Source organism: Homo sapiens, chromosome 3 (assembly GCF_000001405.40).
Source record: "Homo sapiens chromosome 3, GRCh38.p14 Primary Assembly".
Classification (NCBI taxonomy): domain Eukaryota; kingdom Metazoa; phylum Chordata; class Mammalia; order Primates; family Hominidae; genus Homo; species Homo sapiens.
In genome coordinates this window covers 137,828,255-137,899,258 of record NC_000003.12, presented here as the reverse complement: position 1 = coordinate 137,899,258, position 71,004 = coordinate 137,828,255, and the positions used below count along the sequence as shown (strand labels likewise).

Here is a 71,004-nt window from a genome sequence, read left to right as displayed (position 1 = left end):
CTGTAGATGTCTATTAGGTCCACTTGGTGCAGAGCTGAGTTCAATTCCTGAATATCCTTGTTAATTTTCTGTCTCGTTGATCTGTCTAATGTTGACAGTGGGGTGTTAAAATCTCCCATTATTATTGTGTGGGAGTCTAAACTTCTTTGTAGGTCACTAAGGACTTGCTTTATGAATCTGGATCCTCCTGTATTGGGTGCATATATATTTAGGGTAGTTAGCTCTTCTTGTTGAATTGATCCCTTTACCATTATGTAATGGCCTTCTTTGTCTCTTTTGATCTTTGTTGGTTTAAAGTCTGTTTTATCAGAGACTAGGATTGCAACCCCTGCCTTTTTTTGTTTTCCATTTGCTTGGTAGATCTTCCTCCATCCCTTTATTTTGAGCCTATGTGTGTCTCTGCACATGAGATGGGTTTCCTGAATACAGCATACTGATGGGTCTTGACTGTTTATCCAATTTGCCAGTCTGTGTCTTTTAATTGGAGCATTTAGCCCATTTACATTTAAGGTTAACATTGTTATGTGTGAATTTGATCCTGTCATTATGATGTTAGCTGGTATTTTGCTTGTTAGTTGATGCAGTTTCTTCCTAGCCTCGATGGTCTTTACAATTTGGCATGTTTTTGCAGTGGCTGGTACCGGTTGTTCCTTTCCATGTTTAGTGCTTCCTTCAGGAGCTCTTGTAGGGCAGGCCTGGTGGTGACAAAATCTCTCAGCATTTGCTTGTCTGTAAAGGATTTTAATTCTCCTTCACTTATGAAGCTTAGTTTGGCTGGATATGAAATTCTGGATAGAAAATTCTTTTCTTTGGGAATGTGGAATATTGGCCCCCCCTCTCTTCTGGCTTGTAGAGTTTCTGCTGAGAGATCAGCTGTTAGTCTGATGGGCTTCCCTTTGTGGGTAACCCGACCTTTCTCTCTGGCTGCCTTTAACATTTTTTCCCTCATTTCAACTTTGGTGAATCTGACAATTATGTGTCTAGGAGTTGCTCTTCTCAAGGAGTATCTTTGTGGCATTCTCTGTGTTTCCTGAATTTGAATGTTGGCCTGTGTTGCTAGGTTGGGGAAGTTCTCCTGGATAATATCCTGCAGAGTGTTTTCCAACTTGGTTCCATTCTCCCCGTCACTTTCAGGTGCATCAATCAGACATAGATTTGGTCTTTTGACATAGTTCCATATTTCTTGGAGGCTTTGTTCATTTCTCTTTATTCTTTTTTCTCTACACTTCTCTTCTCACTTCATTTCATTCATTTGATCTTCAATCACTGATACCCTTTCTTCTAGTTGATTGAATTGGCTACTGAAGCTTGTGCATTCATCACATAGCTCCTGTGCCTTGGTTTTCAGCTCCATTAGGTCCTTTAAGGACTTCTCTGCATTGGTTATTCTAGTTAGCCATTCGTCTAATCTTTTTTCAAGGTTTTTAACTTCTTTGCGATGGGTTCAAACTTCCTCCTTTAGCTTGGAGAAGTTTGATCATCTGAAGCCTTCTTCTCTCAACTCATCAAAGTCATTCTCTGTCCAGCTTTGTTCTGTTGCTGGTGAGGAGCTCTGTTGCTTTGAAGGAGGAGAGGAGCTCTGATTTTTAGAATTTTCAGTTTTTCTGTTGTTTTTTCCCCATCTTTTTGGTTTTATCTACCTTTGGTCTTTGACGATAGTGATGTACAGATGGGGTTTTGGTGTGGATGTCCTTTCTGTTTGTTAGTTTTCCTTTTAACAGTCAGGACCCTCAGCTGCAGGTCTGTTGGAGTTTGCTGGAGGTCCACTCCAGACCCTGTTTGCCTGGGTATCAGCAGCAGAGGCTGCAGAACAGCGAATATTGCTGAACAGCAAATGTTGCTGTCTGATCATTCCTCTGGAGGTTTCATCTCAGAGGGGTACCTGGCCGTGTGACGTGTCAGTCTGTCCCTACTGGGGGGTCCCTCCCAGATAGGCTACTTGGGGGTCAGGGACCCATTTGAGGAGGCAGTCTGTCCGTTCTCAGATCTCAAACTCCGTGCTCGGAGAACCACTACTCTCTTCAAGGCTGTCAGACAGGGACATTTAAGTCTGCAGAGGTTTCTGCTGCCTTTGGTTCAGCTATGCCCTGCCCCCAGAGGTGGAGTCTACAGAGGCAGGCAGGCCTCCTTGAGCTGTGATGGGCTCCACCAAGCTCGAGCTTCCTGGCTGCTTTGTTTACCTACTCAAGTCTCAGCAATGGCAGGCACCCCTCCCCCAGCCTCACTGCCACCTTGCAGTTTGATCTGAGACTGCTGTGCTAGCAATGAGCAAGGCTCCATGGGCATGGCACCCTCCGAGTCATGCGCGGGAGATGATCTCCTGGTATGCCATTTGCTAAGACCATTGGAAAAGTGCAGTATTAGGGTGGGAGTGACCCGATTTTCCAGGTGCCGTCTGTCACAGCTTTGCTTGGCTAGGAAAGGGAATTCCCTGACCCCTTGCACTTCCCAGGTGAGGTGATGCCTTGCCCTGCTTTGACTCATGCTCGGTGTGCTGCACCCACTGTCCTGCACCCACTGTCTGACAAGCTCCAGTGAGATGAACCTGGGATCTGAGTTGGAAATGCAGAAATCACTCGTCTTCTGCATTGCTTGCTCTGAGAGCTGTAGACCGGAGCTGTTCCTATTCAGTCATCTTGGAACCACCCCCTTGAGAGTTTTTAATATGAAGTGATGTTGAATTTTATCAAAAGTCTTTTCTGCATCTATTAAGATAATCTTGTAATTTTTGTCTTTAGTTCTGTTTATGTGATGAATCACATTTATTGATTTGTGTATTTTGAACCAACCTTGAATCCCAAGGATAAAGCCTACTTGATCATGGTGGATTAGCTTTTCGATGTACTGCTGGATTAGCTTTGCAAGTATGTTGTTGATTTTTGCATGAATTTTCATCAAGGAGATTGGCCTAGGGTTTTCTTTTTTCTTGTGTCTCTGCCAGGTTTTGGTATCAGGATAATGCTGGCCTCATAGAATGAGGTTTTGGGATAGTTTCAGTAGGAATGGTACCAGCTCTTCTTTGTATATCTGGTAGAATTCAGCTGTGAATCCATCTGGTGGTCATGGGTTTTTTTTTTGTGTGAGTGGGCTATTTATTACTGATTCAACTTTGAATCTCATTATTGGTTACGGGAATCAATTACTTGGTTTAGTCTTGGAAGGGTGCGTATGTCCAGGAATTTATTCATCTCTTCTAGGTTCCCTAGTTTGTGTGCATACAGGTGTTCATAGCAGTCTCAGATGGCTATTTATATTTCTGTGGGATCAGTGGTAACATACTCTATGTTGTTTCTAATTGTATTTATTTGGATCTTGTTTCTTTTCTTCCTTATTAGTCTCGCTAGTGGCCTATCTTATTAATTTCTTTAAAAAACCAGCTCCTGGATTTATTGATCTTTCACATGATTTTCCTGTTTTGATCTTCTTCAGCATAGCTCTGATTGGGGTTATTTCTTGTCTTGTGCTAGCTTTGGGGTTAGTTTGCTTTTGCTTCTCTATTTCTTTTAGTTGTGATATTAGGCTATTAATTTGAAAATTTTCTAACTTTTTGATATGGGCACATAAACAATACTTCTAAGCACATTTTAATAATTGTATATTAAATTAAACCAAAAAAATTAAGAGAGATGATAGACAGATACAGATTCTGCAATATATCCACTGCGGATATCCCAGTGGATGAAAAAAGTTTTGCCTCTCATTCTTGAGTATGAAGACAGATAATATCCAAGTAAATATATAAGTTAATAATACATACATAATTCAAAATCTCTGTTACTGGACATATAAGCTGCTGCTCATTCTTTGTTATTCTTTATAAGACTGATGTGAACCTTCTTAGGCTTATTTGTTTGTGAGCATTTCTGATTCCAGCAACCATCCCTCCCACACCCCCATATATCCTCAGGACAAATGGATAAAAAGGCAAGAAATTTTTAAAAGCTTATAACATATATAACCAAATATCCTCCTGAGACATTTGTATCAGTTGTCTGTGCCACTTTACCTTTTCTCCTTTGTATATAAGACTGTTCATTTATATAAAACATCCCCATTTTGTCTTACCCTGAAAAATCCCCTTGGCTTTTTTGCTATATTGTTAGTCATTTGAAGAGCTATCTGATTCATCCACCTGCCCAACATCCTTCCATCCATCCTTCCATACATCCAACATAAAGCACACTGCAAGGTACTGTGATATATAGAAACTGTTGATGGGCTAACTTGTTTTAATAGTTCAGGCTGGTCTTGAACTCCTGACTTCAAGTGATCTGCCTGACTTGGCCTCCCAAAATGGTGGGATTACAGGTGTAAGCCACCACAACTGGTGCCCGTCATTCTTAATTACTTTAAATACATAAATAAATAGTAATTGGTAAGTTTACTAAAATGTTCAAACTTACTTGTGTGCACAATAATAATTTAAGATTACATTTATAACTTACCAAAATAATTGAGTAAGCTGACAAATTTGAGTCAAAACAATAATCCTTCTTCCAACCACCTTAAAATTTGTGAACCCCAAAGCTTTGTCTGCAGATCTCTCTCTTCTCACTCTTTTCCTCATAATTTTTGTGAAGCCACAGGGCTTCAACTATAAGCTACATGATGGATTCTAAATGTACTTATATAGGCTATAATCCTACTTATGGGGAAATACTAGGTTTTTCTGGAAAAAGGTGTTAAAGTCAAGAAGAAGACAAGAATGCCTTCTATGCCTACTGTTGTTTAATATTGTGTTGAAGGTACTAGTCAATGTACTCAAGCAGGAGAAAGCCAGTGGAGGCATAACAATTGGAAAGGAAGAAGTAGAACTATCCCTATTTGATGATAATATAGTTGTATATCTGGAGAAGCTGTAATAATTAATGAAAAATATGGTAAGGTAGCATATATAAAACTAATATATTGATATCCATTGTGTTTACATACACAAATGCAAACTAATTAGAAGAGATAATGAAAGAAAAGATAATATTTACAATAGCCACTGAAAATATAAAATACATAGCAAAATAAATTGAACAAGAAATGTAAAAACTATATGACAAAAACTTAAAATGCTCCTGCAATTCACAAAAGCAGATCTGAACAAATAGACATACCATGCTTTTGGATAAGAACCTTCAACAGCATAATCTAAGGATTAAGACATGAATATCTTTGAGAGGAGGAAGGACGTTATTCTGCCTACCATACTGTTTCTGAAGTTTACATATTAAAAGGAGCAATAAGAGATAGGAAACCCTTGAAAAAGGAGAAAAATTATATAAGAACATAATATAAAACATTAATAATTAAACGAGTGTGGTATTACTACATAAATATGCAGACAAATGGAACATAATAGAAAGTCAAGAAGTAGACCCAAATATCTATGGAATTTGATATAAGATAAGTGAAACCTCTCAAATTAGTCAGATAAAGATGGGCTTGGTGTTGTGACAATTGGATAACCATTTGGTTAAAAAAGTTATCTTCAGTAAACTCACAATGTAGGAGAGAAGACATTCATTAAAGTATATAATTGCCATAAGTATAGTAACTGCAATAAAAGAGAGATAGTCTAGGTACATGGAGGCACAAAGGAATTAGTAATCAGTTATGGTCTTAGACACAGTGCTGGCAGAGAGTAGGTTATTATTAGAAAGATGACCTTTAATGGGATCCATTCCGAGTCTGAGAATCTATCATTAATTTCCTCTGACCCGTTGTTACCTTTAACAGTGAAAACAAGGTGATATCAGTTGTCCTTACTTCATCTAAAAATCCAGTACAAGTCCAACAGTTACACAAGATGGAGTTGAGTGGAACACAGAAGGCATGCTGGGCCAGAAGTGGACAAGATGATGAAGGATCTTGTTTGCTCTAAGACACACATATTTAAACAGTTTTAACATCTCTGAAATAAGAATGATAGGCGAGAAGGAAGTAGAGCTCCTTCAGAGAGAATCTGCCCATCACTATGGGCACAATGTTAACCAATGATAACCTGAGATCGTTTTGAATTCTCTGCTTGAGGTTTTTGGGACTACACCACTAAGTGAGAATTCAGACTGCAGATTTGCTTAAGTTCCAGTTTATGATTCAAATTCCCAGATAATTTTTCCTTTTTTTCTTTGTCCAGTGCCAAATGAAACAGGCAAGTGTATTTCTTGTTTGCTGTTGCACTGAGGGCACAGTGTTCTTATGTCCCAGGCTTAGGTCCCACTTTAGTATTATTTTTCTCTCTCTTAATAGTACCTAAAATAACGCTGTATGTTTTGGAAATTGTGGAGCCCACAGAAGACACAGACATGAATGTGAGAATTCCATGACAGTGAAACAACTAGTTCTGTCTTTTTCACAAAGGGTAAAATTTTAATGATTCAAAGAGTGATCTTAATGAGCCATTCTCATCACCTTAATTGCGAACCTAGAACTTCAAATAAATAAGACAAGAGTCATTGTACTTTCCAATTTTGATTTGGGACACATAGCACTTTCAATCTTTAAATAAGTCTTGACTTTTTTTTTCTGAGATTGACTCTTTTATGAATTTGCTACTCCTTTTAATTACACACAGAAACTAAAAGTCTCAATGGCCTTTGATTTACTAGCACATTAATTGGTTTCATTGCTTTGACTTGGATAGCTGAATGGTTGGGAGTTCTCAGTTCCCAATTGAGATGTCAACTAACAGCAATGGAAGAAGACTTGGAAAGGTAGAGGAGTGATTAGGATGGAGCCGACAAGCTTTGCTGGTAGATTTGATGGGAGATAGGAGAGAAAGTGAGAAGTAGATGCCATTAAGGGTTTTGGGATGGGTAATAGTGGAGATGAGGCAAGTCTTTGGAGAGTAATTAAAGATCAAGGGTTGTCCGGGTAAGTATCATTAATTTCCATTATAATTTTAGAAAACTCAATCAAATCATCCAAAAAGAGATTCATGAAATGTGATGCTGCCTCTAGCAATGTGATAGTCACGTTTGTCAGACAGAACATGCCTCCCAAGTCACTAGAAATAACTGCAGAGCTAAATAGAAGCACAGTCTCATTAGGTCTATCAAGAGATCATTGGTCTTTTTGATCTCTGTGTGTATGCTAAGGAAAGGGTAAGTGCGTCTCCTTTTCATCTTTTCCATCACACTTTAAAGGGCTGCCATAATGTTCCCACCAACTGAATCATTTTCATTTCCAACTCTTAATCAATTTGTGAATAAATATCTTTTGGAGATGAGCTGCTTTAAATGATGGCTGCCTCTCCACCTTTAATCTATGATACTACAGTTCTCTTGAGAGAAAATAGCTCCTTGTGTCTTTATTCTGTCTTTGAGTCCATATTTGCAGCACACCTTCTCTTTTATTATTACCTAGAGATGGCTCTAGTAGGTGAATAAAAGGTTGCACAAGTTTTGCAAAAATAAGAGGCTATTCACCCTTGCTACCTTTAATCTCCTGCATTCTCCTGTTAATGAGTATACATTATCAAAGCTATTTCTCAAAAAGTCTTTAGATAGTACAATACCATTGGCAGATCATCCTCAGGAAGGGCTCTTTGTAAATTTCATAATTAGTGGTATTATCTTTAATCTTTTGTGGTATGAAAATCAAGGACAACATGAAACAATACAAAGTCAGAAACTGTTTTGGTAAATTCTAGGTGTTAAAAATAAAGGTTTGAATCAAATATTCTTTCAGATAGTAATAAAGGTTCTAAAAGTACAAGACATATAGATAAACCCCTTGATACTATTTCTTCTACAAATTGTTTAGCTGCTTTGATCAGATGAAATCTAATTGATCTTCTGTCCTAAATTCAAAAGAACCAAGAGCCAGGCATTTCTGGAAAGGTCTGAATACATTAAACTAATTGCTCCTAAAGAAGCATTTTCTCTGGGGCCCTCTTACATTAGTTTTTGAAATATATTCATGTCAAATTTCCAAGTTCAACTTTGCAAATAGAGTCAACATAGTTACCCCTCTTCCCTATAAAAATCCTAAAAGTATATTAAAATGCAAAAACAGAAACAAACAAAAGTGCCTGTGACAACTTTGGGAAATGATGTGGAGCATAATACATAGGCCGAGAACTTTGAAGATCTTCAATTTTTGAAAAATAGAAAACAAATTGGATAAAACTAATAGAAAAGTCAATCAATGCTTAAAAAGTCCAGATATCTGCATCAGCCAAAGAGAAATCAGTTGACCTAGTTCTCCAACTGAGTACTGGGAAAACCAAAAGCTGGAGCAAGAGGGACTAGGACATTGCTTGGAGGCAGTTGCTAGGAGAACGGTCAGCTCTCCAGCCTTCCCCAACACACACACACACACACACACACACACACACACACACACACACACTCACATTGATTGGCTGGCTGTTGGCTTCAATCCCTGGTCTCACTTGATAGGAGACTTGCTAAGTAAAATGGAAGATTTTTCTCACTGTCATTTTAACATTGACAATAGGTCTAAAGAAGGAAGGGTAGGGCTATGGCTTATTTTAGATGTTCTAACAATAATGGCAAAACCAGTCAACCAAACAAACAAAATCTGACAGAGCAGTAAAGTTCCTGAAGACCATTTTACATCACCTGTTATACTTGCTACTGGCAATTATGCGTTTAATAAGACCCAGGCATATTTTAGATGCCACCAGCAGAAGTCAGAGGAATGATCAAGAAGGAGACCACAGTAAAGAATGTTCAAGAAGGGGACCTTGGGAAATTCATCAAAACCTGAACACAAGGCGGCTGGCCACCGTTGGAACTCAGTCTTCCATTGGGTCTGATGATGCCAGGGAAGTTGGGCTTTTATTTTTACAGGTGGATCTGTAGAAGCTGTGGCCGTGCATAAGGAGTGGGATGTGGACTTCTGGTCTCCACCAGGGCCTGGAATCATAAATGGAAAACTGTCTGAATGCTTATCTTTCCCTATCATTCACAATGATAGCAAACCCCTCACAGTTTTCTATGATGATACAAATTAAAAAATGTGGTTATATTCCAGGGTGTGGTATGACTATCTATTGACCAAAAGAGACCATTAATTTTTGGAATGATAGAAATGTTCTTTATCTTAATCTGGATATTAGCTACATGATTATATATACAGATACATTTGTTGAGCTATACACTTTAAATTTATTCATTTATGTAAAACAAAGAATACATATGCTATTCATAGAATAAGTAACATAAATGCTTTTTCAGAAAACTGTAAATTACCAAAATTTACCCAAGAAAACATCAAATAGCCTGGAAGAACACAAACATGAATTTTTTAAAAATAAAAGATTTACCCCTGTATGTACTGGGGCCGGAATTATTGTTATCTAGGTTTTAATAAAAACTTCAAAATCCAGATAATTCCTACATTGCTTAAATTCTTGTCCTACAGGGAAAACTTAGAAATGTCCTCAAGCTCTTCTTTCAGGGATAATCCAAATTCCAAAATATAATAAGAGTGTACTCTTAACATTAAACTATTGATTACTTCACTTTTATTTCCCTTTTGAATATAAATGTAGAAATCATAAGTAAAGAAGGACTGAGTAAAATTCTAGCAATTTGTTAAAATAACAATTGAATATTACCCAATAGATTTATTTAGAAAATACAAGAACAGCTCAATATTAGAGAACTTAATAATATAATCTAGAACATTAATTTATTTTAGAATTAAATAATGGATTTGAGGGAAATATATGATCACAAATAAAGATGCTTAAAGAAGCAATTGTACAAAATCCAATGCTCATTCCTGATTTAAGAAAAAACAGTATGTTAAGAATAGGAAAAACTGTTATTTTCTTTTTATAACTGTCTTTTTTTTGAAGATGTAATATATAAATATGGCCTAAAATTCTAAAGATATAAAAGGGTAAACCGTGGAAAGTAAGTTTCTTCCACCCTATTGGCAGGTTAGTTACTCAGTTTACACAATCTGTAGCTTCCTAATCACATGATTCTGCAGCTTCCTGCTTTCACCTATTAATATATCTGGGTAACCAAAACATATCAGTGTATATAAAATGACCGCATTTTTAAATGGCTGTAATAGTTCAGTGTTTGGAAGAGCAAGAATTTATTTAATCAGTCTTCTAAGAGTAGGGTTATTTTTTTGCATTATTTTTTGCTAGTTCACATAAGACTTAAGTAAATATCTTTGAAATGAGTATTTGTGCACTTGGATGACCTTTCTAAATGTAAGATTGGTAACCCAAAAACTTAGGAACACTTCTACTTTTGAGAGATTTTACCAAATTTTTCTTCTTGATGTTATTGTACTAATTTGTAATTCTTCCATCAATAAATGATACTGGACTTCTGAATTTTCTTGGTAACGTGGCTAACTAGGTTTCCTTACCCGCACTCTCAACAAAAAACTATATAAAATGGTAGATAAAATATCAGAAAACATTTTAAATGCACTGGTAAACTAACAAGGAAGCAAGAGGGAATATCTCTCCTTTTTGTTAATCATAATTTTTTACCTAAATTCAAATTACCCAGGTGGATCAAAATATCTTAAGCTGAGAATTGATTTTAAAGTGACCTTGGATGGGTAATGCCCCTAAGTGCCTGGAAAAGGGTAAACATAAATCTTTTTGGCAAGAAAAAAGTCCCACAACAAAAAAATTAAGGCCAACATACAAGTTGTGACAGGAAATCAGGAAGGTTAGTTATATAAAGTGTACATTTACAAGAATGGCCCTTTAAAACAAAACTATAAATCAATTTCACATATTTCAATATATCATATATGTACAAATCCTAAGTGAAATGGGTAGACAAAATTCTAACAAAATAATATTTAGTTTAGATAATCTTTTAAAATAATATACTATTATTAATTTATTCACCTTCAGAGCAACACATGAAGAAAATAACTAAACACACAGGAAACAATAGACATGAATGAAACTAATAGAGACAGAAAATAAAATATTCATGCATATTACATTTAAAGAGATAAAAGCCAAGCTTGAAAACATAAGCATGAAATAAGAACTCATAAATAATGACCAAGAAATTCAGAAAGGAACCAAATTTAACTTATAAAAATGAAAAATATCAATGAAATTGAAAACATAATGGAAAAATTTAATAATAGATTAAAACTTTGGCTGATAAGGATCTATCAATGTAAGTTTATCAATTGTAACACTCTGGTGGGGAATGTTGATATTGGGGGAAGCTATGCATGTGCGAGAGAAGGGGGCATATGAGATATTGCTGTACCTTACTCTCAATTTTGCTGCGATTCAAAAACTTATCTAAAAACGTAGTCTTTAGAAAGTAGATTAGAGACTTTTGCTTATCCTGTTTTCATGTATTTAAAAGACAATTTACCAATTAAAGTAAAAATAGTAAATGTGGGGTTTATAACATATGTAGAAGTGAAATGTATAACAATAACACAAAGAGCAGAAGGGAGAACTGGAACATACTGTGATAAGGTTCTAACAGTACTGTGCAGAAAGTGGCATAATATTATTTGAAGGTTGGGTGTGATAAATTAATGGTGCAATTTGTAACTCTTGAAACGTCTAAGAAGAAAACAGTAAAGCGAATAAGTCAATAGTGGGGACACAATGGAACACTTAAAAATTTCAGTTAATTCGGCCAGGCACAGTGGCTCATGCCTGTAATGCCAGCACTGTGGGAGGCCAAGGTGGGCGAATCACCTGAGGTCAGGAGTTCAAGACCAGCCTGAACAACATGGAGAAACCCCATCTCTACTAAAAATACAAAATTAGCTGGGCGTGGTGGTGCGTGCCTGTAATCCCAGCCATTTGGGAGGCTGAGGCAGGAGAATTGATTGAACCTGGGAGGCGGAGGTTGCCATGAGCAAAGATCGCACCATTGCACTCCAGCCTGGGCAATAAGAGCAAAACTCTACCTCAAAAAAAAAAAAAAAAAATCAGTTAATTCAAGAGGAGAAATGTAATAAAGAAGAGATAGAATGTTTTTCCATTTGTCTGTGTCCTCTTTTATTTCCTTGAGCAGTGGTTTGTAGTTCACCTTGAAGAGGTCCTGCACATCCCTTGTAAGTTGTATTCCTAGGTATTTTATTCTCTTAGTAGCAATTGTGAATGGGAGTTCACTCATGATTTGGCTCTCTGTCTGTTATTGGTGTATAGGAATGCTTGCAATTTTTGTACATTGATTTTTGTATCTTGAGACTTTGCCGAAGTTGATTATCAGCTTAAGATGTTGGGCTGAGATGATGGGGTTTTCTAAATATACAATTATGTCATCTGCAAACAGAGACAATTTGACTTCCTCTCTTCCTACTTGAATACCCTTTATTTCTTTCTCTTTCCTGATTGCCCTGGCCAGAACTTCCAATACTATGTTGAATAGGAGTGGTGAGAGAGGGCATCCCTGTCTTGTGCCAGTTTTCAAAGGGAATACTTCCAGTTTTTGCCCGTTCTGTATGATATTGGCTGTGGGTTTGTCATAAATAGCTCTTATTATTTTGAGATACGTTCCATCGATACCTAGTTTATTGAGAGTTCTTAGCATGAAGGGGTGTTGAATTTTGTTGAAGGCCTTTTCTGCATCTATTGAGATAATCACGTGATTTTTGTCATTGATTCTGTTTATGTGATGGATTACATTTATTGATTTGTGTATGTTGAACCAGCCTTGCATCCCAGGTATGAAGCCGACTTGATCGTGGTGGATAAACTTTTTGATGTGCTGCTGGATTTGGTTTGACAGTATTTTATTCAGAATTTTTGCAGTGATGTTCATCAGGGATATTGGCCTGAAAGTTTCATTTTTTGTTGTGTCTCTGCCAGGCTTTGGTATGAGGATGACGCTGGCCTCATAAAATGAGTTAGAGAGGATTCCCTCTTTTTCTATTGTTTGGAATTGTTTCAGAAGGAATGATACCAGCTCCTCTTTGTACCTCTGGTAGAATTCGGCTGTGAATCTGTCTGGTCCTGGACTTTTTTTGGTTGGCACGCTATTAATTACCGCCTCAATTTCAGAACTTGTTATTGGTCTATTCAGGTATTCGATTTCTTCTCGATTTAGACTTGGGAGCATGTTTGTGTCCAGGAATATATCAATTTCTTCTAGGTTTTCTAGTTTATTTGCATAGGGGTGTTTATAGTATTCTCTGATGGTAGTTTGTATTTCTGTGGGATCAGTGGTGATATCCCCTATATCATTTTTTATTGTGTCTATTTGATTCTTCTCTCTTTTCTTCTTTATTATTCTGGCTAGCAGTCTATCTATTTTGTTGATCTTTTCAAAAAACCAGCTCCTGGATTCATTGATTTTTTGAAGGTTTTTTTGTATCTCTATCTCCTTCAGTTCTGCTCTGATCTTAGTTATTTCTTGTCTTCTGCTAGGTTTGAATTTGTTTGCTGTTGCTTCTCTAGTTCTTTTAATTGTGATGTTAGGGTGTCAATTTTAGATCTTTCTTGCTTTCTCTTGTGGGCATTTAGTGCTATAAATTTCCCTCTACACACTGCTTTAAATGTGTCCCAGAGATTCTGGTACTTTGTGACTTCGTTCTCATTGGTTTCAAAGAACATCTTTATTTCTGTCTTCATTTCGTTATGTACCCAGTAGTCATTCAGGAGCAGGTTGTTCAGTTTCCATGTATTTGTGTGGTTTTGAGTGAGTTTCACATTTCATGCTCATGGATAGGAAGAATCAATATCATGAAAATGGCCATACTGCCCAAAGTAATTTACAGATTCCATGCTATACCCATCAAGCTACCACTGACTTTCTTCACAGAATTGGAAAAAACGACTTTAAACTTCATATGGAACCAAAAAAGAGCTCACATAGCCAAGACAATCCTAAGCAAACAAACAAACAAACAAAAAAACAAAGCTGGAGGCATCATGCTACGTGACTTCAAACTATATTACAAGGCTACAGTAACCAAACAGCATTGCACTGGTACCAAAGCAGATATATAGACCAATGGAACAGAACAGAGGCATCCAAAATAACACCACACAGCTACAACCATCTGATCTTTGACAAACCTTACACAAACAAACAATATTTAATAAATGGTGTTGGGAAAACTAGCTAGCCATATGCAGAAAACTGAAACTGGACCCATTTCTTACACCTTATACAAAAATCAACTCAAGATGGATTAAAGATTTAAACATAAGACCTCAAATCATAAAAATCCTAGAAGAAAACTTGGGCAATACCATTCAGGACATAGACATGGGCAAAGACTTCATGTCTAAAACACCAAAAGCAATGGCAACAAAAGCCAAAATTGACAAATGGGATCTAATTAAACTAAAGAGCTTCTGCACAGCAAAAGAAACTATCATCAGAGTGAACAGGCAACCTACAGAATGGGAGAAAATTTTTGCAATCTATCCATCAGACAAAGGGCTGATATCCAGAATCTACAAATAACTTAAACAAATTTATAAGAAAAAAACAAACAACCCCATCAAAAAGTGGGTGAAGGATATGAACAGACACTTCTCAAAAGAAGACATTTTTATAGCCAAAAAACATATGAAAAAATGCTCATCATCAGTGGTCATTAGAGAAATGCAAATCAAAACCACAATGAGATAACATCTCACGCCAGTTAGAATGGTGATCATTAAAAAGTCAGGAAACAACAGATGTTAGAGAGGATGTGGAGAAATAGAAATACTTTTACACTGTTGGTGGGAGTGTAAATTAGTTCAACCACTGTGGAAGACAGTGTGGCGATTCCTCAAGGATCTAGAACCAGAGATAACATTTGACTCAGCAATCTCATTACTGGGTATACACCCAAAGGATTATAAATCATTCTATTATAAAGACACATGCACACATATGTTGATTACGGCACTATTTACAATAGCAAAGACTTGGAACCAACCCAAATGTCCATCAATAATAGATTGGATAAAGAAAATGTGGCACACATACACCATGGAATACTATGCCGTCATAAAAAAGGATGAGTTCATGTCGTTTGCAGGGACATGGATGAAGCTGGAAACCATCATTCTCAGCAAACTATCACAGAAAAGAAAACCCAACACCACATGTTCTCACTCATAAGTGGGAGTTGAACAAGGAGAACACATGGACACAGGGAGGGGAATATCACACACTGGGGCCTGTCAGTGGTGGGGGGCTAGTGGAGGGATAGCATTAGGAGAAATATCTAGTGTAGGTGATGGGTTGATGGGTGTAGCAAACCACCATGGCGTGTGTATACTTATGTAACAAAACTGGATGTTTTTCACAAGTACCTCACTACTTAAAGTATAATTAAAAAAAAAAGAAAAAAGGAGAAGAGATAGAAAGGAAAGAAAATAGCAAGATGGTAAATTAAACCAAATGATTTATTGAAAACTTCATTAACTGTAAATAATCTAAAGACTTGAATTAAAACACAAAGATTGTCACATTGGACAAAAAAAACAAGACAAATATATATGCTGCCTATAAGAAATCTACTTTAAATATAATGACCCAGATAACAGTAAAAGGATAAAAACATATACTATGCAAAAACTAATTGTAAGAAAGCTGAAGTGATTCTATTAGTATCAAACAAAATAGATTTCAAACAAATACTATTACCAGAGATAAAGAGGACCATTTCATATTAACAAGGGTCAATTTGCTGAAAAAAAGTAATTATCCTACACATGTGTACACACAATAGGAGAAGTTCAAAATATATAAAGCAAATATATAAAAGAAATAGACAAATCACAAAGCTTGAGACTCCCTCTATCAGCAATTGATAGAACAGATAGATGTAGACAGAAAATAAGTAAGAATATAGAATACCTGAATGACACTTCAACCAATTAACATTTATAAAACACTCAACAGCAGCAGAATACTGATTCCTTATAAGTTAACATTGAACATGCAATAGGAGAGACCATATGCTAGGCTATAGAACCACTCACAATAAAATTTAAAAAGGTTGACATCATACATAATAAATTCTCTTACAGAAATGAAATTGAATTGGAAATCAATAGCATAAAGCTATTTGTTTCTCAGTCTATGATGTCAGTGGAGGACAGGCGGAAATTCTGACTTTACATTGCCACCCAGTAGTAACAAGATATCCCTTTCCCTTTCCTCCAAATTGGTGTAAGAGGAGGCTGAGTGAGAAGCTAAATCTTTTTTTTTTTTTGACAGTTAAAAAAAGTTTTAATTGACACATCATAATTATACAAATATATGAGATACAGTGTGATGTTTCAATATATGTACACATTGTGTAACGATCAAATCAGGGTAATTAGCATATCTATCATCTCAAACATTTATTCATTTACTTGTGGTGAGAACAGGTAAAATCTTCTTTTCTAGCTACCTTGAAATATATAATACATTGTTATGATCTGTAGTCAACCTACTACGTAATAAAACACTAGAACTTATTCCTTCTATCTAATTGTAACTTTATACTCATTGACCAACCTCTCCCTGTTCCCTCATTCCCCCTTTTCCATCCTCTGGTGACCACTATTCTACTCTCTGCTTCTATGAGATTAACTTTTGTAGATTCTGTGGATGAGTGAGATCGTGCAGCATTTGTCTTCTGTGTCTTAGATTCATTTAGCAAATTGTCCTCGAAGTTCATCTGTGTTTCTGTGAATAATAGGATTTCATTCCCTTTTTATAGTTGAATAGTACTCAATTGTGTATATATACCACATTTTCTTTAGCCATTTTTCTATAGATAAACATATAGATTGAGTCCATCTCTTGGCTATTGTGAATACTGCTGTAGTAAACATGAGAATGCAGGTTTCTCTTTGTTTTTTTTTTTTTAATGGTGTCAATTTTAAATAGTTTTATTTAAGACATTGCATTTTCCACTTAAAATACAGTGTTTATAAAGTGCAATTTTATTTCCTTCACCTGTGCGTATGTTCCATATTCAAGTATTGAGAATGCCCAGTAACTTACTATAGCAGCTGAACTTAACTGCCACAGAATTTGCTACAAATTTTGGTCCTTCAATGTTTTAAATGTGTGGAACAATGTTACGTCTATACTTGGGTTGGCTTAATCAGCCTCTTCAATAGTAGGCCCTGAGGAAGCACCACCAAAGCGAGGAGCTCCACCACCAGGGAATCCCCCAGGCATTCCTCCTGGCATGCCTCCTGCACTCTGGTACAGCTTGGTGTTGATGGGGTTGCAGACTTTCTCCAGCTTTCTGCTGATGTTCAAATTCTTCCTTCTCAGCAGCTTGATTCTTATCGAGCCAGTTGATAATTTCATTACACTTGTCCAGAATCTTCTGTTTGTCATCATCGTTAATCTTGCCCTGAAGTTTCTCATCTTCAACAGTTGATTTCATGTTGAATGCATAGGACTCAAGTGAATTCTAGGATGACACTTTGCCCCTCTGCTTCTCATCTTCAGCTTTGTACTTCTCAGCTTCCTGGGCCATACGTTCAATGTCTTCCTTGCTCAAACGGCGCTTGTCATTAGTGATAGTAATCTTGTTCTCTTTTCCTGTACTCTTGTCCACAGCAGAGACATTGAGGATGACATTGGCATCAATGTCAAAAGTGACTTCAACCTGAGGAACACCTCAGGGTGCAGGAGGTATGCCTGTGAGTTCAAACTTGCCAAACAGTTGTTATCCTTGGTCATGGCACACTCACCTTCATAAACCTGAATAAGCACACCAGGCTGGTTGTCAGAATAGGTAGTGAAGTTCTGTGTCTGCTTGGTAGGAATGGTAGTATTGCGCTTGATGAGGACGGTCATGACTCCATCAGCAGCTTCAATACGAAGGGAAAGAAGAGTGACATCCAAGAGCAGCAAATCTTGAACATTTTCAGACTTGTCTCCAGACAGGATGGCTGCCTGGACAGCTGCACCATAAGCGATGGCTTCATCAGGGTTGATGCTCTTATTCAGTTCTTTTCTATTGAAGAGGTCTTGGAGAAGTTTCTGAATCAGGGATATGAGTAGAACCACCAATCAGGACAATGTCATGAATCTGTGACTTCTCTAGTTTGGCATCTCGAAGGGCTTTCTCTATGGGGTCCAGGGTGCCATGGAACAGGTCAGCATTCTTTTCTTCAAATCGGGCATGGGTAATGGAGGTGTAGAAGTTGATTCCTTCATAAAGAGAATCGATCTCAATACTGGCCAGGGTGCTGGAAGAGAGAGTACACTTAGCTCATTCACAAGCAGTATGGAGGCATCTTAAAACTCTCTTGTTCTCATTGATGCCTTTCTTATGCTTGTGCTTGAACTCAGCAGTAAAAATGGTTGACCATTCGGTAGTCAAAATCTTCTCCACACAAGTGGGTGTCTCCGGCTCTAGATTTGACCTCAAAGATTCCATCCTCAGTAGTGAGGATTGACACATTGAAAGTGTCATCTCCCAGGTCAAAGATCAGCACATTTCTTTCTGCTCCAACCTTTTTGTCTAAGCCATAAGCAATAGCAGCTGCAGTTGGCTCATTAATAATTCTAAGTACATTGAGACCAGCAATAGTTCCAGCATCTTTGGTAGCCTGACACTGACAGTCATTAAAGTAAGCTGACACTGTGACCACAGCATTGGTAACAATCTTCCCAAGGTCGGCTTCTGCAATTTCCTTCATCTTTGTCAGAACCATAGAGGGTACCTCCTCTGGATAGAAGCTTTTTGTCTCTCCCTTGTATTCTACTTGGACCTTGAGCCTGACAGCATCATTCACCACCATGAAGGGCCAATGCTTCATATCAGACTGGACAACAGCGTCATCAAATCTGCATCCAATCAGACATTTGGCATCAAAAACGTTTGGCGTGTTGGTGGGGTTCATTGCAACTTGATTCTTTGTGGCATGACGGGTCAATCATTCAGTGTCCGTAAAGGTGACATAGGTTGGAGTGGTTCCGTTTCCCTGATCATTGGCAATTATCTCTACTTTTCCGTGCTGGAAAACACCCACACAAGAGTAGGTGGTGCCAAGATCAATACCAACTGCAGGTCCCTTCGACATGGTTGCTGGCATGTAGGCCTGGCTCCAACAAAGAAGAAAGCCACAGGAACCCCGAGAGCTGCAGGCGAGTTCAATTGCAGGTTTCTCTTTGACATACTGATTTCAATTCCTGTGGATAAATACTCAGTAGTGAAATTGCTGGATCATATGGTAATTCTTTTTAAATTTTTTGAGAAACCTTTACACCATTTTCCATAATAGTTGTACTAATTTACATTTCCACCAATAGTGTGTAAGAATTTTCCTTTCTAGCAGCTGGGTACAGTGGTGTGGGCCTGTAGTCTCAGATACTCAGGAGGCTGAGGCAGGAGGATAGTTTGAGCCCAGGACTTTGAGGCCAACCTGGGCAATACGGTGAGACATTATCTTTAAAAAAAAAAAAAGTGTTTAAAAAGATGAGTTCCCTTTTCTCTGCATCCTTGTCAGCATGTTTTACTTTTCATCTTTTAGATAACAGCCATTCTAATTGAGGTGAGGTGGTATCTCATTGTGATTTTGATTTGCATTTCCCTGATGATTAGTGATGTTGAGCATTTTGTCATTTACCTGGTGATTTGTATGTCTTATTTTGAGAAATGTCTATTCAGGTCTTTTGCTTATTTTAAAATCTGATTTTTTGTGGGGTTTTTTTGGCATTGAGTTGTTTGAATTCCTTGTGTATACTAAATATTAATCCCTTGTCAGATGGAAAGTTTGTGAATATTTTTTCCCATTCTTAAGATTGTCTCTTCACTCTGTTGATTGTTTCCTTTGCTATGCAGAAGGTTTTTGGTTTGTCCCATTTGTCTATTTTGCTTTTGTTGCCTGTGCTTCTGAGGTCCTGTCCAAAAAATTCTTGCCCAGACCAATTTCATGAAGTGTTTCCCCAGTGTTTTCTTCTAGTAGTTTATAGTTTTGGGTCTTACATTTCAGTCTTTAATCCATTTTGAGTTTTTTTTAATATGGTGAAAGATAGAGGTCTTTCATTTTTCCACATGTGAATATTCAGTTTTCCCAGCACCATTTATTGAAGAGACTGTCCTATTCCCCATGGGTGTTCTTGACACCTTTGTTGACAATTAATTGACTGTAAATGTGTGGATTTATTTCTGGATTTCTTTCTGCTCCATTGGTCTATGTGTCTGTTTTTATGCCAGTACCATGCTGATTGCATTATTATGGCTTTTTTGTGTATTTTGAAGTCAGTGTGTTGTCTCCAGCTTTATGCTTTTTGCTCAGGATTGCTTTGTCTATTTGATGTCTTTAGTGGTTCCATACGAATTTTAGGATTGTTCTTATATTTCTATGAAGAATGTCATTAATATTTTGATAGGAAGTGTGTTGAATCTATACAACATCATGGGTAGTATGGACATTTTAACAATATTGATTCTTCCAATCCATGAACACAGATAACTTTCAATTTATTTGTGCTATCTTGAATTTCTTTCATCAATGTTTTATAGTTTTTATAGTAGATATCTTTCACTTCCTTGGTTAAGCTTATTCCTAGTGTTTTTTTTTTGGTAGCTATTATAAATAGAACTTCTTTCTTGATTCTTTTTTAGATAGTGTGCTATTGGCATATAGAACTACTACTGATTTTTGTAGGTTGATTCTGTGTCTTGAAACTTTACTGAATTCATTTATTCGTTTTGGATCTGGGTCACACTGATGAAAGAGGTGGGTTCCCATGGTCTTCGGTAGCTCTGCCCCTGTGGCTTTGTAGGGTACAGCCTCCTTCCTGGCTGCTTTCATGGGCTAGTGTTGAGTGTCTGTGGCTTTTTCAGGCTCACAGTGCAAGCTGTCAGTGGATCTACCATTCTGGTGTCTGGAGGATGGTGGCCCTCTTCTCACAGCTCCACTAGGCAGCACCTCAGTGGGGATTCTGTGTGGAGGCTTGCACCCCACATTTCCTTTTTGCACTGCCCTAGCAGAGGTTCTCCATGAGTGTCCCACCCCTGCAGCAAACTTCTGCCTGAACATCCAGGCATTTCCATACATCCTCTGAAACCTAGGCAGAGGTTCCCAAACCTTAATTTTTGACTTCTATGCACCTGCAGGCTCAACACCATGTGGAAACTGCCAAGACTTGGAGCTTGCACCCTCTGAAGCCATGGCTTGAGCTGTACCTTGGCCCCTTTTAGTTGCAGCTGAAGTGGCTGGGACGCAAGGCACCAAGTTCCTAGGCTGCACACAACAGAGAGACCCTGGGCCTAGCCCACAGAGCCATTTTTTCCTCCTATGTCTCTGGGCCTGTGATGGGAGGGACTGTCATAAAGGTCTCTGACATGCCCTGGAGACATTTTCCCCAGTGTCTTGGTGATTAACATTCAGCTCCTCATTATTTATGGAAATATCTGCAGGCAGCTTGAAATTCTCCTCAGAAAATGGGATTGTTTTTTCCTATTGCATTGTTAAGCTGAAAATTTTCTGAACTTTTATGCTCTGTTTCCCTTTTAAAACTGAATGCCTTTAACAGCACCCAGGTAATCTCTTCAATGCTTTGCTGTTTAGAAATTTCTTCTGCCAGATACCCTAAATCATCTCTCTCAAGTTCAAAGTTCCACAAATCTCTAGGGCTGGGGCAAAATGCCACCAGTCTCTTTGCTAAAACATAACAAGAGTCACCTTTGCTCCAGTTCCAAACAAGTTCCTCATCTCCATCTGAGACCACCTCAACCTGGATTTCATTGTCCATATCATTATCAGCATTTTGGTCAAAGCCATTCATTAAGTCTCTAGGGAGTTCCAAACTTTCCCACATTTTCCTGTCTTCTTCTGAGCCCTCCAAACTGTTCCAACCTCTGCCCGTTACCCAGTTTCAAAGTTACTTCCACATTTCAGATATCTTTTCAGCAGTGTCCCTCTCTACTGGTACCAATTTACTGTATTAGTTTTTTTCATGCTGCTGATAAAGACATACCTGAGACTGGGAAGAAAAAGAGGTTTAATTGCTGTACAGTTCCATGTGGCTGGGGAGGCCTCACAATCATGGCAGAAGACAAGGAGGAGCAAGTCATGTCTTACATGGATGGCAACAGGCAAAGAGAGAGAGCTTGTGCAAGGGAACTCCTCCTTTTAAAACCATCAGATCTCATGAGACTTATTCACTATCACAAGAACAGCACGGGAAAGACCTGCCCCCATGATTCAATTACCTCCCACTGTGTCCCTCCCATAACACATGGGAATTCAAGGTGAGATTTGAGCAGGGACACAGCCAAACCATATCAACCATGTATTTTCTTTATCCCCCTGAATTTCATGTCATTTATATATGAATACTTAAACATGGGTTTGTTATTTTATTTTTAAATTTTTGTGAGTACATAGTAGGTATTTATATTTATGGGATACATGAGATGTTTTGATACAGGCATGCAACATGAAATAAACACATCATGGAGAATGGGATATCCATCTCATCAAGCATTTATCCTTTGAGTTACAAACAATCCAATTACACTCTTTGAGTTAATTTAAAATGTATATTGTTTTTATTGACTATAGACATTCAGTTGTGCTATCAAATCATAGGTCTTATTCATTCTTCCTACTTTTTTGTACCCATTAACCATCCCCATCTCTCCCCAAGCCACCCATTACCTTTCCCAGCCTCTGGTAACAATCCTTGTACTCTCTGTGTCCATGAGTTCAGCTGTTTTGAGTTTTAGATCCCATAAAAAAGTAAAAACATGCAATGTCTGTCTTTTTGTGCCTAGCTTATTTTACTTAAAATAATGATCTCCAGTTCCATCCATGTCATTGCAAATGACTGGATCTATTTTTTTTATGGCTGAATAGTACTCCATTGTGTATGTGTGCCACATTTTCTTTTTCCATTTTTCTGTTGATGGACAGTCAGGTTGCTCCCAATCTTAGATATTGTAAACAATCCTGCAACAAAAATAGTAGTGCAGATATGTCTTGATACACTGATTTCCCTCCTTTTGGATATACACACAGCAGTGGGATTGTTGGATCACATGGTAGCTCAATTTTCAGTTTAATGAGGAACCTCCAAACTGTTCTCTATAGTGATTTTACTAATTTACATTCCCACCAACATACAAGCATTCTCTTTTCTCCACATCCCCACCAGCATCTGTTATTGCCTGTCTTTTGGATATAAGACATTTTAACTGGGGTGAGATGATATCTTATTGTAGTTTTGATTTGCATTTCTCTGATGATCAATCATGTTGAGTACCTTTTCATATGCCTGTTTGCCATTTGTATATCTTCTTTTGAGAAATGTCTATTCAAACCTTTTGTCCATTTTTTAGTCAGATTATTAGATTTTTTCCTATAAAGTTGTTTGAGCTCCTTATATATTCTGGTTATTAATCTCTTGTCAGATAGGTAGCTTGTAAATACTTTCTCCCATTCTGTAGGTTGTCTCTTCACTTTATTGACTGTATTTTTTGCTGTACAGAAGCTTTTTAACTTGGTATGATCCCATTTGTCCAGTTTTGCTTTGGTTGCCAGTGCTTGTGGGGTATTAGTCAAAATTTTTTTGCCCAGACCAATGTCCTGGAGATTTCCCAAATGTTTTATTGTAGTAGTTTCATAGTTTGAGGTCTCAGATGTAAGCCTTTAATCCATTTTGATTTGGTTTTTGTATATGGTGAAAGATAGGGGTTGAGTTTCATTCTTCTGCATATGGATATCCAGTTTTCCCAGCACAATTTATTGAAGAGACCGTCTTTTCTCCAGTGTGTGTTCTTGGCACCTTTGCTGAAAATGAGTTCACTGTAGGTGTGTGGATTTGTTTCTGGGTTCTCTATTCTGTTCCATTGGCCTACGTGTCTGTTTTTGTGTCAGTACCATGTTGTTTTGGTTACTACAGCTCTGTAGTACAATTTGAAGTCAGGTAATATGATTCCTCCAGTTTTGTTCTTTTTGCTTAGGATAGCTTTGGGTATTCTGGGTCTTTTGTGGTTTCATATATATTCTAGGAATTTTTTTCTATTTCTGTGAAGAATGTCATTGGTATTTTGATAGGGATTGCATTGAATCTGTAGATTGCTTTGGGTAGCATGAACATTTTAACAATATTGATTCTTCCAATGCATGAACATGGAATATCTTTCCACTTGTTGGTGTCCTCTTCAATTTCTTTCATCAGTATTTTATAGTTTTTATTATAGAGACCTTTCACTTCTTTGATTAAGTCAATTCCTAGGTATGCAGTTTTATCTGTGGCTATTGTAAATGGGATTACTTTTTAAATTTCTTTTTAACATTGTTCACTGTAGGCATATAGAAATGCTACTGATTTTTTATGTTGACTTTTTATCCCTCAACTTTACTGAATTTATCAGTTCTAATAGTTTTCTTGCAAAGTGTTTATATTTTTCCAAATATAAGATTATATCATCTGCAGACAAGGGTAATTTGACTTCTTTCTTTCCAGTTTGGGTGCCCTTTATATCTTTCCCTTATCTGATTACTCTAGTTAGGGCTTCCAGTACTATGTTGAATAATGGTGATGATAATGGGCATCCTTGTCATGTTCCAGATCTTAGAAGAAACGTTTTCAGTTTTTCCCCATTTGGTGTGATTCTAGTGTGAGTCTGTTGTATATGGCTTTTATTATGTTGAGGTATGTTCCTTCTATCCCCAATTTTTTCTTGGGATTTTTATATGAAAAGATGTTGAATTTTATCAAATGCATTTCAACATCAATTGAAATGATCATATGGTTTTGATACTTCATTCTGTTGATATAATGTAGCACACTGATTTCCATATGTTGAACCATCCCTGCATCCCAGGGATAAATCCCACTTTGTTATGATGAATGATCTTTCTAATATATTGTTGAACTCAATTTGCTAGTATTTTGTTGAGGATTTTTGCATCAATATTCAGAGATATTGGCCTGAAGTTTACCTTTTTTTGATGTGTCTTTGTCTGGTTTTGGTATCAGGGCAATATGGGCCTCATGTAATGAGTTTTGAAGTATTTCCTCCTCTATTTTATGGAACAGTTTGAGCAGGATTGGTATTAGTTCTTTAAATGTTTGGTAGAATTCAACAGTGAAGCCATCAGGTCCTGGGCTTTTCTTTACTGGGAGACTTTTTATTATGGCTTTGATCTCATTACTTTCATTGGTCTGTTTGGGTTTTGGATTTCTTCCAAATTCCACCTTGGTAGGCTGTATGAGTCTAGGAATTTGTGTATTTCTTCTTGATTTTCCAATTTATTGGCATTTAATTGCTCATAGTAGCCACTAATAATCCTTTGATTTTTTGCAGTATTAGTTGTAATGTCTTCTTTCTCATTTCTGATTTTATGAATTTAGATCCTCTCTCTTTTTTTCTTAGTCTGGCAAAAAGTTTGTCAATTTTTCTTAAGTTATATAAAAATTTTTAATTGATATTTTAGATTTCTTTATATAAATTGTATTTATTTCTGCTCAGATATTTATTATTTCTTTTCTTCTACTATTTTTGGGTTGGATTTGCCCTTACTTTTCTAGTTCTTTTAAGATGCATTGTTGGATTTTTCATTTGAAGTTTTCCCTCTTTTTTGATGTAGGCACTTATCACTATTGATATAAAATTCCATCTTAGTACTGTATTTGCTATATCCCACAGGTTTTGGTAAGTTGTGTTTCTATTATCATTTGTTTCAAGAAATTTTAAAATTTCATTCTTAATTTATTTATTGACACACTGGTCATTCAGGAGCACAATGTTTAATTTCTATGTATTTGTATAATTTCCAAAATTCCTCTTGTCATTAATTTCTAGTTTTTTTGTTTAATTTTTATTTTTTAATTTTATTTATTGATCATTCTTGGGTGTTTCTCGCAGAGGGGGATTTGGCCGGGTCATAGGACAATAGTGGAAGGAAGGTCAGCAGATAAACAAATGAACAAAGGTCTCTGGTTTTCCTAAGCAGAGGACCTTGGGGCCTTCTGCAGTGTTTGTGTCCCTGGGTACTTGAGATTAGGGAGTGGTGATGACTCTTAATGAGCATGTTGCCTTCAAGCATCTGTTTAACAAAGCACATCTTGCACCACCCTTAATCCATTTAACCCTGAGTGGACACAGCACATGTTTCAGAGAGCACCGGGTTGGGGGTAAGGTCATAAATCAACAGGATCCCAAGGCAGAATTTTTCTTAGTACAGAACAAAATGGAGTCTCCTATGTCTACTTCTTTCTACACAGACACAGCAACAATCTGATTTCTCTATCTTTTCCCCACATTTCCCCCTTTTCTATTTGACAAAACCGCCATCGTCATCATGGCCCATTCTCAATGAGCTGTTGGGTACACCTCCCAGACGGGGTGGCAGCCAGGCAGAGGGGCTCCTCACTTCCCAGAAGGGGCAGCCGGGCAGAGGCACCCCCCACCTCCCGGACGGGGTGGCTGGCCGGCCGGGGGCTGCCCCCCACCTCCCTCCCGGACGGGTCAGCTGGCCGGGCGGGGGCTGCCCCCCCACCTCCCGGACGGGGCGGCTGCCAGGCAGAGACGCTCCTCACTTCCCAGATGGGGCGGCTGCCAGGCAGAGGGGCTCCTCACTTCTCAGACGGGGTGGCTGCCGGGCAGAGGGGCTCCTCACTTCTCAGACGGGGCGGCCGGGCAGAGACGCTCCTCACTTCCTAGATGGGATGGCGGCCAGGAAGAGGCACTCCTCACTTCCCAGACTGGGCAGCCGGGCAGAGGGGCTCCTCACAACCCAGACGATGGGCGGCCAGGCAGAGACGCTCCTCACTTCCCAGACAGGGTGGCGGCTGGGCAGAGGCTGCAATCTCGGCACTTTGGGAGGCCAAGGCAGGTGGCTCGGAGGTGGAGGTTGTAGTGAGCCGAGATCACGCCACTGCACTCCAGCCTGGGCAACATTGAGCACTGAGTGAATGAGACTCCATCTGCAATCCCAGCACCTCGGGAGGCCGAGGCTGGCAGATCACTCCTGGTTAGGAGCTGGAGACCAGCCCGGCCAATACAGCGAAACCCCATCTCCACCAAAAAAATACGAAAACCAGTCAGGCGTGGCGGCGCATGCCTGCAATCGCAGGCACTCGGCAGGTTGAGGCAGGAGAATCAGGCAGGGAGGTTGCAGTGAGCAGAGCTGGCGGCAGTACAGTCTAGCTTCGGCACAGCATCAGAGGGAGACCGTGGAAAGGGGAGAGGGAGAGGGAGAGGGAGAGGGAGAGCATTAATTTCTAGTTTTATTCCACTGTGGTCAGAGAAGATGCTTGATATGATTTCAATTTTTTTTTAATGTTTCAAGATTTATTTTGTGATCTAACATATGGTCTATCTTTGAGAATGATTGATGTGCTGAGGAAAATTATGTGTATTCTATAGCTCTTGGATAAAATGTTCTGTAAATATCTATGAAATCCATTTGGTTTATAGTGCAGATTAAGGTGGATGTTTCTTTGTTGGTTTTATGTCTGGAAGATGTGTCTAATACTGAAAGTGGGGTGTTGAAGTCTCCAACTATTATTCTATTGGGACCTATCTCTCTCTTTAACTCTAATAATATTTGCTTCATATTTCTGGGTCCTTCTGGGTCCTTAGATGCATATATATTTTAAACTGTTATATCCTCTTGCTGAATTGACTCCTTTATTATTGTATAGTGACCTTCTTTGTCTCTTCTTATAGTTTTTGTCTTGAAATATATTTTGTCTGATATATGAGAACATCAAGGGGGAAATATGCCACCATGATCCAATCACCTCCCACAAGATCCCTCCCCTGACATGTGGGGATTACAATTTGACATAAGATTTGTTTGGGAATGCAGAGCCAAGCCATATCAACAGTTTTAAAGAAACTTTTCATGATATAGGTACTCTTGCTCTTTCTTGTTTCATTTGCATATCTTTTTTAATCCCTTTATTTTCATTCTATGTGTATCTTTATAGGTGAAGTGTGTTTCTTGTAGGCAACAGATCAATGGGTTTTGCTTTTTCATCCATTCAACCACTCTATGTCTTTTGATTGGAGACATTTATATTCAATGTTATTGTTGGTAAGTAAGGACTTACTCCTGTCATTTTGCTATTTATGTTCTGGTTGTTTTCTGGTCTTCTCTTCCTTTCTTCTTCTGACTTCCTTTAGTGAAGATAATTTTTCTCTGGTGGTATGATTTTGTTTCTTGCTTTTTTTGTATGTCTCCATTGCCTGTTTTTTGGATTGAGGTTGCCATGATGCTTACAAATACTATCTTATAACCCATTATTTCAAACTGATAACAATTTAACACTTTTACATAAACAAACAAATGAGCAAAAAGAAAACTAATAAAAACTCTAAGCCTTTATCCCCCACTTTTTAACTTTTTGGTTTTTTCTATTTATATATTTTTGTACTGAGTATATCTGGAAAAGTTGCAATAATTATTTTTGATTGGTTCATCATTTAGTCTTTCTACTTAAGATAAGAGTAGTTTACACACCATAGTTAAAGTGTTATAATTTTTTCTCTGTGTACTTACTATTACCAGTGAGTTTTGTACCTTTAGGTGACTACTTATTGCTCATTAATGTCCTTTTCTTTCTGATTGAAGTACTCTGTTTAGCTTTCTTGTAGGACAGGTCTGGTGTTCATAAAATTCCTCAGCTTTCATTTGCCTGGAAAAGTCTTTATCCTTCATGTTTGAAGGATATATTTGCTAGATATACTATTCCAGGGTAAAAGCCTTTTTCCTTCAGCACTTTAAATATGTCATGCCACTCACTCCTGGCCTGTAAGTTTTCCACTGAAAAGTTTACTGCCAGATGTATTGGAGCTCCATTGTATGTTATTTCTTTCTTCTCTCTTGCTGCTTTTTAAGATCCTTTACCTTTGGGTAAAGTTTGATTATTAAATGTCTTGAGGTAGTCTTCTTTGGGTTAAATCTGCTTGGCATTCTATAACCATCTTGTATTTGGATATTGACATCTTTCTTTAGGTTTGGGAAGTTCTCTGTTAATAATCTTTCTACTCCTATTTCTCTCTTTACCTCCTCTTTAAGGCCAATAACTGTTAGATTTTCCCTTTTGAGGCTATATTCTAGATCCTGTAGGTGTACTTCATTTTTTTTAAATTCCTTTTTCATTTGTCTCCTCTGACTGTGTATTTTCAAAAAGCCTGTCTTCAAGCTCACTAATTCTTCTTTTCTACTCGATCCATTCTGCTATTAAGGGACTCTGATGCATTCTTCAGTACAGCAGTTGGGTTTTTCAGCTCCAGAATTTCTGATTGATTCTTTTTAATTATTTCAATCTCTTTGATAAATTTATCTGGTAGAATTCTGAATTTCTTCTCTGTTATCTTGAATTTCTTTGAGCTCTCTCAACACAGCTACTTTGAATTCTCTGTCTGAAAGGTCACATATCTCTGTTTCTCCAGGAGTGATCCCTGGTGCCTCATTTAGCTCATTTGATGAGGTCGTGTTTTCCTGGATGGTGTTGATTCTAGTAGGTGTTCTTTGGTGTCTTGGCATTGAAGAGTTAGGTATTTATGGTAGTCTTCACTGTCTGAGCATATTTGTATTTGTCCTCCTTGGGAGGATTTTCAGGTATTTGAAGACTTGGGTGTTGTGATTTAAGCTGTATCTGCCTTAGGGGAAACTCCAAACCCAGTAATACTGTGTTTCTTGCAGACTTGTAGCGGTATCCCCTTGATAGTCTTGGACAAGATTCAGAAGAATTCTCTGGATTACTAGGCAAAGAGTCTTGTTCTCTTCTTTTACTTTCTCCCAAACAAACAGAGTCTCTGTCTCTGTTCTGAGCCACCTAAAGCTGGGGGGTGGAGTGACACAGCACCCCTGTGGCCACCACCACTATGACTGTGCTAGGTCAGACCTGAAGCCAGCACAGTACTAGGTCTTGCCTAAGGTGTGCTATAACCACTCCCTGGGTACTGCATATGTTTTCTCAAGGCCCTGAGGCTCTACAGTCAGCAGGTAGCAAAACCAACCAGGCCTGTGTCCTTCCCTTCAGGGTAGCGAGGTCCTGGCTGGGTCTAGATGTGCTGTCTGGGAGTCAGGGACTAGAATCAAATACCTTAAGACGTCTACCTGGCGTTCTATTGTAACTGCAGCTGAGCTGGCACTCAAACCACAAGATGCAGTTCTTCCCACCCTTCCTTCCCTTTCCCAAAGGCAAAGGTGCCTCACCCCATGGCCACTGCCACCTCAGGCCATAAGGAGTACTGCCAGGCTACTGCCGATGTTCCCTTCTGGCCCAAGGGCTCTTACGTCAGCCTGTGGTAAATGTTACCTGGACTCACCCTTCAGGGCAGTGGGCTCCCTTCTAGGCCCCAGCAGGTCCAGAAATGCCATCTGTGTCAAGTCCTGGAATCAGACATCCTAAAAGCTCACTTAGTGCCCTACCCTCCTGTGCCATGCTGTTACCTGAAGCCAGCAAGTCTCAGAGCCTCACCCAAGGCCCTTGACATATTACCTGGGTATTCCTGCTGATTATTCAGGGCCCAAGGGCTCTTTGGTGAGCAGAAGATAAAGGTTTCAAGGACCAAGTCCTTTCCTTCAAGACAGTGGCCTTTCTTCTGGCCCAGGGTGTGTCTAGAAACATTGTATGGGAACTAGAGCCTGGAAGGGGAGCCTCAAAACTCTGATGAGTACTCTATCCTGCTGTGACTGAGCTGGTATCCAAGACACAAGACAAAGCCTTCTCCACTCTTCCCTCTCCTCTTCTCAAGTGGATGGAAGGGGTCTCTTTTGGAGCTGCAAGTGGTGCAGCCTGGGAATGGGGAGTGGGTAAATGTCACCCTTCCCTCCTTCAGGCACTGTCTCTGGGCCTAGTTCAGCATTAGGACTCACCTACGAGTTGCAATCCTTATGGCCTGGATGACCTTTCAAGTTTACTTGGAGACACAGAGTGCTGCAGCCCTCAGTGGTGAGGGTTGCAGGAACTCAAGTTCTGTTAGCTGGGATGTGTGATTCCTCTCTGGCTAGGGCTCCTTTAAAGGCTCCCTCCATGAGCAGGCATCAGCTGAGTTTGGTCTGGTTTTCCTTTCTGCTCTAACAGGACAGCACTGAGTTCAATGCCTCACAATGGCTGTGTTCTCCCTCCCCCAGCACCTAGAGATGCTCCCTGCACCATGCTGCTGCTGCTGGGGGTCAGGGAGGGGTGGCATCAGGGATTCAGGACTGTTTCATCTTTCTCTTCTGTGCCTATTTCAGTGATATGAACTTAAAACCAGGTACTATGAGGGCTCACCTAATTTTTGGTTATTATGAAGGTGTTTTTTTCACTATAGATAGTTGGTAAATTGGTGTCCTTGTAGCGGGGACTTTGGTGGAGCCTTCTATTCCACCATCTTGCTCCACCTCTCTCAAGCATGGGTCTGTTGCCTTAAAAAAAAAAAATCATTAGGATCCTTTTTGAAAAACTGATCGGGTAAAGCCACCACTCAGTTCATGGTATTTTGTCATAGCAACCTGAATGGACAAAGACAGAAAATTGGTACTGAGAAGTGGGAGTGCTGTTGTAACAGATTCCTAAAATGTGGAAACAGCTTTGGAACTGGGTCATGGGTACAGGCTGCAGGAATTTTAAAGTGTGTGCTAGAATAAGTCTGCATTGACGTGCATAGATTGTAAGGGTGATTATGGTGAGTGCCCAGAAGGAGAAGAGGCAAACTATAGAGAAAGCCTCAGTCTTATTAGAGAATACCTAAGCAGTCATAAACAGAATGTTAATTAAAATATGGATGATAAAGGTCATTCTGGTGAGGTGAAAGACAGAAATGAGGAATATGATATTGGACAGTGGAAGAAAAACTATCTTTTTAATAAAGTGGCAAAGAACATGGCTAAATTGTTTTGTGTTCTATTATTTTGAGGAAGATTTAATTTGTGAGCAATGAAATTGGATATTTGGCTGAGGAAATTGCTAAGCAAAGTGTTGAAGGTATGGTGTGGTTTCTCTTGACTTCCTATAATAAAATGCAAGAAGAGAGAAATGATTTGAAGCTACAATTGTTAATGAAAAGGAAGCAGAACTTAACAATTGTGAAAAATCTCAGCCTATCTCTATCGGAAAAAATGAGAAAACCTGTTTGGAAGACAACAAGGGTGTGGCCAAGTGATTGATACATCAGGCATTTCAGTGGAAGCCAGGTGCTATTTATCAAGACAATGGGGAGATTAGTGAGCTGTCTAAACAGAAGTCAGAACATATTCCTAAGACAATGCAAGAATGTCCCCAAAGGCATTTCAGAGATCACTGGGATTGCCCCTCCTATCATAGGCCTAGAGTGCCAGGGCCTGGGGCTGGAGCAATATCAAGGGTGGGGAATCCCTGGTGCCTGTGTTACCTCACATCTCAGGCTTCTCTCACTGCGCTGGGTTGCCATGCTGCTTGGCGGCCTGAAGTGCAGCAAGTGCTGCACCCAGCAAAGCTTCGGAGGTATGGCTGCCTCCATCTAGATTCCAAAGTATGTTCCAGAGAGCTGGGGATGAAGCAGAGAGCTTCCATGGGGGCAGGGTCACCTCTGAGACCCCAGATGGTAGAGCCACCTGTGTGATTCCAGCTCAGAAGAGCTGAAAGCACACAACTCCAACCTGTGAGTGCCTTGGACTGGCTATTCCCAGCAAAGCCATCAGGGAGAGACTGCCCAAATCTGTGGAGGCAGGACCACTGGCCCAGTGGGTAGGGAAGATGTTATCAAACCAAACTAAGGTCCACTCACTGTGTTTAGTAAGGCCAGATATCCACACCAAAATTTGCAGTGGGAGAAAGCAAGGCCTTTCTTTGCAGGGCACCAAGCAAGAAGGATCAGGCAGCTAATGCTCAAGTCTTGACTTCCCAGATTGCTTGAAGGTAGGATTTTTTCAAGGTAGGGATAAATTTCAGGAAGGCAGAAGTTACAAGCAAAATCCTAAATCAATACATGGAGGCTACAAATTAGTTTTGAGAGGTTACACGAAGGCAGGATATCTTGAAGTGGGGGCTTCTAGGTCATAGTCTATGTAGAGTCAAAGATTTTCTGATTTGCAATTGGTTAAGGAAGAGAAGCTTTGTTAAAAATGTTGAGGTCAGGAGAAAAGACTGTTAGCTCTGGCTCATGAGCGTGACCTCCTCCAGGCCCTTCAGGAAGAACTTTAGAATAAAGAATGGTGGTCAGAGTTCAGTCCGCAGTTCCCCCTTATCTGAGATCTACATGCCAGTGGATCCATTTGGTGGAGTTATGGGTTTCTGAAAAACAACACAGAGACATGTGTTAAGATGTTATCTTTAGTTTCTATGAGGAACCAAACATCCTATGATTCCAGCTTCCTGGGCTATTGTTTTAAGCTACTATTACATTCTTGCTTATCAAGTTACTTATTTACTTTTCAGGGATAGCTAGGTACTTGGGATTTCTCTTGAAGGCACTCAAGATTTTCCTTTATTTCCATGCTTGGGGGGACCTGCAATCCCCTAAGTGAGGGTTCTTCCTCCATCTTAATGGCAGGACCTTTGTCGCAGTGAGCCTGGAGGGCAAAATATCAGGTCAAAAAAGATTATTCTCCAGGTTTAAAGCTTTAGACTTGATCGAGACCTGCCTCTTTTTTCTTCCTTCCTATGTCTTTCTTTTGGAATGGGAATGTCTGTCCTGTGCCTGTCCTGTCCCATCATTGCATTTTGGGAGCACATAACTTGTTTGGTTTCACAAGTTCACAGCTAGAGAGCAATTTGCCTCAGAATGAATCAAATTTTGAATATCACCCATATCTGATTAGCATGATATTTAAATGAAACTTTAGATTTTCACATTGGTGTTGAAATGAGTTAAGACTTTTCGGACTACTGGGATGAAACAAATGTATTTTGTATGAGAGAGGGAATTGAAATTTGGGAGACTAGGGGTGCAGTGCTGTGGTTTGAATATTTGTGTCCTCCCCTCCAAATTCATTTGTTGAAATCTTACCCTGTAAAGTAATGGTAATAGGGGGTGGGTCTTTGGAAGGTGATTAGGTTGTGAGGGTGGAGCCCTTGTGAATGGGATTAGTGCCCTTACAAAAGAGGCCTGAGAGATCTCCTTTGGCCCCTCTGCCACATGAAGTTACAACAATCACCTCCAACTCAGAAAAGAGAGGCACATGGGAAGCCACTGAATGGAGTCTCTTGCTTGGCAATTCCACCAGAACCTGTGAAAAGGGGCAGGAGCAGTTCCCCAAAGGTGGGGATACCCAGAAGAGGCACATAATACCTCAAGGGAGAGGAGAGATGCTGGGTAGCCAGAAATAATAAAAGGCCACTATAGCTTTCCAAACTATATTTGAAGAGAGGCCTAAAAATCATCATTTCCCCCCCTCATATCACTTAATGGTTATCTTTTTACCACCAAAGCTCTATAATATTTCATGATAAATTGTTTTTGCCTGAAATTTGATGAAAACTTCTTTTTTCATTAGGGAAAATATTACAAAGTGTATAAAAGGAAGGAAAACAGGGTGTTTTGTTTTAAAAAGCAAACTACTCTACATCTTGTTGGTGCAACCAGATGTGCCTTGGCTTTTGTTTTTGCATATTCATTAGATTTCATTGTTCAAAGTGATCCTGTAAGAATCCAGCCAAGCCTTACAAGAGGATGTCATACTGGCCTCATTCCAAGGAAATCAATAATTTTATTTCAAGCTGCTCTCCCTTCTCTTAGCTGTGGGTTTCTAAGCAAGGCCACTGGTGTTCCCCTCTCTATGAATTACAAGGTGGTTCAGACCTCCAGTATTTCTATTATAGAGCATTCTGTCTTTCATTTAAAAATTGCCTCTTATGAGTATTATTCTCTGTTCTAAAAAGACTTCATTGTTTCTCTTCTATTCTACATTCCTTCTGTGTTCAAGGTCGCTAGTTACTCTATTATTCAGGCAGACAATCTTTTCATAATTTTTTTTTCCAATCAGTCTCCGTTCAAGGACTTACATTCTCAATATCCCCCATAAGTTTTGCCATTTCTTCTCATGAAAACATTCTCCATAGCTTCCCTTTCTTTAGCAGCTTCATGTATTCAGTTCTTTGTAATGCATTACTGTGCGGAATGTAGGCAAACCTTGTTTATGGTACATTTTGTTTGGGTAAAAAGATTTCTTCTTATTTCCTTAGAATCAGCAACGATTAACTAAAGTTTATGAATTGATTTGGGAAAACCCGCTGTTATTATCTAGCTTACATGGAGAGAATTCTCAGCCTCCAAGGGGCAAGAGACACAAGTTTTGAGGGTAGCAGAAACAGAGCATAGATCAAAAGGCAAGGATAACTGAAGCTGGGGTTTTATGGGAAAAGTACAGAAATCAAAATAATCTTTTGAATAAAAGTTCCAAAATAAAATTTAAGGTGGTCAGAAATCTTGCTTAAACTAAATATATATGTATTATATTGTTTTATCAAGAGACTATCCCATTAATACTCACAGCAACTACTAATTAATGACAGCTTATCATGTATTGCTTCTAACCACGAAGAATTGCAATTAAAGTCCTCATTTTACAAAATGCAAGATCAGAGAACTAGTAAAAACTGGGCCTGTTTAATTCCAAAGTCAGTGATCTTTTCTATCCTCTGCTGCCTCATAATATAGTATGCAATGCTGACATGTGCAAAGCTGGTCTTTAGACTTGAATAATCCCTGTAAGAGGAACGATTTTTAATGAAATAGACTGAATATTCTATAAAAGAAATATTGGAACTATTGAACCTCCTTGTGAGATGGGGCAGTTCCCTGACCCTCTTGTGGGATTTGTGAAGGGAGAGCGGGGGGATGGCTCATTTTGCTTGGCCACTGAGCTCAAACCCCTTGTGGGAGGGGGAGCACTTAGGTGAGCAGGTGCAGGAGCTGGGGTGAGTGCCTTTAGGCACCAGCAGGAATGAACCCTTTACCAGCCTGTGGCAGCATCTAGTGGTTGCCCAAGACCTCTGGAGCCCCAGAGAGTGTGTGCTACAAACAATGCTCTTTTAGTGTTTGCCATCTGTGGATGGCTAAGTGTTAACCAGTTCAGTGGAGAGTCAGGGTGACAGCCTTTTACATCCTGCCCTCTTGATACCTGGGTCCTTGTCTGGTGTCCAGGAAGGATCAGGTCACATGGACTTGAAGGATGGTGAATGAGGAGGTTTTATTGAGTGATGGAGGTGGCTCTCACAAAGAGGAGCTGGGAGGGGGATGATGCGAGAAGAAGATGATCATTCCCTGAAGCCTTGCTGTCTCCCGCAGGGCTCCTCTCCAAAGTTGTGCCATCTGAGATTAAGCATGCATATCCATAGTCTCCATCACTCTGTTGCTTCTTCTCCTCACTCGTTCTCTGCCACGCCACTCTGCTCTTCTGCTGGTGAAGTTTGGGGTTTTTATGGATACAGGTTGGGGGGTGTGGTGGGCCAGGGTGGTTTTGGAAAAACCAACGTTTGGGTGGGAAAACAGGAATAATTGTTCTTATTTAGGACAAGCTGTGGCTTCCAGGCTTGAGGGTCAGGCCTTTGCCTGGGAACTGCCCTCTTCTATCCAGTATTTCCCTGCCTCCCATCTGTATCACTTGCTATACCTATGAGATCCATGTCTAATTTTCTTGGACCAAAAATCCAGATAGACCTGATAATTTGAAGTTAGGGATGACTCTAGGTAAATGTATAAATAAAGACTTATTCCCCTTCTGCGGTACCCTCATTATTATGCCAATCCCAGGGGATATTCATTATCATCATGATACACGTTAGCTCTGCCATACTTCCTAGCTTGTGTGAACTGGAAAGTTACTTAGCTTCTCTGAACCTCATTTCCTGCATGTAGAAATTGGAGAGAAGAGATTGGATCAAGATAGCATACTAAACACATATTTTGGCCTTTTTTCTCATCATAAAACCATATAAATGGCAGAAAAATACTTTAAAAACTCATAACCGTTCTGGAAAACAAGAAAAGGCTATGTTAATTTACCAGAATGTAGAAGGAATAGTTGCAATCAGAAAGCAGATGGAATTTGATGGAGAAACCACAGCCCAAAACATACTTAGGAACATTTCATTGTGGGAGGTGAGAGGGTTCTAGAGACTCAGCAGAAGCAGATAATATCTTCAAGTGTATAAATATAAATGATCAGGGTGAAAAAATTGGAAGCAGGTGGGAGCGAGGAGCTACTTTAAGTAGGGACAGGAAAAAGAGACTCTGAGGAGCCCTGAGACCTGAGGGATAGAAAGAGCCAGCAATGAGAAGACACAGGGACAAATTATTCAGGAAGGGGGAACAGCAAGTGCAAAGAAAGTAGAAAGGAAAGAACATGATCTTGGATAAAAAAGAGCCCGGTGTAGGTACAGCAAGTGAGTGGACTGAAGTTGGAGATGGTAGCTGGGATTAAGAGCCCCTTGGAAGCACTTATGTCTCTGAAGGGCATGATTGTGTTGCAAGGATTTGAGGGGTTATGAGAACCAACTGTTTGTTGCTGATGACTTACCTTGTTTCTTTGCTGCTGTCTGTTCTGCTGTGAGTCCTCATATAAGTGGGGCTAAGATCTGAGCTCTCACCTTCCATCCTAGAAAACTAAGGAGAGTTTGGGGTTTGATGGTTATAATGAGTAATTTGTCAAACTCCTTACTAATTTAACTTCAGGTTTTCTGAGCACGGATGGCCTGGGTGGGCAGTCTTAGGCTCTGAAAGAGAAGGGTTTGGCCTAGGCCCTGAACTGTTTGGTGAGAGGTGATCAGCATGCCAACCTGAGTGGAATGGCCATTCCACTCCTGCTGTGCCTTCAGCTGACCCCAATATCCTTTCTAATCACATACAAGCTGGTTTGGAAGGTTGATGGGTGGTTGTGAGTAGAAGGTTGTGCCAGGAAAACTGTAGAAAGCGAACCTTTTGCATTCTTTCTGACAGTGAGGCCTGATACTCTACTTATATCTGCAGTTTCTAGAGCTGAAGTGGGCTATTGAGAATACATTTAAGAAGTAAGCATGGAGTAGCATTCTGAATGTGGACTGATAACAGCGCCTCACTTATCAGCAGAAAATTGCACGCTGCAAGGCAGCATTGGATGGGAGGTCTAGTGGACAGTGATTTCTGTATTCTTTATCAGTAAGGGCTTAGCTGCAGAGAGGTTGGTGCATTTGAAAGACTCAAGAGCCTGGGGATTGGCAAGGGAAGGGGCCTGGCCAACACCCTTCATCACTTCCAGAGGTTCTTTCCAGCAGCCATAAAACAAATAACTGTCAGTCTTAGGTTCCAACTCCGGGGTAGGATTGAAGCTTGTGAGAAAGGTCAGTGGGACGATTTCAAGAGGCTGAGATCCATAGAAAGGGAAATCATAAGATCTGCAAAATTGCCCAAATGATCACTCATTTGTGGAGCAGTATATCTGCTCTATAGAACTATAGGCTATAGGTTATGATGGAGTTACAGAAAAACTCTGCCATAACTCTATAAGCAGGATCTAAACTTTTCAATCTTGTAAGTATGGGGATCACAACATAGGAAGCCTAATGAAAAACAGTCTTTTTCAGTGAATCAGTATCTTAGCCTATTTAGGCTGCTATAACAAAATACCATAAACTGGATAGTTGAAACAACAAAAATTTATTTTTCATAGTTCTAGAGGCCGGGAAGGCCAAGATCAAGGCACCAGCAGATATGATGTGTAGTGAATGTCCACTTCTTTCATACAGGGACATCTTCTCATTGTAACTTCACATGACAAAACACAAGGACTTTGATCTCTTCAGCCTCAAATCCCATGGCACTAATGCCATTCATGAGGGCTTCACCCCCACGACCTAATCACTTCCCAATGGCCCCACTCCAAATGCCATCACATTGGGGATTAGGTTTCAACATGAATTTGAGGAGGATGCAAACATTCAGACCATAGCAGTCAGTAGTGTCCTAAAAAACACAAAAGTAAAGATGGTAGATTGTGTACTATACATGAGTGGACATATATGGAAAAAAGAAAGTCTTAAATGACCCTGGGGTCAATGCTTGCTTTGTACCTGTCCCTTCTCAACCCCACCCAAGATAAGAACTTCAGCTGCACCTGTTAGAAAAAAAGGAGATAATTGACAAGTACATTATATGCAAATGTGCATCACTGGGGCTGTGGGTGAGGTTATGAGTGTAGGTACTATTGTTCTGGGAAAGATCACCTTACGGTGCTAAGTGGGGCATGAAGATCTCAGATATAAGAGAAGCAGAAGTAGCTATAAATAAATGCAGCTCCATTCCTGTGGCCCAAAGTATATTTAGAGGAATTATGACACCCCTGCCCAATATATATGCAGTGGAAACCTACTGTCAAAGATAGGACAGGGGGAGATTGAAAACTCAGACCACTCAGACCAGTGAAGGACAACAATTAGTATACATCAACTTTTTGTCTCTACAACCTGACAGTTGAAACTACAGATTTTGTGGTGACAAATCCTGTAGTCATGAATTCTAAGCATGTCCTATCAGGGATGAGCAAGTGTCTATTATTGCATAGATATTAGGGGAAAAATTCTTCTCTGATCAGATTCAGTCTAATCAAAGGAGGACTTGGAGACTTGGTTATTATGAAAAATTTCCTCGCTGAAGGTCAAACAGCTTATAATTACTCTCTATTATCCCAAAGAAACGTATAATCCCATGGAGGCAATACATGGGTCCTCAAATGGGAATTACACCACTTTCTTCACTCCCAATTCTTGCTTTTGAGACCAAAGCCAGGCTACCTGTGGGCCTCTGTTTTCTGTTTTGCTGCAGACAAAGGAGCAGAAAGTGTAGCCTTATCTCATAGACTGCTAAACTGAGGAATATTCTCCAGGAGCTATTACAAATGGGCTACTGGGGCATCCCAGCATAACATGGTATGATTAAGAACTCCCAGGCTGGGTGCGGTGGCTCATGCCTGTAATCCCAGCACTTTGGGAGGCTGAGGTGGGCAGATCACCTGAGGTCAGGAGTTCCAGACAAGCCTGGCCAACATGGGGAAACCCCATCTCTACTAAAAATACAAAAATTAGCTGGGCGTGGTGGCGAGCTCTTGTAATCCCAGATACTCTGGAGGCTGAGGTAGGAGAATCACTTGAACCCAGGAGATGGAGTTTGCAGTGAGCCAAGATCACGCCACTGCACACCAGCCTGTGTGACAAGAATGAAACTCCGTCTCAAAAAAAAAAAAAAAAAAAAAAAAAAAAAGGAACTCCCTGAGACCTCATGTGTGGTCCTAGGACATGTAGGCCAGACACAGGCCTCATTTCAAATGAGATAGCGTAGCTTTCAGGAACCCTGCATTTAAAATGCACCACTCAGTACTCCTGCCAGTTTGAGAAATGCTCTGAGGCTGAGGTATGTCTGTCTCAGTGCTATAGGGTAACACTGAACCTATGAGAACTTGGTCAAGGGCTTCCACTCTGTCCTAGCACACTGGTATTCACACAAAGGACATAGGACAACAGGCAGTATTCCAAATGGACCTCAAAGGGATCCCACCATCTCCTAGCATGAAGGTGGTAAGGATGAGTAGAAAGAGGTGGAGGCTACCCCTTGGGTGGAGCAAAAGAAAATTTGCCCAGCCTAGAGATGGAGCACCTTTCACCTCATCATGTAGAAGCAGCAATCCCCTTCTGTGAGCTCAGATCCAGATGCAGCAGCATTTGAGTCCAAAAGATCCAGTGAAGCTGGAAAAAAAAAATAAAAACATCAAAAAACCAACCAATCAACCAACCAACCAACCAAACAAACAAACAACAAAAACCCAGCATCACTGGGGAAGGGGTGGTGATACCCGTGGGATGTGAGCAGAGCTGCGTTTCCACCACTGGGGAGCAGGTGTCAGCTCATCACAGAAGGATCTGAGAAGTCCATCAAGCAGCTCAATTACCTCATGATGGTCTGGATGAAGACATCTCTTAATGTGGCTAATTTAACATGGTGTTAACGTTGGTGTTAACTGAGATGTTCCAGTCCTCTTTACTCCCTGTGTGGGAGAGAATAGGAATTATATATATATATTTTCTCCCAGGGAGGTCGAGGCATTCCCCCTTTCCTAGAGTGTAAGGTAATAGGATGAATCCCTTTGTAATATGACTCAAGGTGAAGATCAAGTCCAACTATTTATTAGATAGTAATATATGCCAGAGATGTGCTTACAGATTAGATATTGCAATCCATCCCTCTTCTGCTCCCGGTCCAGGCTTACCCTTGTCCTTGGTATGACATCCTTGTATGGTCTTACACAGTTAGACCATTTCTTCAGAATGGAAGGGAGTGGGGAAAACAAAACAAAACAACAAAACAAACAAACAAAAAACCTATTTGGCCCTGCAGAGAGTGAGAACCATTGCCTAAGCAACTAACTTTCCACATTCAGCACATTATTGAACACTATGTATCCAACTTGATTAGGCTGAATCCTGATCCCATCACTAAACACTAAATACTTTATGATACTTATACTATCCTGGATGATTCTGGGACCTATCAACAGTTAGGTGCAGGTTTTAAAATAAGATCTAACTTTGGTAGACTCTTTTTTTATCTTTTTTCATATATCCCAACAGTTCCCAAGAATAAAATATCCTTGCTGAAAGGATTTTATAGTATCCCAGACACCTATCTGCTTAGCATAAGATGCTGAGAATAGTGTGGTGGCTTGGATCAGGCCCAAAGTCACCTATACATCTGAGAAGCCTTTTCCAGCCAAAATTATAGTACAGAAATGTATGCATATTGGGGTGTTGGCGGTCATGCCAGTGGCTATGCTGTGACTCTTTGCCTTTGCATCTTAGGTTCTCCAATCCTGCCTCTCAATCCTCTTCTCATTTCATAAAAGAGCTCAAACAATTCAACTCAAACATCTCCTTCTTTTCTTATTTTACTTGTTGATATCTGGGGAAACCCTAAAATTTCTGCTACTGTTTTGCACCCCAGAGGAAGAGGAAGAGCACTGGGAGAGAGGGCCAAGGGTACTGCTAGGGGCTGGAAATTAGGAAGAGGCTAAAACCCCAAGTCATTGTATGGTTTGCCTCTTTATGAGGCTCTGCAATAAATGGACCTCCATGAGATCCCACCTTTTCTCCTTGCATTTCATCTACTTTGTTTCATCTTGCCATGAAGGGGTCCCCTGTGGAGGCCAAGTCCTGGGAGTGCACTGGGGAACAAGAAGCTAGGGAGGCCACCTGGCTTCTTTGGCCCACACAAAGGCAGTGTGGTAAGTCACCCACAGTCTGGCCCAGCTCACAGGTTTGCCCTTCCACAAAACAAAAATAAAAATTGTGTCTCCATGCACACGTATGTTTATAGCAGCACTGTTCACAATAGCAAAGATTTGGAACCAACCCAAATGCCCATCAATGATATACTGGATAAAGAAAATGTGGCACATATACACCATGGAATACTATGCAGCCATAAAAAAAGGATGAGTTCATGTCCTTTGCAGGGACATGGATGAAGCTGGAAACCATCATTCTCAGCAAACTAACACAGGAAAAGAAAACCAAACACTGCATGTTCTCACTCATAAGTGGAAGTTGAACAATGAGAACACATTGATACAGGGAGGGGAACATCACACACTGGGTCCTGTCGGGGGGCAGGGGGCTACGGGAGGGAGAGCATTAAGAGAAATACCTAATGTAGATGATGGGTTGCTGAGTGCAGCAAACCACCATGGCACATGTATACTTATGTAATAAATCTGTACTTTCTGCTCATGTATCCCAGAACTTAAAAGTAAAATAAAAAAAAAATTATGTCTCCTGCATTGCTCCCTTAAGATCTTCAGGGGTGATGGGCAGCTGGCTGGGAATTTAACACCCTGGGTTTGGGCCATCCCTATCTTTCCCTTTAAGTTCACTCAATTTCCAGACCAACTTTCAGAACTGATGTCTTCTTTATTTGTGTCTCCCTTTGGGTCTTGTGCAGACTTTCCTTGTATTGCTTATCATTCAAAGCTGCAATTACTTTTTACTTGAGTTTCTTCCCCCTTAGGTTCTGAGCTCCAGAAGAGCGGTGTACTGGGTGGAATAGCGTCTCTGAAGATTCATTCCCTTCTGGAACCTGAGAATGCAATCTTATTTGGAAATAGGATTTTTGCAGGTGTAATTAGTTAAGGTAAGACCACCTTAGAGTGGACTAGAGTGGACCCTTAATCCAATGTGACTGGTGTCTTTAAAAGAAGAAAAGAAGAGACAGAAAGTGACATACACAGAGGGAAGATGATATGAAGAGACACAAGGAGAATGCCCTGTGATGACAGAGGCAGAGACTGGAGTGATGCATCTACAAGTCAAGGAACATCAAAGATTGCTGGCAAACACCAGAAGCCAGAAAGAGGCAAGGAAAGATCCTCACCTTTTTCACCCAGAGCCTTTGGCAAGAGCATGGCCCTGCTGACACCTTGATTTCGGACTTCTGGCCTCCAGAACTATGAGAGAATAAATTTCTGTTGTTTTAAGCCACCAAGTTTGTGGTACTTTGTAACAGTAGCTCTTAGAATTTAATGCAGGGGCTGTGATCTGGTCACTCTTGTATTGCAGGAACATAAACAGGGTCTGGAATGGAGAAGTGAGCTCTTAATATTTGCCAGATAAGAATTGCATGTAGAGAGGGAGGACAAGAGAAGTGTGATGGAGGAGGGAACAGACACAAAAAAGTGAAAAGCTTGCCTCTCTAGTGCATGTGCCTGAAGTGGAGACACCTGCAAATCACTGTATGCGGTATATGCCCAGTAAGCCCTCATTCATTATTCAGAATGAATAAATGAATGAATGAATTTGATATTGGATTTCTCTCATCTTCACATTGCCTCTAAAAGAGCCATCAGTTGACACACCTAGTGGGAGGAAAACAATGAAACTCTCTATGTCCAATCAGCAACGCGGCAGAACTATGTCAAGAAACATACGTGTACAAATGTCTCATAGAAAGTGTGACAGTTTGCTCTGCCCCAAATACCAGGGGCAAGGCCCGAGGATCGGACCTGCCTCAGATATGGAGCGAGGCAGTGATGCTCGGCATCACGCTGCACCTGCCACTCTCTCTGCAGCGACCTGGTCCCCTGCTGCATTTAGATCCAAGTCGAAAATCTTTCTTCTCCATCCTAGCTCTGCCACCTGGTTCCTCCAGACTCCAGCCTGTGCTGCAGTCTTCCTGGGAAAGCAGGCTGGTTTTCCTGCAGTTCCTCTGCTGCCCCCACTCTGCTTTACCCTCCCTCCCTCATTGTTTGTCATTGGCCAGCCTTGTTTGCAGCACAAGGACATGAAGAAGACATTCCTCCCATTCTCCAGTGATTGTCACTAATTGAAATGGGAAGCAAGACAAGGCTCCAGAAGAAAAGCTTATTATTGGCTGCCTTGTTGGAAGAAAATGAATCACCCTAAGCAGATAGGTTTCTGTGATCTCAGGCAAACCTCACTCTTTATTCTACACAACCCCGTCTAATTGTTCAAGAAAATGTTCATCTGCTTCATAATGGAACAGCCATAATGGAAGTGTTGTGAAATCACTGAAAAGTTTATTCAAGACTCCCTTCTGAAAGCCCAGTCATAAAGCACGGGCTTCGGAGGAGTTAATAGAATTGGTTCTCACTGAAATGGCATGGATAACAAATTTCCTGAACATGTATCCTTTTAAATGTGCCTGTTGGTGGGAGTCTGAATTGGCATTTGACAGATGCAAAGCACTAACAAAAGGGGTGAATTTCCCAGCTCTGGCGTTAGGCCCTCCCCTGTGGCTGTGTCATCAGAGTCCCTGCCCAGCCTCTCACAACTGAATGGGGACTAGAAACCTCCAAGATTCTCATGAAACCAAGTCTTGCAAACAGGGAATATTCAACTACTTCCTCAAAGTGTTAAACCTAAAGAAGAGAAAGTTATCCCATGAAGTGGAAGAAAAACATCCAGAAAGAATGGGTGGACAAAACGAGGCTTTAGAAGACAAGCTACCCTGCAGTGAAATTTCTTCCAATAAATTATGTCAGGACGAAGGAGTCAGAACCAATGAAGAAAAAGAAACACAGAAACCATACGGCAGACCTGTGCATTCCTCATGCACTACATAGCTCCTGATAAATAGAAAGATATTTAAGATACATTTCTGCCCTCAAGAAGCCAAGTTAGATTCATTTGTTTATCCATTCACTGAAGAAATAAATACTTTTGTGCTGGCAGCCATTCAAAAATGATGATCATTTGGAGGAAACACTGGAGAAATTTGCCACGATTTTTATGGCAAGTTCAGAAAAGGGAGAAAACCACTTGAATTGGAGATTTGGGAATTGAATTGCAGAATTTGGGAAATTGATTTGGAGACCTCTACTCCTTCCCCACATGTATCTCATGTCTCCTCAGCTTCATCCAAGTCTAACCTTCCAGAAACTTGTGACTTTGGTTGTCAGGCAGTAAATGTACGAGTGATTCTCTTTGCTTCTTCTAATGTTCCCAAATGCCACATTCCACACTGGACCATCTGTAACCTAATTTTCTCTTTCTGCTCCCCATAATGAAGAAATGTGTGATGGATTAAAGATAATTGCATATTATTTTTTAAATATTATAATTTGCTTCATATATTTTAAATGAATTTTTTGAGATAATTGTAGATTTATATGACTGCATATTCTTAACTCTTCCACCATTAGGTGGTGAGGTCTGTGTCCCCTGGAAGGCTCTATGACTGCTTCAACCCACAGAAAATGTTGGAAGTAATGCTATGCCAGTTTCCAGACCCAGAGAGAGAAAGTGGCCAGTGCCACTTCCTGTTTATGAGAACATTCTCTCTGGGAACCCGGAGATGCCATGCTGGAGAGGCTAGCAAGTGGTCTAGTCGACAGTCCCAGCTGAGCTCAGCCTTCCAGCCATCTCTTCCTAGGCACAAGATAAATAAGTAAAGACATCTTGGACCATCCAAACCAGCCCAAATGCCAGCTGAGTATCATCAGGTGACCTCAGCTGATACAACATGGATCCAATAGAGCTGAGCCTAAAATTCTGACCCCAAACACCATGAAAGATAATACAACGGATATTGTTTTAAGCTATTAAGTTTTGGGTTGGTTTATGACATATAAAAGAAGAGGAGATCAAAAGCGCAAATGATAGCAGTGATTCTTTTCCTACTTCTGAGGTGAAATCTTCTTTGCCTGCTTCTTCCATTGGTGCCTAGCATTCATCTCAAGTCACGCATACCATGGAGTCTTTTTGGTGACACGTACCACAGCTAGAAGGCCATGTAGTGAGAGCTCTTCTATTGGAAGCAAAAATAAATTTTTCTCAGAGATACATATCCCTGGTCCAGAAGGAATTTGCCCACACAATGGCCCGTATGTATGAGTGTGTGTGTCTGCTTCTTGCTTGTGTGAGAAATATATGTTTCATTATGGGACTTCATTTTCTGTCCTCAATGGAGCCTTTTTCATTTTCTTTTCTCTTTTGGTGGGGACAATAGAGACCATTTCAAGGCAAAGCCCTGTCTATTGCTTTTGTTTTTCCCTCCCTGTTTTGTTGCAGGCTTTGCCTCAGCATTCAGCGCTGGCGTTTCTTGAGGTGGTCGGCATTGTTCCTTCCTCCTGGGACTGGCAGAACGCTTGGAGGGTCAGTTGGAAATGAAGCTTCTATTATCTGCGATCTGTCTCACCCTCTAAGCTGGTCCGTCCTTACACTAAGGCTCAGCCAAGCATGAAGAAAACTAATTGTCCCCACTCTCTGCTCTGCTGCACACCAAACCCCCACTTGTGCTTCTCCTGGTTCCCCACTGGTCGGAGAAAGCCTCGCCTAAGCGGAGGCACAGAGGGACACGTTCCCAGGTACCGCTCCGCACAGCATGTGCAGCTTGAGCTGCCTGTGACTCAAATTGAGGTGTCCCAGGGCTTCTCCCGGAGCTGCCAGTGCCAGGGAAGGGGCGGAGGGAGGGAGAGAAAGATGACGACTGTGCGTGCTCCCAGTAATTGCAATGGGCATAGGAAAGGGGACTTGATTAATTTGCCTGATGAATTATGCATCACCTCTGTGTGCCGCCCTCCCAGCTTCAAAGCTTTATTATTCACATTGCTTGGATCTGACCACCTCTTCCTTCCTTGCTTTGAAAGCTGTTGTCCAACAAGTACCAGGGAAGTCTTTGGCTTTTGACTGCTGCGACCACCTCACAGAGTGCTTCCAGGAGTTGACAGAATTACTGAGACGTAAGCTGTAGTAAATTTAAACACACATACATACACACACACGCACACACACACATACACACACAGAGCTGGAGTAATTCATCAATAACAAGCCTAAGATTTATGACGTGAGGGAGAACTCAGCTGTCTTTTGTAGTCTAGGACAAAAAAAATTAAATACAGAAGTGGCAATTACTTTGTTAGTCGTGTTTAAAGTTAACACCACATGAAAGAAAGTCTCCTTTAATAAAGAAAGGAGCAACAAGGAATGCCATGGCGGTGAGATTAACTTGGTGTTTTCAAGGCCTGTGGATCGAAAATTTGATCTCCCAATTTTTCATCTTTCTGGTCTGTTCAAGCTGAGGTTGAAACAGGGGCTTTTTCAATCCCCCTTGAGTAGTTAGTGGCAATCCGGCCTTTCATTAGGGCTCCTAGCATGCCCTAAATGATTCGGTCCACCTTGCTACCCATCCTTCCAGGTGAAGACAGAAAACTCTCTGTATTACTAATAAGCGTAAAATAAAGGCAGTACTTCCTGCGTGAAATTGGGCTTGAAGAACTGAGAAGGAGGGCCCAGTGTTTTGTCAAGTTTTTTCTGTCAAAGCTCAGTCTGAGAGGCAAAGCTAACAAGGGAAACAAATTCAGTTAATGAAATAAGACTATGATTTAAAAGGGTTTTTGGTAACAGCTTTATTGACATATAATTAACATACCATATAATTCACCCACTTAAAGTGTACAAAGTGTACTATTCAATGGTTTTTAGTATATTTATAGAATTTTTCAGCCATCACTACAATACATTTTGGAACTTTTTTTTATCACCCCAAAAAGAAACCCTCTGCTCTTTAGCTATGACCCATCTCTCCCTGTTTCCCAACCCAAGACAAACACTAGCCACCCAAGGCTGGCATTTGCAATTCTGGACACTTCATAGAAATGGAATCATAGAATATGTGACCTTTGTGTATGGCTTCTTTTCCTTAGCATAATGTTTTCAAGGTTTATCCATACTGTAACATGAATCAGTATTTTATTCCTTTTTATGATGGGATAGTATTCCATTGTCTGGAATGGAATCTCCAACTCCATTTTGTTTAACTATTCATCAGTTGATGGAGCAATTTGATGATTTTGCAATCTTTTTATTTTGAGTTTTTATGTTTTCTATCTTTTGGGAAGAATATCCTTTCAAGTTGACAAGAAAGCTTTTGAGTAATGCTTTCCTATGAACACTGTAAGAAATGTGTTAGTACCTCGCTATTTGCCATAATCCCAGGTTGGAAGAACGTAAAACCTACTTCCTACTTAGAGTTTTACATTGGTCTTCTTCTAGAAAGCCTCGCCTAAGTGGAGGCACAGAGGGACACATTCCCAGGTACCACTCTGCTCAGCATGTGCAGCTTGAGCTGCCTGTGACTCAAATTGACGTGTCCCAGGGCTTCTCCTGGAGGCACAGAGGAGTCAGCTGCAGTTCCAGCACTGGGCTCTCCCTCTGTTCCTCTGGTGGACTGAGGACCCTCTTGAATCAGCCAATATGAGGCAACCGCATTTTCCTGGCTGTATGTAAAATGAGGGGTTGCACTTGTATTCTTCAACTTCTTTCAAGAGGCAGAGAGCAGAAAGAATGGAAAGACTTCCATATCTGACTTTGAATCCTGATTTCATGCCTTATTAGCTGTGTGGTCTTGGGCAGGTCATCTTATCCCTTCCAAAGGACAGTTCTCTCATCTGTAAAATGGGAAGAACACAATTTACCCATAGATATAGTATAAGGGTAGACATAGTATAAATGGAATGAAGTAATGTCCACAAGGTATCTTGCAGTTGTAAGCAATAAATAAATGGTAGTTCCTTAAGGTTCTACCGATGCTAGCAATCTTCACTGGGATGAGAGTGTGATGGGTCAGCTACTCAGGTACTAGGTTATTTACTGAGCAATTACTAAGTACCCAAAGACATGTAAGAATAAAGAAGACAAAGGCCTTTCCTGTTGTACAATGTAATAAGGAGCCCGACCTAGTCAATATGAAACAAATGGTGGCCAGGACAATATATTATCCCCCACTAGCTAGAAGTGGCTGGTGGCCACTCCCAGTAGCCTGTGGCTTGTCTCTCTTCCAGGGTTTCTTAGCACTTTCTCCTTTGGGTTTGAATTATTAGGTTAAGAGTTTTATCTTCTCCACCAGATTGTGATGTCCTTGAAGGTGGGAACCATGTTCTTTCATATTTAAAATCTAGGCTTATCAGGTAGTTCCCTCTGAAACCATGCTGCTTCTCTAGTTATCTGTTCTTTTTCTTTCACTTTGGAGTCATTTGTGATTTTATAGTTAGAATTTTATTTTTAAAGCCTCTTGAGCCATATTTCCTTTCAAGGCATGGCTCTATAGTCTTGACTATCTTTCCTCAGAACATTCAGATGTTTAATTTCTTAAAGTCTAGGGCATCACTTTAGTTCATGTGGTTGACGTGATGGGCTACTTTCTCACCACTGGTGATTTATCTCTCTCGTGCTGATTAGCAAACTCAACATAGCAATTGTATTCATTGTTTCCTCTACTTTTAGAACCAAATAATTGTCAGAAAGGCAAATCAAATGTTCTTTCTCTGGTAGAACAAGCCTTCCCCTTAAGCTCTGGATAGCTGAAGCCCCTACTACTTCCTGGTCTTTCCCAGGTACCAGGAAGTCTTGCATGAGAGGTAGCCACTGACCAGTCCAGCAGCAACCCAAGTCTGTAGGTCAGGCTGAGACTCAACACTGGTCGGCTTAACACTGGTCTTGCTCCTGTCTCCTCTCCTGCAATTATTATTATTATTTTTTTTTGCTTGGTTATACCAAAGAGTGACTGCTATTTTTCCAGTTAACTTCCCACTCATTTCGCTGAAGGCAGTGATACTTTGTCTCACCTTTCTTCACAAGGTGAGAGAATATTTGAGCAATGAAATCCTAACTTTATCCTGGAATAGGTACATGAGTTTGTGGGTATATTAGTGTATCCCAAAAGATAATGTATTGAAAAGATCCTGGGATGGCTTACAGGAGTGAGGAAAGAGTGAACTCAGACTTCAGGAAGGGCAAGAGCCAGGGCAAATATTTCAGGAGACCTTACCAGTGGGATCTGTGAGCCGTGTCTGTAGGGATCACTGTTATGTTAACTCTACTCCAATACTCCAGGCTCTGGGAATATAAAACTGTTTTAAATTTCAAATTTCAGAAGAAAGACCAATTGGCTTTGCTTGAGTCAGAAGTCTATTCTTCACCAATCCCTATCATATAGCACAGGTGTAGTTTCTGATGATCACTCCTTTGTCTGGGGACATTCCTGGAGAAGGGAGATCTGTTGTGAACAGAGCAGCCATCTAGTTCGTGTCTACCACAGCAGACGCTTGACTCCTTGTCCTGAATGGATCAGCAAGAAAGAAGTCAAAGAAAAACTCTATCTAACACTCTCTCTGAATCAACCACTCTTTCATGTGGTGAAAAGTTACAAGATCAAAGGAAAAAAAATCACCAACCTATAATTTTCTGGTATTTACGATGCTATCTTCTTTTACATGCTTACCTAGCATTTTAAGTTTTGTTATTTAACAGGCTAGAAATTCATGAGGCCAAATATTTATTGCAATATGCAAATTTTATGTACCTAACCTATGCAGCTGGGAATAGTCATTTTCTTAAAACATAGTACAACCCTCAAGGAAAAGACTCTAAATCAGAGCACCCCAGGGATTCCTATTCAACAAAAGAATTGAGGAAAAACTTGGCCCTGAAGGCACTGTAGGATCAGGGGCATAGGGCAGGAGAAGGTATTCTTTCATTTGTTTCCTCATTGACTCTTTAGTGAGTACTTACTGCATTTAAGGCATTGTGCTGGGCACTTGGGATAATAAAGTGATCCAGACAAATATGGTTCCTGCCCTCAGAGATTGTAGGGTGCACAATTAAATTAGCAATAACGCTCGTTGGGTTACAATGGAGATGTATGGGGTGTATGGGATCATCATATCTTAAGATGATCTCATATTGCCAGGCATGAGGATGAGGTGGGGAGGGAGGGAGTGTTCTAGGGAGGCTGAGACCAGAGAAGAGATGCAGGAAGTCATGGGAAGAAGGGGGGAAAAGTGTACCAGGTAGAAGGAACTACATGTGCAAAGGGTCTGAATCAAGAGAGAACATAATGCATCCATGTAGTTTTGTGAATCTGGAGTGGATGAACTGTAGACAACCAGGAGGAAAGATAAGGCAGAAACCATCTCAACAACAGCTTGAGTTAGAACTTTATCCCAGGGATAATGGGGAGTCACTGAAGGTATTAAACAGGGGGATACATTCTGGGTTCTGTGAGCAAAGGTTTGGGTCTGGACAGCCCTGGAGACCTTGGTACATGAGATCCTGGTAGAAAAAGGCTCCTAAAGAGCAAACAGACCCTTCTCAGGAAGCTCTCCTGAATGCCAGTGCTTGCCTCACTGAGATTTAGGAGAAGTTCTCTGGGGAAGTCAGGGCAGGGCTAAGGCCAAGATAGTGCCAAGAGAAGGGCTTCAGAAACTCCTCACAGACACCGCAAGACTCCTATATTGACACAGAACAGACCAGCAGAAACTCAGGCCAGGCACTATCTTTCAAATTGTCTTTGTAAATCTCATTGCTGCCTTGAGCTCCTGGCCCCACTCAGGGAGAAGGACCCAGCACTGACAGATGCTGAGGCCCAGGTTTAGAATCTGGTGCTGATCTGGAGCCCAGGGCAGGCACAGCCTGCTGGCAGCATCCTTTCCATCACCACAGGGTGGTAGCTCAGCATTGATCTTGTTCCTGTCTCCTCTTCTGCAAGTATTATTATTATTTTTTGCTTGGTTATACCAAAGACTGACTGCTATTTTTCCAGTTCATTTCCCGTTCATTTCTCTGAAGGCAGTGGTTCTTTGTCTGAAATGGCCAGACTGACTTGTTTTGTGATTCATTTACTATTAATTTAGCACATGTAGATAAAGCCCCTTGCAAGATCTTTGAGAGGGTGGCAGATGAATCAGATACAAATGTTGACCTCAAGGAAATTGAAATCACATATGAAAAATAAGACACATGGATCCAGAATATATTTATTGAGGATCTACCATGTATCAAGCTCTGCCAGGTTCCTGAGACACAGTAATGAATGGGCACCCTGAAGGAGCTCACATGAAAATCCAGAAGTGTGTATCAACTGCCGAATGTATTGTTTTAAAAGTCAGCACCTGGGTTCCTTGGAGAGTGAGTGAGAGAGAGAGAGAGCGAGAGAGCTGTTCTTTCTAGGCAAATACATTGATTGATAGTGTGCAGGGTGAAAGCTGGGCCTGCAGGGCCTTGGCCATTGGATGCCAGGGCTTGTGAGGAAGGAGAAGCTGCTTGACATGACAGTGGGAACGAATCTGGATGCCAGTCTCCCCAGAACTATGAGCTGAAGGGGTGGTGACAAAGGAGGGCAGAAATACTCAGTCCAGGGTGGGAGTCAGAAAAGACTTATAGTGGAGGCAACACCTGGATGTTCATTAGCTGGGCCAGCTAGCAGGAAAATCTTCCAGGTAGAGGAAATAGAATTTTGACAAGTAAAGGTCTGGCTAAATAAAATGTGAAGTGTTGTCATATAATGGAATTCCACAGAATAATGAAAAGCAAACCTCTAAATCTACATGTATCAACATAGATTAAAAAAAATGCTGTGTTAAAGGCAAGTTGCAGAATTGTATATGTTTATATGTAATTATATGTGTATATAGACATAGATCTAAACCCAGAAAAAAACACAGCAAACTCATCAGAGTGGTTATCTCTGTCTGGAGAGCAGAGAAGAGCTTGAGGGTGGAGATGAAGGGGTCTTAAGTTTTATATGTAGTGTTCCAGTTTCTCAAAAGGTGAAAAGGTAAATTATTGACACATTATTTAAGGAATGAAAAAATGCATAAAACAAGGAGAAAATTGGTCAGTGCCACAGACAGAGAGAGATGGAATCTATGGAACACGAGGTGGAAGAGAGCACTTCCAGCTGGAGGAGTGGAGGAAAATTCCTGAAGGAGGCAGCCTCTGATTGAAAGATGGGCCAGACCTGGCCTGCCAGGGATGGAGAGGACAGAGGGACAGGCATGGGGGTAGACAAGTGTAAGACGGATAAGAGAAAAAGCAATACTTTGTCTGAAATCCGTGTGTGAAAGAGAAGATTAGGGGTCAGGGAAAAGCTGGATTAGGACCTGGTCATTGGGGCAGGGTAGAGGGATTTGAGGGTCTCAAAGCAAATGAAGGGTCAGTTGGTCTGGTAGCAAAGGGCAGGACAAGAAGTGAAAGTCAAGTCAAGAGGCTACTGCACTGGCCCAGGGGATCATGATCAGCCCAAACTGGGGCAGATGCTGCAGGCTGTAGGGGACGAAAGTGTAAGGCTCTGTGGGTGCAGAATGCCATGGCACAGATGTCACTTTCAGCGGATCATACAATTCAAACCTAAAACACCTACCCAGCTTCTTAGAAAGGTTCTTATCTCTAGCCTTAAACACTATGGAGACAGGCAAACTCTGAAGAATGACATGCTCTTTAAACTGACACTCTCAAGGAAAGCCTTAGTTTTCTTGAAAAATTCCTTATTAATTTAAATACTATGGCTTTCTACTAACACTAAGAAGAGATTATAATATTCCAGTGGGAATTCCTTTGCTTAACATGAAAATAAACCTGACAGAAGGATTACAAAACTAAACACAGAACATTACAAGAAACACTAATTACCTCCCATTCTTTCTTCTCACTCACTAAAACAACTATTTAGACAAACAAAGCAGCGGAGAGGAGGAGGGAGCAGAACTGAAGGGTGTATGGCTCTGCTAATCCCTGCTGCTTTGATAAATCTGAAATAGGATCACCTGACATCTGAGAAGTGGGAGGTATCTTTCCAGGAGCGCTTTGCATTAGGTTACCTCAGGTAACTGATTTACCTTTTGAATCAAACGGCTTTGGACTGAACGTATAATTTCTCCTCTCTGAAGCTGCCTTGGAATCCTCCCCTCTCCTTCATAGGCAGGGTAATTATGTCTCTTTTGGGCCCAGAGCCCACTGCTCCCTGCTCTGGGAGAGCATCTGCACAGAGTTGGCTGTCTGCAGATGGGAACCTTGGGAGCCCAGGATCTATGGGGAATTCACATTTGGTGCCCACCCCAACTAGCCCAGCACCTGTGTTTATAAGAATTTCATGAATGAGAAGCACATCTGGGGAAGAAGGGAAGGAAACAGGGAAGAGGGAGGGAGAGGGAGAGGATGGATGGTCAGGGAGACTTTTGGCTGTTGGACTGTTATACTCTGGGTTCTGAATAAAACTGTTCATGCAAACAAACACCAGCTTGATTCGGTCTGTTGCTGTGAGAAGATTCCATACCCAATGTTTGTATTCTGATTTGTATTTAGATTTTAATTCCATAGTTAATCACATCCCTTCACCCTACCTTCCATCAGTTGCTTCTCTTCAGCAACCTTAGGAAGGGCCCTTATGGTGCAGAAATGCTTACTAAAAAGTCAAGAAGGCTTGGAAGCACAGCCTGAAAATAAATAAGCAGCAGTTTCCTAAAGCATCAATCTGAACATATATACATTCACATCAGTTGTATATATCAATGACGGATTACTGAGTACTCCAGTGTTACCCATCCACCCTCCCTATCACAGCTCTCTCTGTCTGTCTGTCTCTGCATGCCTCTTCTGTCTCTGCAAGACTCCTGTCTTGCTCCTGCATCCTGTGCTGTCAGTCTCATCATGATTAATGCTGGCAAGAAAAATGGACTCTTGGATTCTAAGGGCTAATGCGGTCATTGCAGGAAATTCTCACTCATTCTGTAAATTTTCTTGTTCTATTTATTATTAGGAATAAAATCCTGCAAATCCTGGGAGCATCACTCTCCTCCAATTTAGCCCTTACACCTGTGTTCCTGAAATGCCTTCATCTCAGAGCCATGTGTTAGACAACCTGGGCTTCTTGGTGGAAAGAGAACAGCTGCCAGTCTGAGTGTTACTTGAAACAGTTTCCCTCATTTTTATAATGGTCTTTATTTCATTTTTCTTCTTCACTGCATTATCATTTGTCCATCTGGTGTATAGCAACTTGCTGTTTTGTTTGAGTATTTTATGTTTACCTACTTAGTTGTTACAAATGCTTCTCAAATATTTATCAGTACAGTTGGGCAAACAAGTCAGACAACCTAAAAACATAAAACAAAATGTGTGAGTATGTTTAAGCTTTCATCACCCAAAACAAAAGAAAACAAACAAACAAAAAACAGACAACAACAGCAGCAGAAAACAAAAACAAATAAAACAGAAAACTAGTCATTTCTGGAAGGATTATATCCAAGTTCACCAAAACTAATTATTGATTCACAAAATACTCATTTTTAGGAACCCAATTCTGAAAAAAAAAGTTTGAAGAAAATAAGCAGGAAAAAAAATGGTGATATTTGGATCACCAAAATCAGATTACTAAGAGTACACCTAGGAATTAAGGAGCCATCTGCTAATAAAAGTCCACAGTAGTTTCTTATTCTGTTTGTTTCACACGGAAGATGAGCCTCCCTGGGATCTTCAGAGTACATTATAAGCCTATTTCGAGATAAGTATAATAAAACTTAAAGGCAACAAATAAGAATTAGAATGCATCCATCTCTTGTGGCTCATTTTCTCTGCAAAGGAGAGGGCATCTCCAAAGTGTTTCAGAGCCTCTGGGCCTGAAGCAAGTGGGAGGATGGTGGGTTACTGTCAGTGAGTACAGATCTCCTGCCCTAGATGTAGTACAGCTCAGTGTGGAGAGTTTTGGAAGAAAGTGTGTGTCTCAGTCTGCTTGGGTTCTAACAGAGTGCCATAGACTAGGTGGCTTAAAAGCAACAGAAATTTATTTCTCACAGTCCTGGAGGCTGGGAAGTCCAAGATCAAGGTACCAGCAGATTTAGTGTCTGGTAAGGGCACTCTTCCTGGTTCATAGACAGTGTCTTCTCGCCTACATCCTTACATGGTGGAAGGGACAAAGGAGCTCTCCAGGGTTTTTTTTATTAGGTTGGTGCAAAAGTGATTGTGTTTTTTTTCCCATCAGATATAAGGGCACCAATCCCGTTTATGGAGGCTTTATCCTCATAACCTAATCACCTACCAAAAGTCCCATCTACTAATATCATCACATTGGGGGTTAGGATTTCAACATATGATTCTGGGGGCAGGGAGACAAATATTCAGACCATAGCAGCACCAAGCCACTTACTCTGTCTTAGAGACAACAAGGAGAATGGCAGAGGTGATGGGAAATTCTATGAATACCAGTGCTTCTCCCATTTCCTATAAGGAAAAAAATTAGATCTTCTATTTTTCTATTATCTAGCACTGTCCAAAGATTTAGTGGCTTGCCTATGGAAATAGTAAACTTTCTGTCCCTAGAGTAGGTGTCAGCTTGGTAGAGATTTTGTGGCTGGGTTGTAAGCATCAGCCAAGGGATTCTCAGCCAGAACAGTACTACTTTCTCCTTTAGGGGTTGTTTGAAAATGTGGGTGGGTGGCTTTGGTCATTATAGTGACCAAGTAGATAACTAGACTCTTTTTTTTTTTTTTTTCTTGAGACGGAGTCTTGCTCTGTCGCCCAGGCTGGAGTGCAGTGGCGCGATCTCGGCTCACTGCAAGCTCCGCTTCCCGGGTTCACGCCATTCTCTTGCCTCAGCCTCCCGAGTAGGTGGGACTACAGGCGGCCCGCCACTGCGCCCGGCTAATTTTTTGTATTTTTTAGTAGAGACGGGGTTTCACCGTGGTCTCGATCTCCTGACCTCGTGATCTGCCCGCCTCGGCCTCCGAAAGTGCTGGGATTACAGGAGTGAGCCACGGTGCCCGGCCAATAGCTAGACTCTTTTAAGGTCTACTCTAACATGGCAAGTTCAAACCTTTATGATTTTTCCTTTTGGAAGGTTTCTTTGTTTTAAAAAAGATACAAAAAAATCAGTCACTTATGAATGAGAGCACAGTACTGCACACAGAGTCACTCAGAGGCTGTGGCAAAGGATGGCTTCATATTTGGTCCTTTAAAGCAAATTTTCTAGGCGAAAAAAATAACACCTCAGATCTTGTTAAAAAATAAGTTCTCAGGCCCCATCCCAGACTTCCTGAATCAGACTTTCCAAGGGGGTGTTTGAAAAGCTCTGTGTCTAGTTCTGAACCCTGGCTGCCCTCTAGAGTCACCCAGGTAGCTTAATAAAGTGCTGATGGCTGCATCCTGTCTTGAAGACTCTGATGTAACTGATCTGGGCTAGGGTCTGGATTTTTAAATGCTGTACCGTGATGCTGCTGTGCAGTGAGGGTTGAGAGTCACAGCTCTGGGTCAGAACCCCAAGTAATTCTTATCGTGAATCATAATGGGCAATGCACATTGAGGAATTTAGTGCTCATTGATAGACTGATTGGTTGCAAACATTGGCAGGTATGAGCCGGGCATGGGATTAAAGAGTGCAGACCTATTAAAGTATCAGAAATGTGGATGCCTAAGTTTGATTGCAATAGGAACCTGAAGTCGTTTCCACTGCTTTACTAACATTGGTTAGAGTGATCAATGGCATACCAAGGTTGGAGGTGGTTGAAGATGAAGCAGTGAGGGTGAGGTGGGGCAGGTGTGTGTGCGTGTACGTGCATGCATGTGTGAGGAATCATGGTTCCCAGTGGAGAGGAGAATTTTATCACTAAAATTGTTTAGAATCGTAGGTGATAGTGATACTTAAAAAGTAGACTGTTTTTTCAGCTTTACTATTGCTATTTAAAAACAACATATTTATTTTGGAACAGTATAAGATTTACAGAAAAGTTGCAAAGATGATACAGAGGGGTCTTGTATATCCCTATACCTATTTCTCCTATTTCCAGTATGTCTTACATGAATATGATACATTAGTCACAGCTGATGAGCTAATGTTGATACATTAAAGTCCATATTTTATTCAGATTTTCTTTGTTTTACTTAATGTCCTTTTGGTGTCCTGTAACCCCATCCAGGATCCCATATTATACTCAGCCTCCTTAGGCTCCTCTAGACTGTGACAGCTTCTCAGACTTTTCTTGTTTTTGGTGGTCTTGGCTGTCTTTAGGAGTATTTACTGGTCAGCCATTTTGTATAATGTCTCTCTTTGGGCAATGATCCCTGAGAGAAGGGAAACAAATGAGGTAAGTCCTATAATTGCCCCCACTTTTTGCTTGGAGTTTCCAGCACAGGAAGGGAAAACCCAGAGTTCAGTGGTCTTCCCGAGTCGAGGAAACAATTCAACATTCAGGGATACCAAGGTTGTAAAACTTTTTAGGGCAGAGTACCAGAGAACAAAGAGCTACACAAAGAAAGACCTCTAGAGATCTACAGAGGAAACTGTCTAAGGCCAGGGAAAGAACCACTGGAAAGAAGCAGGCAGAACAATTTCTGTAGCTCACACAGGACCACAAATAGTTTGTGCTCCCATCAGTCATAGAGGAAAACCCTCCTAAAACACTGAGCATTGAATAGAGTCCTCTGAAGAATATGGCCTCAAGAGTGGGGTCAAAATGCCCCTAGATTATGGTGTACTGGGCCCACTGAAGGAAGCTTAAAAGCAAACCTTGAGAAAATCAAATTGTTTCCAAGGAATTTAACTATGTCCCAGAATAAAGACCAAAAATACCTAAGGGATAAAAAAGAAATCCTGCACCTTGAAACATAAAAATAACAATATTTGACATTAAATAAAACATTATCAGGCATGCAAAGAAGCAAGAAACTGTAATGCATAATAAGGAGGAAATCCAGTCAATAAAAACAGATTCAGAAACAACACAGGTGATAGAATTAGTAGACAAAGACATTAAGACAACTATTATAAAGTTGGCCCTCTGTGAGTTGTACTTCCATAGATTCAACCAACCATGGACCAAAAGTATTCACCCAAAAACCTCAAACAATAGAAAATAACAATAGAACAGTAATACAAAATTTTAAAAATATAGTATAACAACTATTTATATAGCATTTACATTGTTTTAGATATAATAAGTAATCTAGAGATGATGTATATGGGAGGGTGTGCATAGGTTATATCAAATACTAGGCCATTTGATGTGAGGCAGAAGTCCCCAGACTTCGGGCCACGAACTGGTACCAGTCCGTGGTCCACTAGGAACTGGGCCACATGGCCAGAGGTGAGCGGTGGGCGAGTGAGCATTACTGCCTGAGCTCCACCTCCTGTCAGATCAGCTGTGGCATTTGATTCTCATAGGAGCATGAACCCTATTGTGAACTGCACACTCAAGGGATCTAGGTTGTATGCTCCTTATAAGAATCTAACTAATATCTGATGATCTGAGTTGGAACAGTTTCATTCTGAAGCCATCCACTCCACCCCCACCCCGGGTGCATGGAAAAATTGTCTTCCGTGAAATCTGTCCCTGGTGCCAAAAAGGTTGGGAACCACTTATGTAAGGAACTGGAACATCTGGAAAGTTTGGTATCTTAGGAGAGGTCCTGGAATTAATACCCATGGATGTGAAAGGATGACCGTACTCTGTAGGTTCAAGAAGGTAGAAGAAAATGAGATCATGATAAGGACAATCATGATAGATTTTTTAAGAGATCTAAATTAAATTCTAGGGATAAAAATATAATGTTTGGGATGAAAACTACACTGTATAAGATTAACAGCAGAAGAGACAATGCAGAAAAAAATTAGTGAACTTGAAGACAAAGCAATAGAAAGTATCCAAAATAAAACATACAAAGATATATATATATTTTAAAAAAAGAACAGAATATTGAGTTGTGAGACAAAATTAAATGGCCTGCTATTGTGTTACTGGAGTCCCAGAAAGAAAAAAGATGGGAGAAGGCATAAAATAATTAAAGAAATAGTGGCTGAAAAATTTTCTAAATAAGATGAAAACTATCAAGCTGCAGTCCAAGCTGCTTACCTATGGAGCTAGTATAATACAAAGATGAAGCTTCTAGACTTGGGAATAGCCAGATCTAGGTTCCAAACTAGTTTTGCAGCATATCACTGTGTGACTTAGAGGATTTACTTAAGCTCTCTGAGTTTCAATTTTCTCTTTTGTAAAGTAGAGATAAGATTTGCACAATAATATTTATTGTTTCATGATTTTTAATAGAAAAATATTGGCAACAACTTCAATGTCCATCTATAAGGCATGGTTAAGTTAATTATGATATAGTGGTAGTAGGAATACTATGTCATTGATAAAAAAGAGTAACATCTATAAGTATTGGTATGAAAAGGTCTCCAAGAATACTGAAAAGGCAGGTCATAATGGTATGCTTTCATTTAGATATTTAAAAATCTTGCATGTATAGACACATATTTATCTATGCGTACAGAGGTACCCACCTGCCCAGTAACTTAAGATGGTTCAACTTATGATTTTTTGACTTTACAATGAGTTTGTCAGGATATTAAATGCATCTTTAATTACAATATATTTGACTTACAATTCATTTATCAGGATGTAGCCCTGTGGTAAGTCGAGGAGCATCTGTGCATACAAAGGTCACTAGAAGGATGCTCACCAAATTGCCTCTAGAAGGGAATGGGTTATAAAAGCAGGCAAAAAAAAAAAACAAAAAAAAAACTTTACGTTTAATTCTATAAACTACTGTATTGTTTAAATTTTTTACAATGACTGCGAAATAATATTTAAAAGGGAAATAGAAGCAATACTGTGGTGGGAATATACCCCAGTCTACCTATGCTGATGGAGGATGAATGAGATGCTTAAAGATCATGTGAACTGGTGACAGGCCAGGTGCAGTGGCTCACGCCTGTAATCCCAGCACTTTGGGAGGCCGAGGCAGGTGGATTACGAGGTCAGAGTTCAAGACTGGCCTGGCCAAAATGGTGAAACCCCATCTCTACTGAAAATACGACAATTAGCCGGGCACGGTGGTGGGCGCCTGTAATCCCAATTACTTGGGAGGCTGAGGTAGAGAATTGCTTGAACCAGAGGTTGCAGTGAGCTGAGATCATGCCAGCTGGGCAACAGAGTGAAACTCTGTCTCAAAAAAAAAAAAAAGATTATGTGAACTGGTGACAGTATAAATTTAAACACATCACTCCCCTGTCCCCTGCTTAAAATCCTTCTGTGGGTGCCTCTTACCTGGGAAATAAAACTCAAATCCCTGAGCAAGGTCCATAAGAATGTGTATCACCTAGCCCTATGTATTAGTCCCTTCTCATGCTGCTAATAAAGACATACTCCCAAGACTGGTTAATTTATAAAGGAAAGAGGTTTAATGGACTCACAGTTCCACATGGTTGGGGAGGCCTTACAATCATGGCGGAAGATGAAGGAAGAGCAAAGGGACATCTTACATGGCGGCAGGCAAGAGAGCTTGTGCAGAGGAACTCCACTTATAAAACCATTAGATCTTGTGAGACTTATTCACTACCATGAGAACAGTATGAGGGAAACCACCCTCACGATTCAATTATCTCCACCTGGCCATGCCCTTGACACATGAGGATTATTGCAATTCAAGGTGAGGTTTGGATGGGGACGCAGCCAAAACATATCACCCTACCTGATTTTTCTGGGTTTATTTCCCATCACACACACCCGAGAAGCTCTTCCTACTGTTGCACAGTGGCAAACTCCTAGTCATTGTTCTATGCCATCACTTCTCTGTTCTCTTTCTCCCTACTCCCGAGGAGTTAACTGGTCACCCATCTGCTACCTCGTTCTTCCAGAGTGACATTTGTTAAAATGTAATGCCACTGTATACTCACGTGTAAATTTTAATATTCATCTTTGAAGTCTCAGTGCCTAGTGCAGGGCCTGATCTATAACAGGTGCTGAATAAGTATTTGCTGATGAATCAGTGAATGGAAACTTCAACTCTAGGTACATCTATTAGAAATAGCATTCATGATGGAAGTCTTATCATACTGGATGTATGGACTGATTAATTTTTAATTGTTTTAATAACAGTTTCTTCTCTGAGGATAAAGCAAAGAAGAACTTTTGGTCTGGATTCAATTCTGACCTGGAAATTATATGAGTTTGCTAGGGCTGCTATAACAAAATACCACAGACTGGGTGACTTAACCAACAGAAATTTATTTTCTCACAATTTTGGAGGCTAGAAGTCCAAGATCGAGGTATCAGCAGGTTTGGTTTATTCTGAGGCTGTGTTAGTCCATTCTTGTGTTGCTATAAAGGAATACCTAAGACTGAGTAATTTATAAGGAAAAGAGGTTTAATTGGCTCATGGTTCTGTAGGGTGGACAGGAAGCATGGTGTTGGCATCTGCTTGGCTTCTAGTGAGGCCTCAGGAAGCTTACAATCATTCATTCATTAATGGTGGAAGGCAAAGGGGGAGCTGATGTATTGTCTGGCAAGAGCAGGAGGAAGACAAAGAGGGGGAAGTGCCACACTCTTTTAAACAACCAGATCTCACATGAACTCAGAGTGAGGACGCCCTCATTACCATGAGGAGAGCGCCAAGCCATTCATCCATTCCTATGACCAAAATAACTCCTACCAGGCCCTACCTCCAACATTGGGGATCATATTTCAACATGAGTTTTGAGGGGAACAAACATCCAAACCATACCAGAGGCCTTTCTCCTGGGCTTGCAGGTGGCTGTTTTCCTGCCATGTCCTCATGTAATCTTTGCTCTGCATGCACCTACCTCTGGTGTCTCCTTTTGTGTCCAAATTTCCTCTTTTAAGAACACCAGTCAGATTCAACTGGAGCCTATCATAATGGTCCTGTTTTCACTTAGTCTCTCTTTAAAGGCCTTATCTCCAGATATATCACATTGTGAGGCACTGGGGGTTAGGATTTCAACACATGAATGTTGAGGGGACACGATTCAATCCAAAAAAGAAGTGCTAAAAACTTTAGAAGAAGACGGTGGTGTCATTTTGGAGCTGGCAATATTAATAGTGTCACAAGAGTTAAAGGGGTAAAACTATAAGAAGACATATCTAGGACAAAGAAAATTCAAACAAAGCATACAAGTAAAAACTCTACGAAGGAAAATACTGTTCCATAATTTCACAGGCTGATACATACAGTACTGAGATCATCATCATTACATGTATTCAAGGAGAAGAATTGTTGCATTGGATGGGATTTATGCCCAATGACTTCCCAAGCCTCTTCCAATTATAAGGTTTCTTGATTCTCGCATTATCCAGTCTGCAGACTGCAAGGCAGGAAGTAAAAATAGAATTCAAATCCAATCTCTCCTAAATAAAATAGGAAGTGAAACAAAACCCTCTAAAAACCAGAAGCAAAAGTGGGAGACACCAAGGGGGACCACCCACACAGGTAGTGAAAATACAGACACTGAGTGGTGAAGTTGGCTTGCTTTGATTCCTGCCACATCCCTGGAAATACTGCTAGCTCCCAAGAAAGGAGGCTGGTTGCAGTTTTTGATGCTTTTGTTTCTGTGCTAGTTAGGCTAGAGCTCTTCCTCAAGTCTTTTCTTACTGCTTCTGCATTGCCTGGTGAAAGCAGTCTTGGGAAGCATGTGCCTTCTGCCTATCTGAAAAGGTACACTCTTGCTTGTTTCTATTCAGAGCCATAACGCGATTTGAGGTGAAATACCGGCTGCCCATCACACGTAATCTATCGGTGTTAAGAATCTGTTCTTTGAAAGGAATATTGGAACTGTTGGGATACGGTCTGCAGTAACCAGGGCTGCTTTATTATACGATCCGCACTGGTTTCCCACCACCCCCCTTTTTTTTATTGCACTGGTTACTCAGTCATACTAAACATAAAATAAAGTGAAATAAATAAATATATAAAACTCAGAGTGCACTGAGTCTTTTCACTGTCAAGCTGGCTCAAATGTTCTCAAAGTTTATCAGAGAGCTTGGTTGCCCTGGTGAAAATAGCATTGTGCAGTGAAACAGAAAATAAGATGTCATGGCAAACTAAACATCTTCACTTTCTGGACAAATATCTAAGTTGACTGGAGCATAGAGGGGCCTAGGTCTGACCAGAGGGAGGAAGCCCGGCTTCCCTGTCCCATGTGTTAGGCTTCCTTGGGGTTCAGGTGAACAAGTGGGTAAAATTCACCAATACCTGGCTTCTGCTGAAGACTTTGGCACCTTCTGGCCAGCTCAAGTCTACACTTAGGCAGCTCCTTCATATGTTGAAAGTGAAGATGTTTAGTTTGCCGTGACATCTTATTTTCTGTTCTGCTGCACAGTGTTATTTTAACCAGGGCAGCTTACTCTCTCCCTGATAACCAACTGAGACTTGATATCTGCAAGCAACTCCCATTAAAATGAATGGATATTAAAATCACTGTGTGTATGTGTGTGTGTGCCTGTGTCTGTGTGTGTAGAAATGAAAAGAGGCTGAGAAGTAGAGGGTCTGGGAGGAGAGAAGAGGGAAAAGTCAAATCACATTTACTTATTAGCTTGTTAATCTGTTTACAACTCTCAGTTAAAAATGGGAATAACAATACTACTAATCTGAGAAGGAGGCTGTTATGAGGATTAAATAAAATATCTGGAGCAAATGAAGCGCCCTGTGAACAAAATCAAATGAGTACTTGGCAATATTAAGCACCCCATTAATGTTAGCTATTATTTTATTATTTACAAAAAATAAGGAGGGAAAGAAGAAAAACAGAAAGTAAAGACATTTAAAACCTGTAGAACACTTTGGAGACAAATGAGAAGAGATGATCTTATTTCTTTACAGTGATTATATCCAGGCAGCCAAACTCATTCATCCGTTAAATACACCAGAGCAAACACCTGCAAAACACTGAATAACGAAAGTGCCGGACAGTACCAGACATTGTTGGTGCTCTGTGAATATCCCCTCAAATCCATTATCATTATTCTGCTTTACTTGGATGCTTTCCGCCCAGCAGCTAGAACTCCTGCCTCTTTTCAGAGGACTCCCTCAGTCTACTTAGAACCCACTTTGCCTGAGGCCAAAGTGCCTGAGGATTTTTACCCTTTTGAGAACAGCACATAGCCAATGACTGATAGGAGACACATTTGCTTCCCCTCCTTCCCTTCCTGGTGCCCATCTCCACTCTCTTCCTGTTTTTACCCGACAACACATCCTAATAAATCAGTTTAGCCTGAATTTTTGTCTCAGACTCTGCTTCTTGGGAATCTAGCCTAACATGAGGATGTCCCTGACTTATAACTAGACTTTTCAAAAAAAATTTTGGAAATGAGTTTGGAAGTCAAAAAATATGTTTTTGTAGAAAATATCTTAGAGATGTTGTTACAATCCACAAAGCTTATGTAACCCATCAGGTAATTAAAATACTAAGTGTTTCTAGAAAAACCCTCTACAGAATTTTACTATTACTCTATAGGGACAAAATATAACAGGGAAAAAAAATACAAACAAAAAAGCAGGGTTTACCTTGAGTCTCAATAGAACTTAGGTTGTCAGGGAATTTCTAGGAATTTTCAGGAATGTGAGAAGTTGCTGAAACAGGCTTTTTTCCCCCCAGTCTTTCTTTTCTTCCCTTTATGAAAATGTACCACAGATAATCACCACTCTTTTCTCTCAAAGGAATGAAGGGGCCTTTTTGATGACAAATAGTGTAGAGAGAAAGAAGCATGTGGGAGGGTCCTGAGGGGAGGAAAAGGTGGGAGGAGGGAAGAGATGCGCCTAAGGGCTAAAGAAGCAGTTAAAAAAAGAGAGAATTACTGTAAATGAGGGGAAAGGAGATGCCATCAGGCAGTGCATAAAAAGGACAAAAAAGAACAGGTGTATATCCCCAAAGAGGTCACTGCAGGAGGTTAATCCTTGCGTGGAGAACTCAGGAACAAGAAATTGATGATGAAGAGGAAAGTATTACAGAAAGGCTTGAGGAGGGTCAGGGCAAAAGAAGAATGTTCCTGGACATCTTTTCTCTTATTGTACCCTTTCTGGTCTAGATACCAGTCATCTTTAATCCTTTTTGCCCAGTCTGGAGACCTACAGCTAACGTAAAGGAGTTCTGAATTTCTTTCCCTTATGAGTTCTTGAATTCTTTTTATACTATTTGACATTTACACCAGCAAGAAATATGTCCTTGATCATTGAGCAGGATGGGTGGTAACTCAGATTTTATCTTCTGAGTTTAACTCAAGGGGTTGGATTAAGCAACTTTTATGTCACTGAGACAACTATGGGGTGGAAAGGGGTGAACTATTTATTAAAACCATCACTAATTGCTGGGAAATAGAATAATTCACTTCAGAGCAGTTGAGTTTTGTTTGTTTAAGAATCACTGCTTGTTTTTTGGGGGTGGTAAGGTAAACAGTCCTTACTCTTCCTGCATTATCAAGAATTAAAGAGTTAAATCTAGAAAGAACTAAGTTGACTAAATTTGTATATTAAAGTTACTAAAGCTTAGAGGCAGGAGATGGAGTGGGGAAGCAGTCAATGGATGCAGTAGAGGACAGAGAAAAGAAATGCCAGAAAATGGGACAGAAGAGACACCCAGCCAATTACATAAGCTCAGAAACTCCCTTCTCTAAGGAACGGCTGATAGAGTTCTAGAAACTATAACTTCTGACATTGTACTTTGGCATAGTTAATTTGTCATATGCAATATAGCCTAGCATACTCAGAGACTCTAGGGATAACACTAAGGTGCTTCCCCCAGGATGTCACAAATACTCTCAAATAGTTCTATTTGGGGATTAAAGGAAAGATTACTACAGAAAACTCTAAGACAAGGGTCAAAAATTTGCCTGCCTACAGGAATCAGGTAGACCACATCAACCTGTAAATTGATTATTAGGAGTCAAAGCAGAGAGGTGGAATGGTAGACCTATCCACTTGGGCTATGATTCACCCAACATAATTCACACTAAGGATTTTAAAAGAAATCTGAGTTGGCAAAACAGCACAATTTAGGGCTGAATTCAGTCAGACAGTTGACATGTTTGGCATCTGCTCTGATCTGGGAACACCCAGGAGCACCCATGTTATACAAATTCTGTTTCTGGTGTACAGATTTGTTCTTTCCTCTCTTGTGGTTGTGGACATGACACTACACAAAGACATGTTCCTATAATTAACAGGACAATGAAATAAAACAACCTCATCTTTAATTAAATACTGCTTCTTTTAATTAAATATCACACTAGCTTTTGGAATTTTGGATCTGATGAATTTTACCCAAATTCCTTTTGAAGGGACGTTGATGAATTCTTCAAACATATTAAGAACAAACCTGACAATCTGTAGAACCAGAGCTCTAAGTTCTCCCTGTCTAGAGTTGCAAATCAGAGCACCTGGTTTCTCAGGAGGATGCACCTCTGCTTGTTGTTGCTTAATTTGATCTGACCACTGGTGGTGTCCTTGGATTTCTAAGAGCAAAAGAGTATTATTCCAAGAAACAATTTTAGCATAAGCCTTTTTACACAGTGATAATTTCTAGGTTGCTGGATATTCGAGTATAGAAGAAAATGCTACTTAAAACAAATTATTTCAAAATATGTAAGCTTATAAGTAGGTGACTATTTGTAATAAATTATGTAAACTATGGAAAATTTACAACAAAGTTAATCTGAAGAGTATTTAATTAAATAAATATCTGTGGCAGATTGTGAAACTGGTCACAGTTCTCCACCCCTACCTGTATATGTACTTTTGCACTGTGACTTTGCAGTTCCTCCCATTAAGAGGTAGAGTCTATTTCTCCATCCTTTGAATCTGGGCGCACTCTGTGACTGCTTTGGCTGGGAGAATGCAGCAGACGTGACGTTGTATTCTGAGTCTAGGTCTTTCATGACCTTACAGCTTCCTCTTTCCTTCTTGGAACCATGCCATGCTGTCATATGAACAAGGTAGGGCTAGTCTACTGGATGATGAGAAGTGTGTGACCCAGTTTTCCCTTTTCTCCCAGCTGACAGCCAGTCAGTTGTTCGAAGAGCTGCGTAACTGACTAGAGACCAACTGCAAACATAAGAATGAGCCCAGCCAAAACTGGAAGAACCATATAACTGAGCCTAGCACAAATTGGCAATTCACAGAATCATGGACTGAATAAATGGTTGTTTAAGCCCCAAGTTTTGGGGCCATTTATTATATAGCAAAAGTACCTGATATAATAATATTAATAATAATGCTAAATAATTGGATTATCATTATTTTATTATCATAAAAAGCATCATAATGATAATACAAATTATTTAGTATATCCTGAAAGTAACATGATTGTAGCTTGTAATAGTTTTCAGCTTTTCATTTCACACTCCTTAGTTCTCTAGTATCTAGAATCAGTTCAGAGGCTTCCATTTAATCACCAATACACACACATACCCATTTAAAACAGAGTTTAGGTCTGACTTCTCCAATTGCTGTGGCTCCCAATCTCTAATTATCAGCACTCTATGGCCCTGGGTCAATATTTATTCCTCAGCTCTCCACCTAGATATTCATCATGTCTGGTTTCTTGTATCAATGAGGGCCCAGTCAGAAAAACAGAACCATATCAGTTGTTTTTATGGAGCGAATTTAATATGGGGAATTGGGTAAACAACTGTTGCAGGACTTGAAGGCAAACAAGGGAACACTGCAGGAAGAAGCCACATACTCCAAGGACTAGAGAACAAGGCAGGAGGGGTTGAATCTATTGGAACCTAGAGGCTTGGAGGAGCCTCTGTGGAGCTGAGTCTGTCCCTTCTGAGGAGACGGCACTGCCTGGACAGTGCTGATACATCCACAGGGATGCAGTGACAGTATTTCTGGGCGTGCTGAAAGAAGACAGAAACTGGAAACTACTGCTCCTGAAACCAATTGCTACTTCAAGGGGAAGAGCTCATACTAATAGGAACAGCAAGCAAACGGGAAGGAACAAATCCCATCAACCGCCCCCTGCCTTTCAGCCTCCCTCTGGAGTTCCTCTTGATAGAATCTAACAGGAATCATTCAGCTTGCAAAGAAAAGTTGTGGTTTCTAGAGTTCCAGCAGCAGCATCAAAGAGCAGAGTACAAAAGGGTCAGTTTAGAGCTGAGATACTACAGCTTAATAACTGTCGCTTCCCATCTTTATCTTGAAGACTCCTTGAACATGGTTTTCTTCTTTTCTAAGTGCCCACCTTAAAGATCCCGGACTTGAAGCTGCAAACACTCGAAACACAAAGTAACATAGTTTGGATGCTTGTTTCCTTTAAATCTCATGTTGAAATGTGACCCTCAATGTTGGAGGTGGGGCCTAGTGGGAGCTGTTGGATCTTGGGGGTGGGTCCCTCATGAAGAGCTTGGTGCCATGCCCTTGGTAATGAGTGAGTTTTCACTCTATGAGTTCACATGAGAGCTAGTTTGTTTCAAGGAGCCTGGTACCTCCTCCTCTCTCTTGCTCCCTCTTTTGCCATGTGACATGTGTGCTCCCCCTGTCACCTTCTGCCATGGGTAAAATCTTCCTGATGCCTCACCAGAAGCTGAACAGATGCTGGTGCTATACTTGTACAGCCTTCAGAACTGTGAGCCAAATAAACTTCTTTTATTTATAAATTACCATGTCTCAGGTGTTCCTTTACAGCAATTTAAAATGGACTAATACACAAAGTTAATGCTCTAACAACTTTTGGTTAAATAAATGAATATGAGACTGTAAAGTTATTTTTTAATACCTCCTTTGTTTTAGATGTTGTATTGTTGAGCACTTTTTGTTTTTCTTCTTTAATATTCTCCTCTAATATTCACATGAGGAAGAAGATAATAGTTCTCCATTTTTGTGTCAGTGGCCAGTTAGAAAAACAGAAATCTACCTGAGTATTTTAACTAGAGAGAATTTAATACACAAAAAGGACTACAAAAATGGAAAGGTCTGGAGAAATGAAAGGAAAAGGTGATGGTACCCAGAGCTCATCAGTTTGCACTCACTGCTGAGACTGACCAAGCTCCACTGCTGCACCTGTGTACCTGTGTGATGGGCAGAACCAGCACTACTGCTGCTGAGCGGGAAGCTTGGATGCCCCTCCCTCACCTCTTGCTACAGCAACTGCCTCAGCTATGGAAACCGCTGTCACTATTGCAGGAACTTGTAGTCGCCTACTTTGCAGCTGTAGCAGTCACCACTCTTTTAGAAAACTGTGATCACCTGAAGTAGCCTACGGTTCCAATGTGGTTATTGCTGGATCCAGAAGCAGAAAAGCAGCTTTGGCCTTCCATCTGTCTTGTAAATCTCTAGAGAGTGCCTCTCTTTGGTGGACATTAAAAGAAGTCATCTGCATAAATGTCTTCTTTTGAGAAGTGTCTGTTCATATCCTTCACCCACTTTTTGATGGGGTTGTTTGTTTTTTTCTTGTAAATTTGTTTGAGTTCGTTGTACATTCTGGATACTAGCCCTTTGTCAGAGGAGTAGATTGCAAAAATTTTCTCCCATTCTGTAGGGTGCCTGTTCACTCTGATGGTAGTTTCTTTTGCTGTGCAGAAGCTCTTTAGTTTAGTTGGATCCCATTTGTCAATTTTGGCTTTTGTTGCCATTGCTTTTGGTGTTTTAGACATGAAGTCCTTGCCCATGCCTATGTCCTGAATGGTATTGCCTAGGTTTTCTTCTAGGATTTTTATGGTTTTAGGTCTAACGTTTAAGTCTTTAATCCACCTTGAATTAATTTTTGTATAAGGTGTAAGGAAGGGATCCAGTTTCAGCTTTCTACGTATGGCTAGCCAGTTTTCCCAGCACCATTTATTAAATAGGGAATCATTTCCCCATTTATTATTTTCATCAGGTTTGTCAAAGATCAGATGGTTGTAGATATGTGGCATTATTTCTGAGGGCTCTGTTCTGTTCCATTGGTCTATATCTCTGTTTTGGTACCAGTACCATGCTGTTTTGGTTACTGTAGCCTTGTAGTATAGTTTGAAGTCAGGTAGTGTGATGCCTCCAGCTTTGTTCTGTCAGTCAGGATACCATCTCACACCAGCTAGAATGGCGATCATTAAAAAGTCAGGAAACAACAGGTGCTGGAGAGGATGTGGAGAAATAGGAACACTTT

The 71,004-nt window shown here is 40.3% G+C and overlaps 1 pseudogene, besides 2 other annotated features; it reads right to left on the bottom strand.

The window, feature by feature from the left end:
* Positions 17,567-19,039, bottom strand: HSPA8P9 (heat shock protein family A (Hsp70) member 8 pseudogene 9; annotated as a pseudogene).
* Positions 30,009-30,510: an enhancer, noted in NCBI's record as "H3K27ac hESC enhancer chr3:137587591-137588092 (GRCh37/hg19 assembly coordinates)". NCBI's record gives its function as "activates a minimal SCP1, AML or CMV promoter by ChIP-STARR-seq in primed H9 embryonic stem cells {active_cell/tissue: H9 hESC(primed)}" and the evidence as "EXISTENCE:reporter gene assay evidence [ECO:0000049][PMID:30033119]".
* Positions 31,783-32,700: an enhancer, noted in NCBI's record as "OCT4-NANOG-H3K27ac-H3K4me1 hESC enhancer chr3:137585401-137586318 (GRCh37/hg19 assembly coordinates)". NCBI's record gives its function as "activates a minimal SCP1, AML or CMV promoter by ChIP-STARR-seq in naive and primed H9 embryonic stem cells {active_cell/tissue: H9 hESC(naive and primed)}" and the evidence as "EXISTENCE:reporter gene assay evidence [ECO:0000049][PMID:30033119]".